The following is a 72,089-nucleotide window of genomic DNA, read 5'->3' on the forward strand; positions in this document are numbered from 1 at the left end:
AGTGACATGCAACTTTACGTGAGGATTTTCGGATATTTCAGTATAAGAATCTGTATTAAATGTAAAATTAGGTGTGAATGACATTATTAACGATGACATTTTGTATGAGAAATATCTTCCTGTGACAAAGGTAAATTGCTTTACAGTGATATGTACTCTTTCCACAGTAGAATGACTCTTAAGTAGACATAGCAGTGTAGTTGTTGAAGAAAAGCTCTTTCTCTTTAGTGACTTACAAAAGCCATTCCTATTTACAGCAATCATTGAATTGGAGCCACTTTGGGAAGAATTCACTAAGATTGCTAGATTTAGCTGATCTTCTAACTTTTGAATAATTCTACCATAATCTAATGGAGAAGAGAAAATGTATATCTGACAGTTTAAATGTTCTTGGTTTTGTTATGTGTGTCTGATAAATATATAAGTTCCCGATAGTAGAGGACTACTGACTTTATTCCTAAAGTCATCCTCAATGCTAAGCCAAGTCTACCTCCTCAGCCATCTTCCCCATCACTTTCTGTGTTCTGGAAGAATGGGACCTTCGTCTTGGTGAATGGAAAAGTCATGGACAGGATTGTGTTCTCTGAGGATACAGTCAACAATCTCAACCCAGATGAACCCATTTTAAAATATATTAGAAAGCTACCAATGATATGCAAATCTCCAACCAGATATAGTTTCATGATGTATTTATTTAAATTTAGGTCTCATTCACTCTTTATAATATATCTCAGAACCATGGACCTCATTCCCAAGAATATGTCGGTTTCGTCATATTGGGGCAGCTCTCAGAGGTGAGTAGGTCAGAGACTGAAACGAGAAGGTTTGGCAATACTTCATCTGAGCACCTGGATCTCTGTCTCCAGGCCAATGTGCTGGGGTTGGACCAATGTATAAAGTGTATACATTTTGTCTCACTATTCTGTCTCCTGATTCTCTTACATCAGCTACGAGTCAGCGTATTATGGAGTGGTGTGTGCAGACTATACTCCTCCTCCCATATATCAAGTACACATCCCCAGTGACCCTGTTCATAGTCACATTCATTGAACACTGAGCTCCATTGCTGCGCAGGCCATTGCCGTGCATCCCTGTGAAAGGAGGTGGGGGAGAAGGCAATGTGACTCCTGAAGTCCAGGAGAAGAAAGGCGTATGAGCTGCATAATGCTACATGATCTCCGTTTCTGTGTATTCTTGTTTTTTCTTACACGTAATGTACATTATTGGATAGAATGTTCTTTATTTTCTATAGTAATAGTCTCCAAAAATAAATACCCACTTTATGTTTTTCTTTGTATCAGGTCATTTTTGTGACCTTGTTAACGATAATATTTATACCACATTTATTGACATTTTCCTGTAGATTTTTTATCATAATTTTAGAGTTTCATATTTAATTTTATAATACCCATCTCTGTGTCAATCATGTATCCCAAATTGATGTGTATCACTTACAACCGTTTCTTACTATTTTGTATTACCCATAATATTTGTGGATAGATGGGCATGTTCAATATGTCCATATATATCAGCATATAATGTTCTGTATGATGTTTTCTATTGAGGACTGATTATGACCAAAGTTCTGCTAGGCTTTAGTTGTCAGAGTTTGTTAAAATATAGTCATGGATCCATTTGTAGTTAACTACAAACAATGTACATCACTGCTAACCTTGGTTTTTATTTAAAATATTAAAGGACTCAAATTCCTCTATAAAACTCTTTTTAAAATGTGTTTGCTTTGTGTTCACTTGCTCTATCACTAGAGAGAATCTCGATATTAACTTCCCTGATGCACCCTGCTGTTATTTTTACTGAGTGCGGGTCACTGTTGTGGCAGGGTGTGGGCCATGAGCATTTCTCTGGTCTTTTGACTGAGCCTCATTCCAAGGGGGTCCTCCTGGACCGGGCTCTGAGATGTGGTTTCTACCTGTTCCTTTTAGTCTGCGAAGGTTCTACGGATCTGCACATTCTGCCTACCCTTTCCCATTGGGCAGAGAACTTTTCTTCCAAGTTGTTCATTCCGTTGGTGCAAAGGTTTTCCCCAGTGCCTTCAGCTACTAATCATTAAGCTCTTCCTCTTCAGATGGAAGACTTCATGCCTAAATAGAGAGGTGGTCTGGGGCATGACTTTAGACTTGCCCTTTTAAAGATAGATTATTTTTTTTGTCTTACGGTGGCTTTTATTATTATTTTTTTGACACTGTTTTTTAATTTTAACAATTTATTAGGGGCTCATACAACACTTATCACAATCCATACATAAACATACATCAATTGTATAAAGCACATCTGTACATTCTTTGCCCTAATCATTTCCTTTTTTTTTTTCCTTTTCTTTTTTTACATTTTATTCGGGGCTCATACAACTCTTATCACAATACATACATATAAAAACATCAATTGTATAAAGCACATCGCACATTCCCTGCCCCAATCATTCTCAAAGCATTTGCTCTCCACTTAAGCCCTTTGCATCAGGTCCTCTTTTTTTTCCCTCCCTCCCCGCTCCCCCCTCCCTCATGTGTCCTTGGTAATATATACATTGTTATTTTGTCATATCTTGCCCTATCTGGAGTCTCCCTTCCCCCCCTTCTCTGCCGTCCATCTCCCAGGGAGGAGGTCACTTGTGGATCCTTGTAATCAGTTCCCCATTTCCAACCCACTCACCCTACACTCTCCCAGCATCGCCCCTCACACCCTTGGTCCTGAAGGTATCATCCACCCTGGATTCCCTGTGCCTCCAGCCCCCATATGCGCCAGTGTACAACCTCTGCCCTATCCAGGCCTGCAAGGTAGAATTCGGATCATGGTAGTTGGGGGAGGAAGCATCCAGGATCTGGGGGAAAGCTGTGTTCTTCATCGGTACTACCTCAAACCCTGACTGACCCATCTCCTCTCCTAAACCCCTCTATGAGGGGATCTCCAGTGGCCGACACTTGAGCCTTGGGTCTCCATTCTGCTCATCCCCCTTCATTCAATATGGTGTGTATATATATATATATATATATATATATATATATATATATATATATATATATATATACATACATACACACATACATATACATACACACACATATATATACATATACATATATATCTTTTTTTTTCATGATGCCTTATACCTGGTCCCTTTGGCACCTCATGATCGCACTGGCTCGTGTGCTTCTTCCATGTGGGCTTTTTTGCTTCTGAGCTAGATGGCCGCTTGTTCATCTTCAAGCCTTTAAGACCCCAGACACTATCTCTTTTGATAGCCGGGCACCATCAGCTTTCTTCGCCACATTTGCTTATGCACCCATTTGTCTTCAGCGATCCTATCATGGAGGTGTTCAGCCAATGATATGATTTTTTTGTTCTTTGATGCCTGATAACTGATCCTTTCGGGACCACTCAATCACACAGGCTGGTATGTTCTTCCAGGTGGGCTTTGTTTCTTCTGAGCTAGATGGCCGCTTGTTTAAAAGATAGATTTTTACCAATTGGTATTGAGCCTTAAAGTCATTTTGTTCTTCGCAGAGTCAGGAGTGGTGGATCTGGTGCATGGGGCAGTGACTCTTCATCTGTTACTGTAGCCATGATCAAGAGATATAAGGAAATAAGGTTTTGTTTATTATCTGCAGCGTAAGGGATTTTTCTGCAAGAAAACAGTATTTTTTTAAGTCTGTGTTCCAGGGAGATGCTATTTACTTTAACCCAAGGAACATTTAACTGTTTCTTAAATGTTTCAGCCTAATCTTATTGAGTTTAAATATCATCCAAGACATCTTCTCCAGAGAAGGTAAGAACTTGCTCCTTTTCCTTCCTGATAGCAGCTCTCTCTCTCAAAATACGATCGATGTTTGTTGTTTTAAGTGTAATGATCAAGGACCTAATATGAATCCCAGCGCTATGAAGACCATTTATAAGGAAGCAGGGACACATGTTAGTGCCCCATTTCAGGGCGTTCATACGCTGTCAAACACAGCAAAGGAAGTACACACAAAGAAGGCAACATAGATGAGAGTGATCTAAAAATCAGACATTTATGTGCATCAAAAGAGTTAAAAGGGAAATCAAGCAACAAATAAAAAGCTCTTTCAATTTTAAGCTGCAATGTATATCTATTCCTTGTACAACAATAGACAACTGGAGCAAATATTATTGCATTTTCCTTAAGCCATATTTTCTATTATTTCCATCTTTCAGAATTTTGAGAGATGCAGTGCACCTTGATTAAGTGACTGACCAAGCCCAACCTCATGAGATAGGGGACTGCAAAAGAAACCCAGACATCTGAGTCTAGAAGAGTTCGATGTGTTGCTCCTTCAGAGTACAGGGAGATAGGAGATCATTGAGAACATGTGTACCAAACCTGTTAGGATAGTGATGTGTACATGAATAATGTCATGTGGTTGACACTTAAGAAGACCCCTACTAATCACTGCTATGAAATTATGATATGATCATGGCAGTGACCTGAACTAGTGTGCAGCTATGTGGTAGTCACCTAATCTGGTGTCAATTTAAGGACTGAGAGTGTAAGTGTGGAGTCTAGGTTGTCAATCTGAAGATAGCCAAAGGGACCTCTGTTGGCATGACCTTCTGAGAATTCCGATACTTCCTCTTTGGAGGAAGAAGACACCTCTCTCTCTCTGCTACTCCCTGGGAGACATTCCAGAAGACAAGCCACATGGACAGAACCAGACCACAGAAGCCAGAGAAGCCACAGAGACTTCTGCCAGGGCTAAGATATTCCTAATGATACTGGATCCAAAGACTTCCTACCCACTGGCCTGTGATCTTCTGCATTTGGCATCATTGCATGTGTTGTGTGAATCTCAAGAGGACTTTGCAGATTGATATCAGAAATATGGGCTAATATCGGATGTATGGACTTGATCTGGACTTTGCTGAGATGTTTTTCAATGTTCAATTGCTCTTGTATATAAATATGTTTTTTATACACATATGTGTGTCCATGGATTTCTTTCTCTAGTCTACCCAGATTAACACAAGCTACATCACGGTCTCAAGCTTGAATCGGTTAGACAAGCACCAAGAGCAAAGAGTGAGATGGGGGTTTGATGAAATGAACAGGATCAAGTGATGCTCTGCCAGTGTGCATATGAAAAGTGAACCAACTCAATGATCTCCAAATGAAAAATGCTAGAGTGTCCTGTGCTTTCACCCCTGGATTGTAGTGAGTACAATGTGTCTTCACTTTAAAGTAATTGATTATGCCCTTCAGCAAATTCTGGCACAAAGAAGTCCAGGTGACCAACACGTAGTGCTTGGATTTCCCCACCGTAAAAAGAAACATTAATTTGGAGGTGTACAGATTCTAATTAATCAGCAAATGAGTGTTGTCAACCCTCAGTCTGAGGAAAATATTTAAACTTTATGAGGAAAGAATCTATAAACTACATGTTTATAGATGTCACAGCTTCTATAGCCAATAATATGTACCATTTTCCAAAATTAGACAATCTTTGAGTTTAGGGAATAAATGTCAGTTGAGACCCATGAGCAGTTGTGATGTGGCTGTGCCCAGAGCACAAATGGAGAGGCTGTCTGTGGTTGGAGATGCTCACATTTCAATGGAACCAGAGTCCCAGGGCAAGGGACATTTACAAGAGTGTCTGTTTAATCTCTAAATGTCGAGGATCAGTTGGATGGATAGACCTAATTATAATGACGAGTGCCTCGTGGGTTTCAGGAAAAGGTCTTTGGTTTCAAAGTCGACAATATTGTACTTGACTCTTACTCTGAGCCTTTTCTTAAATGATTAGTTTTCATTTACTGGTTTTCTCCATCTTTGTACTTGAAATCATGACTCGACTGATTTTTCACTATTCCGGATATTCTAGCAAACAAGGGAGTGGTTTTCTATTCAGAATCTTGCATTTCTTAGAGGCTACTGAATTAAAATATTGTCTTGCCTGGGGCCCAACTTTTCCAGGTGTCACGTTCTTCCCTGAGACCCAGTAACACTTGAATCACTTTACTTACACTGAGGTTGACCTCGATCATTGGGCTCTGGGATGTAGTGTGGGTATTACAGGTAAGAGTAGTGGGGTTGGTGATGACCATGGCTCAAGTTTGGGAAATCCTGGCTGCAACAGATTAGCAGAGGGACAATGTTGACTGGAAACATTCTGCCTGAGGCTTCAGGTCAGATGTGTGCAAATAAACTGCAAAGCTGGGAGTGGAGCTTGTCCTTTGGGCACAGCATCTGGTTTACCCTTTCCTGAGTGTCAGAATTTGGACTGAACAGAACCCACCGTCACGTGATTCCTTTCCTCAAAATTTCATTAATTTCTTTTGGATTTTTCATTGATTCACAGAATCCAGAAACATAAGGGAATCTCCTCAAGAGTGGAGTAGGTGGAAATTGGAACTGAATGGCTTCATAGAAGAGTTGGACCTTTGGGATCTTATCAACCACAACTCCTTGGGACTAACCTGATATTCATGCTTCTCAAAGATGTCACTCCCACACAAGGAAAACTATTAAGGCTCTGAGGAGGTTAATTAAGAAGTTTCAGGGTATACAGGAAAAAAAGGACCTTGGAAATTGTGAGGTCTGAAGATGACTTGGGGTCCAATTGATGGTTTTAACAAACTATATTCTGCCCACTCTCTGGAGCACGGGATATACAGGAGCCCAAGGCAGGGCAGGAGCAATGAGGACTGGGAAGGAAAGAACACTGGGCTCAGAAATTCTGGGCACTCTTTGACCTCTCCCACACACCTCTTGGTAAAAACTTCTTCTGTTATAGACTAATATGCATATGAGTTCAAACATTTACCCTACCATGAGCTCAGAAGATAGAGGGGGTCTGGTCTCTATCACTTTCTGTTTATAAGGACAGGACATCCTCATATGCAAATTATATTTCAGGCACTAGGGTACAATTTCACCCTTGGGGTGGGAAAGCTATCAGTTCTCTTCAGACGGGGCTGTAGGTCTCTTGGGAAAGCAGAGGTGTGGTGTTAAGATGCTATTGTTATGTGTTCTCCTATGCTTGGTGACAGTTCCCCAAGGTGAGAGATACAGATATCTGACCTGGGTCTATGGGGATAGTTATGACTTCAAGTGACTGACATGGAACATTTGTTTTTGTTTTCAGGGGTCCTGTCCCAGGTGCAGCTTCAGGAGTCAGGTCCAGGACTGGTGAAGCCGTCCCAGAAGCTGTCCCTCACCTGCATTGTCTCTGGTTTCTCCATCACAAGCAGTGGTTACTGCTGGCATTGGATTTGCCAGACTTCTGGAAAGGGGCTGCAGTGGATGGGAGAGCTATGCTCTATTGGTAATACATATTATAACCCGTCTTTTCAAAGCCGACTCTCCATCACCAGAAACACATCGAAGAATCAGTTCTCCCTGCAGCTGAACCCCGTGACTGCTGAGGACACGGCCATGTATTACTGTGCAAGGGAAACACACAGTGAGGGGAAGTCAGTGTGAACCCAGACACAAATCTCCCCTGCAGGGGAGACACTGGGCAGCAGGGGGCACGCAGGATTCATGAGCACAGACACCCAGTCCTAGACAGGCACAGATAGATGACAGGGAGGATTTCCTGTTGGAATTAGGGCTTTCTCACTTAACTCTTAGCCTCCCCTGGGACAGCTTTTTTTTTTTTAATTTTGCCATCTTTTTTGTTTATTTTATATTGGGATGCAAAGTGCAAGGTCAGTAGTTTGAAACCACCAGTTCCTCCAAGGGAGAAAGATGAGGCTGTTTGCTCCTCCAAAAGATTAACAGTGTCTGAAACCCTACGGAGCAGTTCTACTCTGTCCGAGAGTCACTGTGATTTGGGATTCACTTGGTGCCAATGTCTTACAGTTATCAAATTTCTGAATTTGTATCTTGTTTTGTTTGTTTATGTCCATTAATTGCTTTCTGTGTATTCTGTATTTTGTTTAATCGTATTTGATATTATCAGGAATTGTTCTATTTTTTCCATCATCCTGGTCTCCATAGAACTTCATACATCGTGTTTTCATTTTAATTATATCATCCTTTTCTGTGACACCTTTTATGATATTATTTATAAAATTATTATTAACATGTTAATGGTTCCCTTTTACATATATTTTGCTGGTTGTGCTTCAATTTACAAGGTACTTTTATAAAAATAACCTTAGTCTCCCTTCAAGTTGAATTACTCCCCTTCTTGTGTACTGCACAAAATATAACTGTTGATTTCGGTAAAACCAGTGTGTGAGGTCACTGACAAAAGCTCAGCTCACACACAGGCTCTGTGTGCAACAGTAGTTTGCTCGCACAGAGAAGAGACAGGGCCGGCTCATCATCAAAGTAGGCAGCAGTCCTCACAGCCAGTGGCTTCACCTGTGGCAAGTGCAGGAATGGAGGTTTGCAAGCATGTCTTGTTTGTGCTGCAGTTGTAGAATAGTGTTCCTTCCTCAACAGCAAACATAGAGAAATAGGGTTGTGCTGTGAGCTGAAACCTCCTGGAAGGCAGGGAGTTGGTTGTGTTGTTTTTGTTGTTGTTGCTTGGTGTATTTAATGTCATGTGAAGGACAAGCCGTTTGCTTGTTCAGCATGAGCCACAGGGTGTGTTGCAGGATACCAGCTACTAAAGAGTGCTTTTGGTTCCAGAAAATCCTGAGAAAGGCGGTCAACTGGCAAGATCCTCACATTCCAGTAGCCAGACTGACACATCTGAAACACACCTAGGTCTGTTATGGATTCCGGGCAAGGGCCGCAGACTATACTTGGACTGCCTACTTCCTCAATTTTAAATTCCTATTAGAGTTTATCTCATGTGTTTTGTCATTGGGGGATAGCATTATTGAATTTCTGTGATATGTTTTTCTGTTTGACTGTAGATGAAAGCCAGAATTGATGTACATAAAGAGACAGCAAGTAGAATAAGGGCTTCTGGGGCTACAGTGGGGGGTAGGGGAGTGGAATAAAGGAAGATGATGCCATTAGTTGAAGAAGGAAGATGATGTTTTGAAGCTAATTGTGCTAGCAGTCATACAATACTGCTTGATGCACTTGAACTACTGATGAACATGACACCTGTATTTGCTCCCCAAAAAATGGTTTTGGAGGGGGAAAAAAGTGAGAAAATAATTAAAATATTAAATAAAGACTATTCCATTGCTAACAATTTTTACAAATTCAAATTTTGGGCTTATATCATAATCTCTTTTCGGGTTCAATGTTTTAGCTGGCTTTTTGAAGTGTTGCTGTACCAGCAATACTTTCCGTCAGTTTCTGATTGTGGTTGAAAAACTATGTCATATTTTAAAAGTTATTTTTCTCATACACGTGCAACAAACTAATATTTTCATCACTCTTCTCATGCATAATTCAATGGAGAGGGAGGTGGTTTATTGTACCAACCTGGTAGATAAACACATGTGGGGTCAATTGAGGGGCGGAGGGATAAATGACTCGGTGAGCCTTGCCTTTCTAGTTTTGGGGTCTCTTGCTTTCTGATGGTTGGAGCAGATTGCAGATCCCTTACCCAGTGCCATGCTTGATCTGGCAAGGCTCACTTCCTGCAAGAACATCCCCAAGGACACACCGCATGTACCTACCCCAATGCAGCCCTGGGTGCTGGAATAGCTCTGTGGATACCCCTGCCAGCGCTGAGATGCATACACTGCTCACTGATCCAGTTTTCCTCCTGCAATCGGTCTCATTGCATGTGTTTTGTGACATGGAGGAGGACTTTGTGCATTAGTGTCAGACATATGGGCTAATGTTGGACTTGTGGACTTGGGTAGTACTTGGTTGTGATATTTTCCTGATGTAAACTTACCATTTATATAAAACTTTCTCTTATTCAAATGAGTTTCTGTGGACTCGTTTCTCTAATATACCCACACTAACACAAATGGAATTAGATTATCACTGTGTTCAACAATTATCAACAGCTGAAAATTTTCCTATCACACGTCACTGAAACCCATAAAAAAGAATTCTGACTTGTCAATTTCCTCCTTAACGTGGAATAAATAACTCTATAACTCTCTTGCTTTAATTAATTTGAATAGAAATCTTCTTTAAGTACGTTTCCTCTTCCTGTGGAAAGAATGAAGCCTAACCGGTGTTCAATATTTGATTGTTTTTCAGGCAAATTTCTTTCTTGATCAGTATTTTATTGTGGTATATATCTCAATCTCAAAATCTAGATAAATATCTACATGTATATATCATACTTCCTTTCACTGCAACCAATTCAGAGTGTTTGCAACTTGTATCACACTCTATGTCCAAAGTATTTTATAGTGAGGGAGAGTCAGTGGGAGTCCAGACATAAAACTAACCTCAGGGGGTGGGCTGACTTGCAAGGATGCTAAGAACCCACCCACTCTGGACCAAGTGAAGAAAGAGGTGAGCACGGGAGCCTGGATAAGGACTGCAGTGCCCGGTCAGCTAGAACTGCTGTGCTGACCACTATGGTAGCTCTATGTGGACTCATCGTTGCAGCCTTTGTGACAATCCATCTCTTTGAGAGTCTCTCCCATTTTAATTGACATTCTACTTTACCAAGCACAAGACCATTCTCTGGGTTCTTGTTCCTACTAATGTAATGCCCAAATAAGTGAGATAAAATCTTACTTGAAAACTTACAAGAATTAAACAAGATGTGCTTACTCTAAGACAGAACTTCAGGCAGCCCATGACAAATTTAACATTATTCTCTAACACCATGTGTTAGTCCAGGCAGACTAGAGAAGCAAATCCAGGGAGACACTCACATGTGTATAGGAAAGAGCTTTATATCAAAGAGTAACTGTATATTAAGAAAACATCCCAGCTCTGATCACATCTATAAGTCCAATATTAGCCCATATGTCTGACACCAATCTATAAATTCTTCTTCAGACTCACACAACACATGTAGTGACAAAGATCACAGGCTAGTGGGTGGAAAGTCTTGTGGATCTGGTGGTGCTGGAAGCATCTCAGCACTGGCATGGGTCTTCACATTGCCAGGGCTCCAGTGCCAGGGCTCTGGCTATTATCAGTGGAGCACCATGTTGCTTTGTAAACAGGAATATTTCAACAGGTAGAGATTCTATCTGGGTCTGGCTTCCAGTGAGCTATTTATCTCCTTTGCACCTCCAAATGAATTCATCAAGCTGTGACCTCATTGATAGGCTAGACTCCATCCCTTCCCAAGTTGTCAAGAGATTATGAAACTGCCACACCATATCCCAAATGCGCCAATTCCTTGATATGTTTTATGGGGTATTTGGCTATTATAGTAGTCACTCTTAGTTTGCACAACTCTGGGAGGTGTTTCTGGCACTGAAGATGGTGCCCAGGGTTACTATTAAAATCACACAATGCCTAGGACAGAATCCCATAGTAAATACTCAAGGAACACATAATAGTAACAGTACTTGCATTGAAGAACTCTACATAATGTCTTAAGACCAGCCATCATGCACAGAAATGTTCACCTGTAGAAAGTAAAAATAGATGCATATGAATTGTACATAGGTGAACCTGAAACACAGAACTATGTGAGCATAATTAAATGCTCAACTTCTAGCCAAAAGGTAGACAGTTCAAAACCTTGGCAATTCAGTTGGTTAAAGACCTGATATGGTTATCCAATTATTATTACAGAAAAGAAAATCCTTTCAGACAGTTCTCTTTCATGTAGGGTCAATACGAGTCTTTAACTGTTTTTGCACCCAAACAACCTTGGATGCTTAATGTTCTATAAATATGTAGACAAGACTTTTGCAACCAATAACTAACGAAGGCACGGGGAACTTCAACATAAAAACAGTTATAAAGAGTGTATTCTGTTACATATTTCCTTTTCTAAGGAAAAGAAAACATATACCCATTCCCCCAGCACTGTCATTCAATCTGGGAAGAACATTGTGTCTTTTCATTTGTTTTGATGATGTTACGTGCCACAGAGACAATTGCAACGCTAAGTGATTCAATGTAAAACTGAACTAAATCATGCCTAGTTCAGTACCATAACCATAACGAATATTTTTAAGCTTATTGTTAGAGTCACTGTGTCAATCCATCACCTCCTCCTTCACTGATCCCATGCTTTATCGTGGATGATGTCTTTCTCAACAGACTGGTGTCATGATAGCCTGTCCAAATTACATGAAACAAAGTCTCATCATCCTTCCTTCTAAGGTATTCCTTGGCTGTATTTCCCTCAAAACAGATGTTTGTTATATTGATAGCCCAGTTTGTGGTGCTTTCAACATTCTTTTCCAAAAGGTAAGTGAATGGCCATAATTTTGGATATGCCCCCCCTTATTCATAGCCCAGAGCTCATAGTCACATAATAGTATTTAAAAATCACCACTTGGCTTCTCAATGTGACATTTATACAGCCCTTTATACGGGCTTCTTGGTGTAGAGATATATGAAGATATGGTGACACAGTGGGATAAGTATTGGATTGCTCACTGCAAACCAGCCCACTGTGCCTCCCGAGTAAGATGAGGTTGTCTTTTCCTGTAAGTATTTATGGTCAAAGAAGTTCTCAGGAACATTTATAATCAGTCTTATAAGGTTCCCATGAGACAGGATAGGTGCACTTGCAGTGGGCTTAGTTTGAGGACGAAATCATTCGTTTCTTAGCTCATTCGTTTCTTGCTTGGTTTACTGATTTTCCCTCCGTGCAGAAGACTGTCTGGTGTCTTCATAGCTCTCAGAACTCACAATGAATACAGTAATGCATACATTAGTGGATGCATGTGTTCAAATCAAACAATTCATATACAATGGAACCCTGATAATTTTGTGATTGCAAATATTGGGAACTGGGCAGGGTAAAAATTCAGTGTATGCCTGTGGGCCACCTCACTCACATTTCTGACATATTTTTGCCATCCAACTTGCTTCAAGGCCCAGCTCTGGAGAAGCTTCCTTGTGGAGCTGTGACCCCTGTCCATTAGCACAAGCAGAAGACTGGTGTGGTTTATTTTCTCAAATGATATGAACACCCACCTTCACTCCCCTCAAGATTCTCCTCTGGAACCAGAATTCCAGAGCCTGCTGAGCCAGGGAGACTTTGATACAGAAATGTCTGTCTCCATCCGCTTCCTCGTTTTGATGGTCCTAGGTCTCCCATCGGGTCAATGGCAGGGAGATGCACTAGGTCACAGCAGATTTAAGGACAGATGGGATATTCAAAGCTTGTTTCCTAAGACTCCTGGTGTCCTGTCCCAGGTGCAGCTTTAGTAGTCATGCCCTGAGGTGGTGAGACCATCACAGTACCTCACTCTCATCTGCACCATTACTGGGGACTCAGTCTCCAGCACCAGTGCCACATGGGAGCAGATCAGGCAGCCCTGAGAGAGGCTGTGAGTGGATGGGAAGGAGCTTCTACAGGTCAGAGTGGTTTAGCGAATACACACCAAATCTCAGAGATCTAGTCAGCAACCCAGACACATCCAAGAACCAGTTCTCCCTGCACCTGAGTTCTGTGACCACTGAGGATCCAGCTGTGTATGGCTGTGCAAGAAGACACAGAGAGAGAAGTCAATGTGAATTCCCACACAAACCACTCTGCAGCACAGGGGTGGGGTTGGACTGAAGGGAATTTGGGGCAATGGGTGTGCTCAGGCCCAAATAGCACAGGCCCAGGTTCCAGGAGCAGGTACAAGTGAGAGCACAAATAGGATGGTCTGCTGTGTTCTTTAGTTTATTTTGTTAAAACAAAATTTGGATTTTAGCAACAGATTTAGCAGGAATTTCAGTAGGAATCATTCTATTTTCTCTTAATTTAAAAAAAAAAGATGACGCAGCAGCAGTAGTAGTAGTGTAGTAGTAGTAGTAGTAGTAGTAGTAGTAGTAGTAGTAGTAGTAGTAGTAGTAGTAGTCGTAGTCGTAGTAGTAGTAGTAGAACAACAACAAGAAGAAGAAGAAGAAGAAGAAGAAGAAGAAGAAGAAGAAGAAGAAGAAGAAGAAGAAGAAGAAGAAGAAAAAGAAGAGGATTGCTGTAAAGCTTTAGAAAGGAAATAGTAGAGTAAGGTAAAAAGTTGTGAAAAGAGGAAAACAATTATATTCCATGAAATAAGTGCTAAAAAGTGGTGAGGTGGAAAACTGGAAAGACCAGGGGTAGAGTGTAGGGATGGCCTCATTGGAATGGACAATGATTTCTCTTCACTACAGTTTGCTGGGTCATTCATGTCTGTGCCCTCAGGTTTCAATCCATTAATTTCAAAGGGAAACTGTTTTCAAATCTCTCTTGAGTGGTTCACCTGCCTTTGCTTTATGAAGCATTTTATGTTGTGTGACCATTGGCTTATATAGAAATACATCCTTTCCAGCCTCTTCCCTAATATCTGGTTGATTTACATTTAGAAAAATCAAAACACAGTGAGTCTATTCTGAGACGTTTCCAGAGGAGAGCGCCTGAGTGATTCAGACATGATAGTGTGTAGATGCTTCTCTTGATCACATGGCTCATTGTGATTGTCCTTGTTTCCTTGGGTCTATCTCAGTTGCAGGTATAGAGGCTGGACCCCAAACACCCAACTCACTGCTGTCCAGTCACATAAGAATATTAGAAACCCTATAAGGCTCTGGTTCTCAACCTATGGTTCGAGACCACTTGCTGGGGGGGGGGGGCAGGGGGATGAGCAAACGACATTTGAGGTATTTACTCGTGCCAACATGGCTGGTAAACACATGTGGGGTTAAATGAGGGCCTGAAGGATAAATGGCTCGATGATCCTCACCTTTCTAGTTCTTGGGTCTCTTGCTTTGCGATAGTCGGACTAGGGTGCAGCTGCCTTGGCCAGTTCCCTGTTTCAGCTGTCAAGGCTCACTTCCTGCAAGACATCCCCAAGGAGAAGCCACATAGACCTACTGCAGTGCAGCCCTGGGTGCTGGAGCAGCCGTGTGGAGACCCCCGCCAGCTCTGAGATGCTTACAGGTTCACTGATTTGGCTTTCCTCCTTCAGTCAGTGTTATTGCCTGTCTTTTGTGAGATATAGGAGGACTTTATGGATTGGTGTCAGACATATGGGTTAATCTTGGACTTGTGAGCTTGGGTAGCACTGGATTGGGATGTTTTCTTGCTGTGCACTTAACCTTTATATAAAACTCTCTCTTATACATGAATTTCTGTAGATTTGTTTCTCTAAAGTGCCCAGACTAGCACAACCCTTTCACAGTGATCACCTAAGATCATCAGTAAACACATTTTCCAATGGTCTTAGAAATCAAGACACCACTCCTCCATCCATCTCCAGGTGGGTATGCACTCGTGCAGATACACCCACATATGGGTAACTGGTGTGATGACATCATCGCGCCTACCCCATACAAATACAAGTGTATGTGAAAGGGTTGGCACCATAATGTGCTTAAGCGGACAAGTAACACATGTGCAGAGAGCAGCTACTCTGTAGAAATCAGTTGCTTTGTTGAAAGCAGTTAGCTACTCTGCTAAAAGCAGCTACTGTGTTGAAAGCAGTAGTATTGGAGGTAAAACGACACTTCATGAATTATAATTATTGGGTAAATGTAAAATCCTGTACCGTGAAATCATCAACTACTGCAAAAATATGGGATATCTGTACCATGGCAACTTAATCCTGATGCTGATTGGTCTTGTTAAATTCAGCTATGGTTGATATGAATACTACTCCCTTGTGAGAGTAACAGGTATGTAAAAAAACACAAACAAACCAAAACCACAGAATGGTAAATCACAGGAAACTTTAACGAACTCTATTGACTGAACTGTGCCATGTATCACCTTTTGTATTATTAAAGCGATTGTTTTATATTATTTTCATTAGAAAACCATGCCATGACAATGAATCATGTAGAGAAGAATGTTAACAAAATAAAATATAGCGAGGATTTTTTACAGTATGTATTTATCTCAATATTTACAGCAGGAATTGAGGAATCACAATGTGTTATTTGTTGTGAAGTTCTATCAGCTGAATATATGAAGCCAAAGAAACTATAACGCCATTTTGTTAGGTTTGCCAACAATTATACCAACTATTTTAGAAGCAAAGCTCATGGACTCAAGAAAGCCAGACTTGACACTGGTGGCAAAACCACAAACCAAACGTTAACAGCCAATGAAGCTTCATACTTGGTGGCACTCAGAGTTGCCAGAGCTATGAAACCTCACACCATTGCTGAGGATTTATTGTTGCAAGTGACCAAAGTCATTGTTTGAGTTATGATTGGACACAAACTTGTTATGAAATTGAGTCAATTTCCTTATCTAATGATACTGTCCGCAGAAGAATAGGTGACAAGTTTGCTGATATCCTTTATCAGGTCATCCCGGAAATTAAATCTGCTCCACTTCCAATATTTAGCATCCAGTCACTTCCAATATTTAGCATCCAGTTTGATGAATCTACAGACATTGCAACCTGGTCCCAGTTACTGGTTTACCTGAGGTATATTAATGATGGCAACTTTAAAGAAGAGTTTCTTTTTTGCAAACCTCTTGAAACAACAACTACTGCAGATGATGTATTTGACACAGTAGGTTCATTTCTGAAAGAGCATAAGATCTCTTGGGAAAAGTTTATGGAGTTTACTCAGATGGTGCTCCAGCTATGCTAGGATGCCTACCTGCATTTCAACGTTTGGTACTGAATGAGTCACTAAAAGTCAACGGACTTCACTGTATGATTCATCGGCAAATATTAGCAATGAGATGCTTCCACAAGAGTTACAAGAAATAATGAATAGTGTCATAAGTTCTGTCAATTTTGTAAAGGCGAGCACTTTAAACAGTTGACTGCAACTGCAGAACGAGATGGATGAGCACAATAATGCTCTGCTATTTAACACGGAAGTAAGATGGTTGTTAAGAGTAAACGTTTTAAAACGTGTTTTTGAGCTTTGTGATGAACTCAAAGCATTTTAAAATCAGAAGGCAACAACGCAGTTCAAAGCACTTTTCAGCGATCAAAGTAAACTACAGAAAATAGCTTACTTGGTTGACACATTTTCCATCTTGAATGAGTTAAATTGATCACTGTGAGGAACAAATGCAACATGACTTGATTTTCTGAAAAGATCTGATCATTCCAAATGAAACTTTAGCTTTGGCACAAAAAAAAGGATGAAAATAAAATTTATATGTTGTATCTGCTTTTTTTGAGGAACATGACATTGAACCATACAAAAGAATGACGATGGTCATTCCTATGAAAGAACACTTGCACATGCTTGCAGATAAAATTTCATTGTACTTTCCAAATCTACCTGACATTCCATTTGCACTTGCTAGACACCCATTCACAGTCAAAGATGAAGATGCTCCGGAGACAGTTCAAGAAGTGTTCATTGAACTCATTAACAGTGAGTCAGCACAAACTGATTTCGCTACAATGCCAGTTACAAAATTCTGGATCAAGTGTTGGCAGTCATATACCTATCTGAGACCATCTTCTTCCATTTCCAACAACATATCTGTGAAACAGGGCTTTCCAGCTTTTTGGTTATCAAGTCTAAATACCAAAGTAGACTTCGTTGTGCTCTTGCAAAGACTGAGAACTTCTGATCTGGTGAGAAGGAAGGTTTCTCAGCATTTGCACGCACGCTGGCTTTTTATGCATACAGTCGCAAAATGTAGCAATGCAGTTTATTATCATTATATTAAAGACTGTTAACCATGCTACACCATGCTTCAAGACAAAATTTCATTTATTTGTAATCAAAAATAAATATTTCACAATACATAATTACATATTGTTTTTGTGATTAATCACCATGCTTTCATTATGTTCAATTTGTAACAAAGAAAATGCATCCTGCATATCAGATATTTATATTACAATTCTTAACAGTAGCAAAATTACATTCATGAAGTAGCAAAGAAAATAATTTTATGGTGTGGGTTCTCCACAACATAACATGAGGAACTGTATGAAAGGGTCATGGCATTTGAAAGGCTGAGAACCACTACTATTGGACAAGGGCTAACTGGCCGTTTTGGATTTCTGAGATCATAAAACTTTTCAGGATCATCTTACTCCGAAAGAGTAGCTGGCAGTTTTTAACTGAGGACCATGCAGCTAGTAGCCCATTGTATAATCCACTACACCATCAGAGCTTCTAGGTATAGAATCTCTTCCCTTTCTTTTTCAACTTTTCAGAAAGATGCTGGGATCTGAATCAGAATTGCATTATAATTATAGATCACTTGTGGTGTGTTTGATATTTTCACAAAGTAAAATTCCCTATTAAAGAGTATGGCTAATTTTTCACTTTATGTCTTATGGTATCCTGTAGTACTGTTTTTAAGGTTTTCTTTGTACAGATGTTTGTTTTTCTGCCCAGGTTTTTTCCATTTTATCTTATAGGTGGCTCTTGTAAATGGTATTATTTTCTTGAATTCCTTTCCAGAGCGTTCTCTGTTGGTACACGGAATCCAAATGGACTTTTCTATATTGACCTATGGCCTGTGAAATTGCTGAACATTTCATTTGGATGCAATGATTTTCTTGTAGGGCCTTGGATTGTCCATGTTTAGAGTGATACCATCTCCAATTACAGTTTTACATCTTTGCTACCATTGTCAGCTTTTATTAGACACTTGTTGATCAATAACTGCCATAAAGACTTGCAGCATATTATTAAATAAAAGTGGTATTAAATGGTATCCTTATCAGGTGCCAATATGTAAAGGGAAAAATTTAATTAACTATGCATCAAGCAAAATGTTTGTCATTGGCATTGCATTTTGCTGTTTAAGTCAAATTAAATCATGTCACTCTCATAGAAATGTTAGAGAAAAAAAAGAATGAAACACATATGGGTCCTGCTTCCTTCTCACAGTTGTCAAGTTTGAGCTTAGTTGCAGTTACTGTGATGTTCTATGTTGTTGAAGTTCATCCTTTTTTCAATGATATTTTGCTTTATCAAGCATGATGTCCTTTAATGGACAGATCTCTCAACAAATTTCTAATATACTTAAAATGAAATTTTCATAGTATCCATTTATGACAAGCATTATAATTGTACAACTTCTAAGCTACAATTGACAGTGCATCAAACTATCAAGTTCTTCACTAGCACTATAATTAAAATGCATCATTTTACTTTTAAACAGCCTCATTCATTTTTCAACTTTCAGTGGCATATGAGACAATTAAAAATAAAATAGCTTGGATCTGGTAAATATTAGTTCTCAAATAGACACTGCTTTTTAAATGTTTAAAGAGGTCCTGGGAAACAAATATGCCCAGGGAAACACATCACTTGTCTATGGCTTCTGTGTATATTGATTGAGGTCCAAGTGAAATGAAATCCTTGACAACTTCAATGATATCTCCATTTTTCATGGTAATTTGTATTGGTCCTATAGTGAGGATTTTGGTTTTCTTTCATCGAGCTGTATTCTGTAGTTAAGGCACCAGTCTCTGATCTTCATCAGTACGTTTTTCAAGTCAGACTACCTTATGGCATGCAGTATTAAGGCATCTTCACACTACAGGGAATTAATAAGGCTTTCACAAATATTATTTCCGTGCTCTTCTATATTTAGGACAACTTCTTAGATTACTTTCTTTTTTTAACATTTTATTACTCATACAACTCTTATCACAATTCATACGTATACATACATCAATTGTATAAAGCACATCTGTACATTCTTTGTCCTCATCATTTTCAAAGCATTTGCTCTCCATTTAAGCCCTTTGCATCAGATCCTCTTTTTTCCCCTCCCTCCCTGCTACCCCTACCTCATGAGCCCTTAATAATTTTTAAATTATTATTTTGTCATATCTTGCCCTATCCAGCGTCTCCCTTCACCCCTTTTCTGTTGTCCCTCAGGGAGGAGGTCACATGTAGATCCTTGTAATCGGTTTCCCCTTTCCAGCCCACTCACCCTCTACCCTCCCAGTATCGCACCTCACACTCCTGGTCCTGAAGGTATCATCCACCCTGGATTCCCTGTGCCTCCAGCTCCTATATGCACCAGTGTACAACCTCTGCTCTATCAAGGTAGATTTCAGATCATGATAGTTGGGGGGTGGGGTGGAGGAAGCATTTAGGAACTGGAGGAAAGTTGTATACTTCATTGGTGCTACATCGCACCCTGACTGACTCATCTCCTCCCCTAGACTCCTCTGTGAGGGGATCTCCAGTGGCCGACAAATGGGCTTTGGGTCTCCACTCTACACTTCCTCCTTCATTCACGATGTTAAGTTTTTGGGTTTTTTTTATGATGATGCCTTATTCCTGATACCTTTGGCACCTCGTGATCACACAAGCTGGTGTGCTTCTTCCGTGTGGGCTTTATTGCTTCTGAGCTAGATGGCCGCTTGCTCACCTTCAAGGCTTTAAGACCCCAGACACTATCTCTTTTGATAGCCGGGCATCATCAGATTCCTTCGCCACGTTTGCTTATGCACCCGTTTGTCCTCGACAATCGTATCATGGAGCTGTGCAGCCAATGATATGATTTTTTGCTCTTTGATACCTGAAAACTGATCCCTTCGGGACCACGTGATCACACAAGCTGATGTGCTCTTCCATGTGGGCTTTGTTGCTTCTGAGCTAGATGGCCACTTGTGCACTTTCAAGGCTTTAAGACCCCAGACGCTATCTCTTTTGATAGCCGGGCACCATCAACTTTCTTCATATTTACTTGTTCAAATGCTTTGGCTTCAGCAATTGTGTCGGGAGGGTGAGGATCATAGAATGACAATTTAATAGAAGAAACTATTCATGTATTGAGGGAGTGCTTCAGTAGAGGCCCAAGGTCCTTCTGCCACCTTAATACTAAACCTATAAATATAGACACATAGATCTATTTCCCCATCCTCATATATATATTTGCATGTACATGTCTTTGTCTAGACCTCTACAAATGCACTTTGCCTCCTAGTTCTTTCCTCTATTTCCCTTGACTTTCCTCCTGCCCCACTATCATGCTCCATCCCCACCTGGCTTACAGCTATACCTCTTCTTTAAGTAACCTTGCCCTTATCATTCCCTACCAGGCCAGCCACTCCCCACCTCGCCACCAATTTGAATCCCATGTTGCTCCCTTGTCCCTGGGTTTGTTAACACCACTTCTTTACGGCCAATCTCCCCCTATCCCAGGTACCCCCAGAACTGTCGGTCCCTTTGTTTTTCCTCCAGATAGTTCATCCAGCCTGTCTCATGTAGACAAACCTGTGGAGATAATAACATGCACAAAAATAAGACAGAGGAAAACAAAGCAACAGTATACAGCCAGACAACAAAACAACAAAAAAACCACTGACAAAGAACAAAACAAAACACATCAAGATAGAAAAGCTTGTAGTTAGTTCAAGGTTCGTTTGTTGGCCTTTAGGAGTGTTTTCCAGTCCAGTCTATATGGGCACCACGCCCTGGCCCCAAATCCACTTTCAGCATTCCCTGGGGACCTTGCCACTCCATTCCCTTGCTGTTCCGCTGAACTCTCCCAGTGATTTGCCTCAGTGTGGTCGGATCAGGTCAGGTGCAATCCGCACACTGTGTCTCTGATGCTTTCTCCGGTAGCGCCATTGGTCACTGAGGGGTATCATGTCTTATAGTGGGGGCCATGTTGTCCTCTCTGTGGACTGGCTGCTCTAATCAGGAACATCATCCTCACGGCCTGGTGGGCAAGTCTGTGCTCCACTCTCTCCTCCTCCCCTTCATCTGCGCCCGTGTGCTCTGATCCGATATATCCTTCTGCCCGAGCTGTAGAATCAATGTCGTCCTTTGAAACAAATTCTTCTTGGGGGAGGGGCAGGAATCCACTTAATTTTTGGTGTTGGGGCCAGCCTCCCAGACCTCTTCACTGGTTCCCTACTCCACTCCGGAATGCTGCATTCACACCTCGCGGCACTGGGTGGAAGTCTGGTCCCACTTTCCCTGTGGAGATATAAACAATACCCTCCCCTTGGGTGGGTTAGTGCCCCATGCCCCAGCTCACCTTTTCTTCCTTATATTCATCCTTTTATTTTTCTTTCCCCACCTCCTCCCCAGTTGTCTACTATGTGCATCCCTGGTTTTGATCTGGTCTCTGCCATACTACACAGTCTTCAACCCAAAAATGTTAGTATATAGTAACTTTTTCCCCTATGCCACATTAGCATTTTTTTTAATATTTGCCTCAGCAGGATCATGTTTTACTTTTCCTTTTGTACCTGACTTACTTCACTTAGCATGATTTCCTCCAGTTCCTCCCAAGCCGGTATGTGCATCATAGTTGAGTTTCTTTCCCTGTGATCTATCTTTCTCAGAGTGGTGTGTTGAAGTCACCTACTATAATTGTCGGGTCTGTGATTTTTTCTTAATCTTTTGGAGTGTTTGGTTGACATATTCAGCTGGTCTCTCATTCAGGGAATATATGTTTACAATGCTTAGTGGTTCATTGTCTATGATTCCCTTGAGCATTAGATAGTATCCTTCCTTATCTCTTTTTATGGTTTGTACTTTGAGGTCAATTTATTCCGAGATTAGGATTGCAACCCCTGCTTTTTTTGTATTGCTGTGTACTTGGTAGGTCCTTCTCCAGCCTTTGATTCTCAGCCTATTTTTGTCTGTAGCCTTGAGATGTGTCTCCTGTAGGCAGCAAATGGATGGGTTGTGTTTTCTAAGCCATTCTGCTAGTCTCAGTCTTTTAATGCCTGAGTTCAGGCCACTGATTTCAGGGTTATTATCTCCATCTGTGGACTCTGTGATGCCATTTTATACCTTTTGTGTTGGGAGTTTTCCTACTTTCCTTTCTCATTAGTGTGTGTTTTTTGTGTGTATCATTCTTGACTTCTTTCCATCCTTAAACCAATGCTATCTTGGGGTCTCTTTTCTCCTTGTTGTGCTCTGGGTGAAGTTGTTCTATGTATTGGTCTCTTATTTGTGCTTGGTGAGTGTTGTTCATCTGCCCATACTGAGTCGGCGAGGATCTTTTGTAAGGCTGGGTTTGTTGTAATGTAATTTTTGAGTTTTTCCTTGTCTGGGAAGACTTTTACTTCTCCATCGATCTTGATCGATAATTTGGCTGGGTAGATATTCTTGGATTTGCGTTGTTTTCCTTCAATTTTTGGAGTAATGTTACTCCACTCTCTCCTTTTTTTCATAGTTTCTGCTGATAGGTCTGAGCATATCCTTATGTGGGAACCTTTATATGTGACTGCTTGTTTTTCCCTGGCTGCTGTCATGATTTTCTCCTTTTCCTCAAAGTTGGATAGTTTAACTATTATGTGCCTTGGTGATTTCATCTTGGGGTCCTGTCATGCTGGTGTTCTTTCAGCCTCCTGGATGGTTGCCTGGTTTTCATTCATTAGGCTGGGCAAGTTTTCCTCCAAGAATTCTCTCGCTATTGTAGCAGATGATTCTTTGTTGTGTCTTCCTCCGGTAGGCCAATAATTCTAATGTTCTGCTTCATAGCATCAGACATAGCTCTTAGGTTTTCTTCAGCTTCTCTGATGCTCTTGTTAGATTTTTGTTCACGTTTATTAAAGTCTGCTTGGCTGTCCTCCAAGACATGATAGGGTTCTCTGATTCCTCCAATCAATTTTCAAGGAACATGATTGTGCTATTGTTTTTCATTATCTCCTCGCTAAGCTCCTGTATCGTTTCATCCTTTTTCTGTATTGTTTCCCTCATATCCTGCATGGCTCCAAGCAGCATTCTGAGTTTCTTTGAGTGGCATCTCAATGTCTGCTTCTTCTATGTATGTTGTTATGTTCAGGTCATCTTCTGCCTTTGTCTTTTTTTCTCCTGTTTTTTTCGTTGAAGTCGTTAGGGGTGATGGCTTTTTGCGTTGAGTTATTTTAGAGGGACCAGGTGCCATTTTCTAGTCTCTCTCTGGAAGACTTACAGGAATGCTTCTTCGAACTGCCTACAGCTGATTTTGCTATGGTATTAACCTACCACTTTATCTTCCTGTGGCTTCCCTATCAGGGGAGTACCCCAGATGGCAGGTCGGCTGCCTGCCCCAGTGTTGCACAGGCTGGGCTGATGTTCCTGTTATTGGTTTGAATGTTGAAAAGTGTTGGCTGAGCTGCCTTATGTCCCCAGGTACTCAGGCAGGAACTCCCTGGTGAGAAGTCTGAGGAGTATCCCCTAGAGAGCAAGCAGGCCTTTCCCTAGCCTTTGGCTATCTAAGCAGGGTGGAGCTCACCTAGCTGGGTGTGGCCAAGGCGCAAATGCCCTAGGGCAATGGGAGTGCCCCATATGTCTGCAATGGAGCATGAGAGAGCAGGGTAGGAATAAAGAGCAGGGGGAGAAAAATTAAAATGTTAGACTAGACTCTGCAGGGGTATAGGGAAGTGAGGGAAGCAAAAGCAACTATGTAGCTGAGTCCCACTCCCTGCCTGTGGAGCTACAAGGGCTTACTCCCTGCCCCAAGCCCCAGCTGCTATCCACAGCTGAGCCCCAAGAGTCACAAGAAAGCTGCTGAGCAGCCCCCAAAGAAGTGGGGGGACACAGAGCAGAGATGTTAACAGATGCAGCAGTGTAGCTGAACCCTGATCCCTGCCTGTTGGGCTGTGGGGTGTTGGGTTTAGTCCCTGCTCAGACCACAAGCTGTGGCCATGACATGAAAAAGCTCCTGTGCAGCCCTCCACGGCTGTGTTGGAATAGAGAGCAGAGATATAAACAGAAGCAACAATGTAGCTGAACCCTGATCCCTGCTGGTGGAGCTGCCAGGGTCCTGTCCCTGCCCTGAGGCAGGCAGGGGAAAACTGTGGCTGTGTTTAGACCAAGCCCTGCTACAGGCTCCAAATGGCCCCGGCTCCCGCAGATACATTGGCTGGGCTCCAAATGGTCCGGGCTCCAGCAGTTACAGTGGCTGGGCTAAGGTCAAGCCCCCGGCGGCTTCCAGTGATGTAAGCCAAAACCCACAGCCCTTCAAAACCCAGTGGATATGCGCCTACTTATCTTTATGATGCACCTCCTGAGATCCAGCAGCGTTGAATTTCCCTCTAAGCAACTCTCCTGGGCTGGATTCTGCAGAGTCCCCCTGGCATGTGTCACTACGTTGCCATCGTCCTGTGGGCTCGAACTGATAGTCCTTAAATTGGGGATAGGATTTAGTGCAAGCCCCAAACCCATTCCTTGATCTATTACTTTATTACCTTTTATTTGATAAAATTAAAATTATTTAACTTGGCAACCACTGTATAGGTCATATTGTTCCATAGTTCAATTCTGTCCAAACGAATTGTGCAATTTCTTGCATACTCATACATGTTTTCCAAATGATAGGGTTCCTTCCTAGACTTCTTGAAATCATCTCCCTTTTTTCTCCTCCACCCTACAAGCACCCTAAAACCTTGTTATGCTTTCTTTCCCTGTGGGCACAACATCCCTAGGTTTCATTTTCTGAAAAATAACCAAACAAATAACACTGCTTCAAGATGGTGAGCTCCAATGGCGGCACACCTGTGAGAAACAGCCTAATGTAGATGAGTATAAGCAGACTGCAACAGAACAGCCACACAGTTGCCAGGATAATACGTCTTAACACAGCACACTTGCTGTACCAAGACTTGTTTGTTAGACAACCAATAGTAGACAGCTCTTGGTACAGCTATTTTCTTCAACCCCAGACACCATGTGTTTTCCAGCTTAATTCCTCAGGTTACAGTGAGTCTGGGGTAGAATCCAGTTCCCCCAGTGGAGTTCCCATTTGGGGATCCCACAGAAGCAGCTCTGCAGCATGACTTGTACTCTGAGAGTCAGGATTCAGTTTCCCACTGTTCTGTGACATCTGACCTGGCTTCGCAGGTAACCCCAGAGTCCTAAGTCAGCTCTGCTCTCCGAGTGCAAGTCATGAAATACCCTCCCTACCTGTTGATCCGAAGAGCACCTGCAGTCTCTCCTTACTCCACTTGGCTGTCAGCTCTCCTTTCCCACACCCGAGCAGACACGCACTTACGTTCACCCAAAATTGACTGTTCCATCTCCCCTCTTCAGTCCTGCCCACGCCCTACCATCACTAAGCCTCACCCCTTTGAGAGGGCCACCACCCTCTCCAGGGGACCTCACCCCAGATCCATATTGCTACTACTCAGCATCCTGCCCCCTTTCCCCCACCAATGGATCCCAGCTATCAGGAGATCAGGAAGTGTCCTCTGGCCAAATGACCTCCACTATACTTACCTTGACCAGAGGATTTGTGGTTCATGGCACTGGTCCAGCTCTTTCCCAGGCGATCTAGCTCCTAGCCAGAGGGCCTGATGACGTGCAAACTTGAGCTTGTGCCCTTTCTGCGACTTTTTCCAAGTGGAGTGAACTTAAATAGCATTTGTCCTTTTGTGCTTGACTAACTTCACTAAGCATGTCTTCCAGATCCTTCCACGACTTGAAGTGTTTCAATGCTGCTTTTTAGGGATTCATATTATTTGTGTGTTTACATCAGTTGTTTTTTTTGTTTTTTTAATGTATCCACTTTTCTCTTGATGGGAATTTAGGCTGTTTCCAGCTTCGTGCTATTGTGAACTGTGCTGCAATGATCATGGGGGAACACATGTCTGTTCGTCATCTCTTTCTTATTTCTTTGGGGTATATGCCCAGTAATGGTATTGGTGAGTCAGATGGTAGTTCAATTTCCATATGTTTTAGGTATCGCCATATCTCCTTCTATAGTGGCTGTACATATTTACATGACTACTAGCAGTTGTACAAAAGTCCTTATCCCACCAGACCCTGTCCACCCTTTATTGTTCTGTTATGTTTTGTTTTTAAATTGGGATACATTACTGGGCTTTAGTTGGTATCACATTGTTGTTTTGATTTCCAATTCCTGAATGACTACAGACCTAGAACATTTCCACATGTGTTTATTAGCCATTTATCTATCATCTTGTATGAATTGTTTGTTCAGGTCTTTAGCCCATCTTATCAAAAGTTTTTTTCTTGCTATAACCTTGTAAAATTCTGTGGATCTTAATCATTAGTCTTTTATATGATGTGTCATTACTAAATATCCTTTTACAGTCTGTGGGCTCTCTTTTTACTCTTTTATTAAATAAACTCTATTGATTTACACAAGTGTTTTCTTTTTCATAGGTCCCATTCATCTATGTTACCTTCTATGGAGTATGTTTCTTTTGTTAATTCTGCCAACCCATGTATTCCCTGGACTAATGATCCTGCTAGCTCTGGATTTTACATGTAGGTGTTTAATCCACCTGGAGTTATTTTAGTACATAGAATGAGATATTTCATTTCATTCTTCTGCAGGTGGTTATCCAGATTTTCCAGCACCATTTATTGAGGAGGGCACCTGCTTCCCATTTAATGTCTTTTGGGCCAATGTAAAAATCAATTGTATGTGGATGTTTTTATTGTTGGGTTTTCTGTCCTGATTCATTGACCTGAGAATATTGGTCTTTTAAAATAAATTTATATGCTGTTGGATTCTATTGACCAGGGCTTTGTTGAGGATTTGGGCATCTATATTCATGAGAGATACCAGTCTGTATTTCCAGAGGTTATTGTGGTTTGGGGCAAGGGAGGAGTATAACCAATCCACTACAGTCCCTTATGTACCCTGTGAATTATTTTTAGAAGAGTGCACTTTTATTGTGCTTATAACAGTGGTTTCCTAAACAGCTCAGAATTATCTGCTGTTTATGCGTGGTCCTGGGGTGTCAATTTTCTATTACAATGAATGGCCCAGGGAGGAGTGTACATTCAGAAGTGGATCAGGCTACAGTCTGGGCACCAGTTCTGAAAGGTACCTGGCCTGTGCAGGACAAGTGCCGGAAAGCTGGAAATACCAGGTCCTATTTCTACTAGCACGGTGAGGCATTTTGTGATTCCTTTCTCAAAGCAATATAGAAACACCTCCACCGACACCTAGCCCTGCACCTGGCAGATTCCAAGCACTCCTGTTTCCCCAGTGCTGAGACTCTCTCCACGTGGCCTGATCTAATCATCTGCAGGAAGGAGCTGGGCATAGCTAGGGATTATCACCAGTGGGAGCTCTCCTCCCTCTGCAGACCTTGTGGTTCACCATCAAGCCTCCAGTTGTCTCTGCAGGCTTCTGTGGGATGATCCTGAAGTACCAACAGTTCGGCCGGGAGTTGCCACAGCACCTGCAAGGGAAGCAAAGCACAGGAAGGTGCTGTGAACTCCGACGGCATGATTGAGAGCACAGCTGTGCTCTCTGTGGATAAACCAATTTAAAGGACACCTGGTATTATATCCCAGGCCCCAACCCAGCTACCTACCTGCAAATTTGGCAATCCCACAGCAGTGAGCTGTTCACAGGGCCGATCCAACACTTAGCTTTCCTTTTAAATATATTTTTTCACTTGCTTTGCTTCAATTTAAAGGTAGATGTACAAAAATAGCCTTATTCTTCCTTCCAATAGTATCCCCCTCTATTGTAATGTAAGGTCAACTTAACAGCATGAATCTGTTAAACCATTGTCTGCGGTCCCCAGCAAAAGCACAGTTTACCAACAAATACTGCATGCAACAGTACTTTGCACACACAGAGAAGAGATGGAGCTGGCTCATCAGTAACGGGTCTCACTACCCCCAGCCAGCAGTCTCACTTTGCGGCCAGTGCAGGGATGTTGTTTTGTAAGCATCCTTCGTTTGAGCTGCTAAAAGAACAGTGTTCCCTCCTCACCAGCAAAGATGACAAAATAGGGCTGTGCTATGAGGGAGAATCTACTGGAAGGCAGGGAGTTAGTTTTGTCGTCGTCGTTTGTATTCCTTGTAATATATTTAACAATCAGTTTGGGGAATGTTAGCATGTGTTCAACCAAAGGTAGAAGGGGCAGGCTGTAGGACACCAGACCTAAAGAGTATGTTTGAACACAGAAGCCCCTGGAAAGGCAGTGATCCAGCAAGGTCACCACATCCCAGGAGCCAGACTGACATAATTGATCCTAAACACAACTGGTTCAGTCCTGGACTCCAGGGAAGGACAGAAGAGTACACTTGGACTGCCTTCTTCCTCAACTTGCAATTCCTTTTGGGTTCACCTCAGATGTATTTTGCAATTGGGGGTAATTCTCTTGAGTTTTGTTATGTGTCTTTCTGTTTAACAGTATACGAACCCAGAATTGATAAATGTATAGAGGCAGCAAGACAAACAAGGATTTCTTGGAGATACAGTGGGGCAATGGGTGGGGTAAAAGGGAGCCGATATTAAAAAGTTCAAGAAAGATGTTTTCCTCCTGCTTGATGTGATGGAACAGTGGGATGATATGATATCTATGTTACTATGGGTAGACTAGAGAAACAAATTCATAGACACTCACGTCCTTGAGAAATAGCTTTATGTACAAGAGAACTCAAATATCAAGAAAACATCCCAGCCCAGTCCAGATCAATTCCTTAAGTCCAATCTTAGACCATATGTCCGATACGTATTTTTAAAGTCTTCTTCAGACTCACAAAACACATGCAATGATGCCAAATGCAGCAAGAGCACAGGCCAGTGGGTGGGAAGTCTTCTGGATCTGGTGGCATTGTAAGCATCTCAGCGCTCGCATGGGTCCACGTGATTTCTCCAGCTGAGAGCACTCACATAGTTCCACATGTCTTGTCAGCTGCAATGTCTCCCAGGAAGTCAACAGAAAGAGACAGAGAGAGACAGACTCCTACATTCAAGGAGGAATGAAGGAGTTCCCAGAATCCTCAGGAGGCCACTCCAACACAGAGGCCACATTGGCTATGATCTGATTAACTGGCTAGACTCCACCCCTTCACTCTTAATCCTGTGAAATTGACAAATGATTATATGACGACCACAGCTAACTATAAGATGGTTTGGGCAAAAAACAAATAATCAAATAAAATAATAAACATAGACTATTTCATTATGAAATTTTTTATTGTAAATTCAGTTATTGGTTTATATCACAATCCCTTTCCTGTTCAATATTTTAAAGTTTTTGAAATATTGTACTGGCAAGAATTTCTGTCCGTTTGCAGCTATGTGTGCAAAACTTTCTGTCATGTATTGGAACATATTTTTCTCATGAAACATGCAACAAAATACTATTTGCAACATTCTTCTCAGGTGTAGTTCAGTGGCATTAGAGTATTGTTTTCAACAATTAAAAACATCTGCAAAATTTCCCATCAAACATAACAGAAAACCACCCCCAAAATAATTCTGACTAGAAACTTTCCCCTTAACATCAAATAATTAACTAAAACGTTCCAGTTTCAATTATTTTGAATAGAAGCCTGATTTAAATACTTCCCCGTTCCTCTGTAAAGAAGGCAGCCTAAATCCTGTAGAATATCTTTGTCTTTGAGCCAGATTTTCTTTACCAGTATTTTTTGTGGCGTACATCTCAATATCAAAATCTGTATAAAGAGCTATGTCTGTAGATCATACTTCCTTTCACTGTATCCAGCTCACAGTGTTTGCAACTTGTAGCACTCTCTACCTCTAAAGCTTTTCCCACTGAGGGACCAGAGGTAAAAATAACCTCAGGGAGAAAGTTGACTTGCAGGGGTGCTTAGGCCCCACAGGAGCCTGGATACAGACTGCAGTTAGAGCTGCTGTGCTGACCACTATGGTAGCTCCAGTGCCCGTGTTTGGAAATCTGCAGAGACAACTCCAGGTAACACTCCTGACCAACAATCTGAATGCTTATGACCAGAGAAAATGTTACTGTGTGCCCCACAGAAGTTGGAAGACTGTGTAAGCCCAGGAAACACCTCTCCTGTATGTGATGGGTTGCTGTCAGCAGGGGGCTCAGAATACCCATCACCCACAGAGGGTACTAATCCATGGGAAGAAATATGACCTTCTTAAGACTTCTGTGGGTTCCTGTTTCCCCACAAATAACCTTGTTGGTAGGAAACACTTTTTTTCCAATATTAAACATGGACTATAACGCAGTATATTTTATCCTTTCCCAAATATTCTGAAATGTTATAGGGGAAAGGAGTTTTAGGGAGACATATACTTGTTTCCCTACGTGGTCAAAGGAATGAAAAGATTCAGGTAGGCCTAGTCTTGATTCCATTGCATGGTAAGCATAGAGATTGTCTTTAATTTCACCAGATCATCTGTGTACTTCTGATGGTAATAGATGTAAAGCTACATTAAACTTAAAATCTGCACAGATGTCCGCATGATTGGTAGAGTGAAGACCTCAAAGAGAGGGCTGTGTTCTCTCAAGGACTCCACCAGCATCACTTTTCTAGTGTGAGTCCCAGAGGCAGGGGCCCCATTCAGCCCTTTCCACCTTTACATACCATGCACCTCCCACACGCAAATGCCTGACAAGAACCCAAATAAAACCACAACATGCAAGGACTTAAATTCATAATCCTTCTCACCTGGAGAGCATTTTCTGGGTGTCACGAATCTTATCCACATGAACATGAAGCATGTGTGGGTTTTCTTCTTTCTGGCAACTCAGGGTGGTGAGTGGTTCAGGGAGTCAGACATGAAGTCTGGGAGTGAAGAATCGGGGCACATGACTCACTGGGTTTCTCTCTATCCCCAGCTGTATAGGCCCAGGTGCAGGTACAAGAGTCAGGCCCTGGACTAGTGAGGCCCTCACAGACCCTATCTCTCACTTGTGCGGTCTCTAGATTGTCTTTAACCAGCTATCATGTGACCTGGGTCCACCGGGCTCCAGGAAAGGATCTGGAGTGGATTGGGATAATATGGGAGAATGGGGGGCACAAACTATAATCTAGCTCTCCAGTACTGAGTCAGCATCACCAGGGATACATCCCAGAACCAGGTTAATTTAAAACTGAGCTCTGTGAATCCTGACGTCACGGCCATGTATTACTGTGCAAGTTACACAGTGATGGGAACTCAGTGTGAGCCCAGACACAAACTCAGTTTCAGCAGAGACAAGGGAATGAAGGCAGTGAGGCTTTCCTCTCAGAAGCTGTGGTTTCCCCACCTTGTCAGCACTTCTCCAGGGACTACCGTGTATAGTCTAGGGAACCTTCATGCATCTGAGGAAGAACATGCACTCTGTGGAAGTCTGGAAGGTCATCTGTCGCCAAGATGGTGGGCCATGTCAGTAGAGGGACAGCAACACAGAACACGGGTACCCATATGGTAAGTCACAACTGTCCGTTCACACACTTGGCCCAGGCCAAACTCCAGCACCTCTTCCTTTGTTTTGAAAGCTTTGTTACACTAACTCCAATGAAAGTTTTTCTTGTTGAAAATTTCTCATGATTAACGAGATCTGATGTCCACATATAAGATGTTCCACATTTAATTCATGCAAAGGGCTTTTTTCCTTTTGTCAAATCTCTGATGTGCTGTAAGGCATTGTGTCTGGCTGAAAGCTTTTCCACATTCATCACATATATGGGGTTTCTCTCCAGTATGAGTTCACTGATGAACAGTAAGAGAAGCCATCCAGATAAAGGCTTTTCCACATTCATGACATACATGGGGTTTCTCCCGAGTGTGAATTAGCTGATGAACAGTGAGAGAAATCTTCTGGATAAAGCCTTTGCCACATATATAGGGTTTTACTCCTGTGAATTTTTATATGAGTTTTGAGATTTCCTTTACGAATGAAGCTTTTGCCACATTCACTACATTTATGTGGTTTCTCTCCACTATGAGTTTGCTGATTAATAGTGAGAGCAGTCTTCTGGATAAAGCCTTTTCCACATTCACCACATACATGGGGGTTTTCTCCAGTATGAGTTCGCTGATGAACAGTAACTTTACTCTTTCTGATAAAAGCTTTTCCACATTGACTACACACATGGGGTTTCTCTCCAGTATGAGTTCGCTGATGAACAGTGAGAGCATGCTTCCGAATAAAGGCTTTTCCACATTCACCACATACATGGGGTTTCTCTCCAGTATGGGTTCACTGATGAACGGTGAGAACATTCTTCGTGAGAAAGGTTTTTCCACATTGACCACATACATAGGATTTCTCACCAGTATGAGTTCGCTGATAAACAGTAAATTTACTCTTCTGGCTAAAGCCTTTGCCATATTCACCACATACATGGGGTTTCTCTCCAGTATGAGTTCGCTGATGAACAGTGAGAAGAGTCTTCCTGATAAAGGCTTTTCCATATTCACCACATATGTGGGGTTTCTCTCCAGTATGAGTTTGCTGATGAGCAGTGAGATCACTCTTCCTAGTGAAGCCTTTCCCACATTCACTGCATACATAGGACATTCCTGCCACATGAGGTTCCTGATGTCCCTTGAGGTATGATACACTGTGAAAATTTTTCCCACATTGCAAGCATTTTCCTAGCTTTTGTCCTTCATGACTTTTTTGATAATGTTCATTGAGTTTGAACATTTTCTTGAATATTTGCCCACACTGACTGCATTCGTAGGTCTTATCTAGTATACCAATAATCTGGTGTTCATAGAACACAGAGTCTTCAATGAAGGTTGTTCCACATTTATCGCCTGTGTGTAGTTTCTCAATTTCATCAGACTCCTGATGCTGAATGCACTGTGACTTCATGAACCTGGGTGGTTCACACTCAGGGAATTTCATTTCAGTATTAAATTGCTCTTGTTCACTGTGGAGAAAAGTTTTCTCATCTTCTGTATTTTGTTGCTTCTGTTCTGATTTAATTCCAGAATGATTAAATCTGATTTTACATTTTTTTCATGTAATCCAAACATCTCATAAGTTTCCTTTGGAGGAAAATTATTTTTATGCTGAGAATATGTATTACATTTGTAGCACCATTCCATTCTGTCAATGCATCTTTCACATTGCAAGTGCTCAAGCAAATGATCATCATCTTTCTGGATTTCTATAAAAGAACACAACATTGACTCTTTTAAATATCTTGGTTTTCAATGGACCCCATAAAATACACATTGATATAAAGTAGATCTTTAGTGACAACCCTCTTTTATGACTATAAATAAAACACTATGCTTAATGTTTATTGCCCATTGGACGAAATACAATCATGTAAACAATTCAAATGGTAAAAATAGTTACTATAGAAATCAGGTTGGATATGAAAGTGATAAATGGACACAGGTTTGATATTTGCTTAAAGAGGTACATGAATACATACAACAAACATAACAGAAGGAAGACATGAGACCAATAGACCACAGGAGTGATATGACTTGCTAATTCCATTTGGTAGAGGTTAAATGTATTCATTTAATCAATCTTTACTGAAAGACAACTAAGTGCTAGATAAAGTTGGGAATGCGAAACATGGCGAATATTCTACTTGGGAGAAAACCATTTTTACAGGTATATATGAAAGGGATTATGGTACAGAAACACATTCCTTATGTTTGTGGAGCCTGTATTTTAGCTCACAGCACTCCTCTTACAGTGCTGTCCTGTGGTGGCGTGCAGGTTGCTGTGATGCCAGAAGCACTGCCACCCAGTGTTTCAAATACAAGCAGGACCACCCATGGTGCACAGGTCTTAGTGGATTCTCCAGAAATAGGGACTGGGAGGAAGATCTGGTGATCGACTTCTGGAACATGAACCCCTCAGGTTTAATGGCAATGAAATAACACTGAACAAGTACTAAATCCTCAAAGTACAGTCAACCATAATGATGTAGATGGAGGAAAAGCTTTGGGGACCTTCAGTGCTTGACATGGCATGACTGAAAATGAGAAAAAATAGCTGCTAATATCCTCTAGTAAATGGAAAATGGCATACATGCAATATTGTCATGAAAAATTGCAAGTTGTCAAAACAAAATGGAATGGTAAAAATTGATAGTGTATGCATTATTCAACTTTAATAGACTGGTACTGGCTATTTTTAATTAGATAATCAAGTGGTTTATAAGGCTGAGATCGACAAATTCAAGAAGACTGGCATCATATTCATTATCCAAAAGCACACTGCAATATCTTCCCTGATGTATAATTTTGTCAGTGGTAGGCTAATATTCATATGCCTGCAAGCAAGACCAGTTAGTACAAGTGTTATTCAGTTTTGTGCACCAATTAAAGCAAACATAGAAGCATTCACAAAGTTGGAGAAGAGTCCCAGTCACATACTCTTAGTTAAATATCATCGCCACACTATCCTTTCATTGTAGTGCCACCTTAATGATACCTCATACAAGCGCATGGCTAATTACTATCTGCCAGCTGCTTTAACGACAAGAGCAGACATGTTGTTGTTATTGTTCTCCCCGCTCAGGAGACAATTACTCCACTCCACCTACCCTCAGCACTGGTCTTAAGTTGCTCATCCAATTATTTCAGGGATCCCGAGGCTAAAGATCCTGCCTACCTTGTTAGGTAGCTAGGTGTCTGCCTGTGTTTGTGTGGGAGGCGGGGGAGCTGCATGCCCTGAGATTATATAAATTGGTGAAAGAATGCAAAGCCTTTTTATTTCTGCCCTTCAATTACACACCAGTCCTTTAGGACCCATCCAGTGGGCATTTAAGAGAAAGAGATAATTGATTCCTTAAGTGACAGCAACAAAGGGAACCTGATTGCTTTCAAAGCTAGGCATCTTTCAGCTGAGAAGCAAGAAGTCAGGCACCTGTAGCAGCTGTATACTAACATCTTCCTGGAGGGCAGTTGGGGGGAAATCTCTGTCTGGAGATTGCTCATTAGCAGTTCTAGCTTTGGGACTTGTGGGGGTTTTCTTCCAACACTAGAACTGGTCTTCCAAGCCCTGTGGTCAGGAGTACAGATATAAGGCTGCTGCTCACACTTTCATCCAGGTTCTGTTTACCACCACAATAATGAAATTGAGGGGAGAAGGGATAAAGGAGAGCTGATATCAAGGAATTAAAGAAGAAAAAGTTTTCAAACTGTGGTAGCTATTGTACAGGACTGCTCCATGTAATTGAACTATGGGAAGTTATGATATCTATAAGAGCTCCCAATAAAATATTTAAAAATATATATTGAAATTTTCACATGAATTTTTCAGCCTGACATTGATCAACCAAACAATCATACACACTGATAAGTGTAAAATTTGGGGAAAGTAGCAGTAGTTGGAAAATGTGACCTTAGTAACAGAAATGACACACAGGTTCACTGATAACATTTTGAGACTAATGATGAATTCATAGCAAATTCCTTATTAAACACCAGAAATGGAAACTACACATATGGATTTTCCGGAATGGAACAAATGAAAATCAAATCAACCACATCTACAGAAAGAAATGGTGGAGAAGCTTATAAGTCAAAACACGCCCAGGGGTTAACTGTGGAACAGATCATAAATTGCTCAAATCCAAGTAGAAGCTAGCCAAAGTAGCTAGAGCACAGCTTAGAGACTATGTAAAGAATAAACATGAGGAATAAAAGTCTGACTGAAGACTAATGACAGAGACCAGATGAGATGTGGGATGACATGAAAGGCAACTTACACATGGAAACCAAAAGGCTACTCAAGAGACAGAAAAGAAAAGAGAGCAATATTGAATGTACTATGCATTGTTTGAATAACAGCAATAAAACCTATTGGAATATACTGCAAAAATGTTCTTTAGAAGCAGCAACAGTCATCTTTCGTGTATTGGACCTGTTAAGAAGGGGTGGGCCTAAGGAAGGGACACTACATAGTAAGAAATATATAGCAGACATTGCTTAATTAAAAAAAAAACATGCCCTTTCCACTTACAAAAATTATTGGAGGAACAGACAACTTAAAAAAATCTTACAGGTAGAAAAAAATGTAAGGTACAGTGCTAAAGTATACTTTAAGCTGATAATTTTCTTGCTAGGAAGATGATTTTAGATACCTGGAAACAACAGAAGTCATAAATATATTTCACCAAAAGGAGTAAAATATGGGGAAATATGTCTGTTAAAGAATTCCAACAGAGAAGGCAAATTGACCATCTCTCTAAGAAAACAGAAAGAACTGACATCACCTGCATGAAGAAAACTTTAAAGGAACAGGACACCAAATGAGAATATGGACACCAAATCTTTAGAGAAACTCCAAGGGGGGAAGCTAAGGAAGCACAAAGGAGACCCGTTTATGGTGGGAGCTCAAGATGCAAGATGGTGCTGCATACTGCAAATGGATATCCATTCTTACTCAGTAGGGGAGGAATGTGCTGTATTCAGAGGACAGTTACTAATTCAGAGTTCTCTGTTTGGAGAGAAGCGTGCAAGACAGATTTTCATAGTAAAGTGGAAACATAAAAGAAGGGAAAATTTCAGAATGTTAAAGAAAATTATGGAAGCAAACACACTTAGTGTAAAACAAGAAAATGGAAATCTAATCTCATAAGAGCTACAGGTGTACTTCCCTCAACATCTTGGACAAGTGAACTCTCACATACAAAGTAGCACACACTTTTATGCATTTTCTGACACCTTTCATAGATATGAGGCCTTCTCCCTGTTCAATCAACTACCCCAGCCAATTCCCCTTAAGGTGTTTTGACCATGCATCTGAGAAAATTCCACTATAGCTTGCTTCTAATACCAAACACAGTTCTCTTGTTCCAATTGAGAGAAAGCTTCTGGGGTGACAATTAGATAACCTGTTTAAGGGAAATTACAGAATCTTGGACACACCAAAATTAACGTAAAGTTTGTAAAGACTGCAGTTTTGTATTTCTAGAAAAATAATGTTCAAAGGAACAAAGTAAATAGCATTCTTTCAAGGGTAGAAGACCTAACCCACTAACCTAGGATGAGAAAATGCAATGAGAATCTACCTCTTTGAGAATACCACAAACACCGCAAAGTTTTTAACATATAAGACAGGAAAAGCCAGTGACGAGGTCAATGACTTGAGAATTCTCCTCACCAATGGAAACCAGGTTGTGATAGTTCTCCAACATCACATCCTGATATAGGGTTTTCTGAGCAGAGTTCAGGAGCTACAATTCCTTCCGGGTGAACTTTACAGCCACATCGTTGAATGTCAGTGGTTCCTGTAGTAAGAGGGGTCTACTTAATGAAGTATTTTCCATTTGAAGATTTAAAAAAAATATATCTTACAGTAAAAAAAGGAAAACAATAATAAAAACTATTGTGGTAGTTCATTCCATAATGCGTCATTAACTGAGGACTTGGTACAAAATATTTTACCTTATTTCTACATTCACGACCATCAGCCGAGAAAACTAGCCCTAATTTTAGAAAGATCTCCAGTGTTCTGAGAAATAAATGTTTTCAAATACATTCTCCAGGTCAAATACTGTGCCCCCACAATAGCTAGCTCCACATTAAGGAGCAGGCTTAAAGGAGCTCCCATAGTAGAGGAATCATTTCTGTACCTGGCTACTTCACTATGCCTGAAGGTTATCTGTATATCTGAGCAATCAGGTTCTAGAGCCAGCCCAACATAAATGTAGCAAACACCTGGGGAGGGCACAGGGCCGGTTTGAAGTCAACTAACACTAGGTCAAGATGGTAACTCAGCATCTTGCTTGTTTAGAATTTTACCCGCTTATGATATGACCCATTAACTATGTACATGCTAACTGCATGACACGAACGCCTTATGGAAAGACCTGTAAGCTCCATTATATATACCCACTGGAAAATATATTCACTCTCTCAGGCCTGACATGGGAAGAGAGCCCCTGTGTCCAGCTGTCTGCTCTCTGTCTTTTAATATTTTCACAATTGCAATGTCACTCCTGAGGATCACTTTTGGAGTGTTGGGGACCCCAGTGCCTGAAAATAATGCACCCACTCTTAACATTAGAATTTTGAGTTCCAGTGACATTATCTGAATGTTCTAGAAATAGCTCAGCTTTATAATCACACAAGGTAGATAAAGACCTATTTGTTATTAAATGGCATTAGGGTTTCTACCAGCATCACCATTATTAGAGGCTCGGTACCTTCAGTGGCAATAAGTACTGGGAACAGTGCAGATGGGGGAGGTCAAACATACCTCAACTCTCCAACACTTTTTGTCAACTCTAAAACAAGTCAATCCTTCCACACCACTCTGTCTCACTTCTGGGTTTGATAATCTGTTGCTGTGGTCACACAACACTCAATAGATCAAAGTGGTCTATTAATGAACAAGGTACAACTCGGGATCAGGAACAAGAAGCTATAAGTCAGAACCAAGATCAGAATGTTCATAGACATTATCTCCCTTACTGAGTGCAGAACAACTTTCTAAGCTCTTAAAGGCCACCTTAGGACAAGCTCCTCTTGACAACCTTAGGACAAATTCTCCTCAGCCACCTTTGGAGTGAATTATCTTAACTTTAATTGCAAGGTCCTCTTGAACTTGCCATCTTTCACCACATGCTCTCCAAGGCGCCCCCAGCCTAATTCTGCTGGGTGGATCTCTGGAGCCTTCCTAATCTTGCCTAGGCAGGGAAGATGCTGGGTTGGCCCAAGAAGCCAACATATTAAGAGGGAGAGAGAGAACTGCCTGCAGGCATGGTTTGAGAGGAGACAGTGAGGCATTATCCTGTCATCTGAGCTGTTGATTTGGGTTTATTAGCCCCTGCAGCCACACAGTTCAGAATGAACCCATGGATTAGGGATTTGCAGCTTCCAAAAAATTAATGTGGCATTTCCTTGAATGGCAACTATGAGCTGCCTGTGTGACCTGACTTGAGAGCTTCCTCCACTCTATGAGCCATTAGCTTGCTGTCTGACCTTCCAATTTGGGTTCCTCAGCCCCTGCAACCTATTAGCTGACGAGATTCAACAACTTCTCTTTGTGAGGCAGTGGACTGTGGTCTGACCTGATGATCTGGTTCATCAGCGTTTATAAACAAATCAATGAGGAAAAACCTACAGACTGATTCCTGACCTTTATATAGATCTGGAACTCACCAGCTTCCACATCTTGAAGAGCGATTTATTTACTTGATGACTTTTGAGTTTTGTGAGATGTTGCTGAGCAAATCATGGACCATCTTGAACCTCTACCACATAGGGATGGGTCTACTGCTGCTCCTGCAAAATGAACTGTACTATTCATGGGTCAAGAGCTGCACCAATGGAGACAATGACCAGGGCAGAAGGGACAGAGTGACAGAGCCAATGGTGTCAGGTCCAGAAAGGGCTTTTCAGCCAAGAAAGTGGGACAGGCAGGCAAGATCAAGAAGAGGATATCCAAAAGTAGTTGAGAGGACCATATAAAGATGGAACTAAGAAATGAGCCTATCTTTAGAAGGAAAAATGTCTGATAGGGGACAGGGAAAACAGGCCTTCCCTGAAGAAGAGCAAATGTGCCTACATGGTTCTTTAATATGAAAGTCAATGTGTAGCCTACTAATTCTGATACCAAATTATACTCTGTTACTGAGTAAAACTTGTACCTGTGACTCTGGACTGTAATTAGTCCATGGCCACTGCAAAAAAAAAAAAAAAAAAAAGAATAAGCTGAGTAGGAGAGGAGTGTGGCAAAGATACTGGTGTCAGACTGGAAAACCATTGGAGGGTACAGGTCTGTCTAAGCTCTGCCTCATATGAATCAGAGCTGATGTTGACAGTTAATTCTCTCTCCTGCATCTCTAGTTAGAGGAGGTGAGATGCTGTCTCATTTTTAAACCACTAATGCAACAAGACCCATTTTAGATGCATTGATGAGAATGCTGCTGTGTGGGAGAGTATTTAACATATCACCTTCAGAAATAAGCATTAAAGAAAGTTACTCAAACAAAAATCCCATGGACTACTGAACTCTCCTAAAGAAGTGATTTTATTTCTCCTTAAAAACCATGTATAGCATATAATTTGAAAGATATGCTGGCCATAGAATAATAAATTATGAGCTGGAAGATAATGTTATCCAAAGAATCCTCAGTGCTATATTATGTTCAATGTCAATAGTTTATTGTTAATCCTATGATCAATATATTCCTAATCTTCTCCAGCCAAATGTTGAAATCAGAGTAAAAGTTTAGCTCTAAGTTCTACTATTTCAAATTTCTGCTTTTCCAATGAACTGAATCAGTATTATACAGGCTCCTACAATTCCAGTAGAAAATACAGAAAAGGATAAAACACATCAGAAGCACCTGAGCCTTGGCCATTTTCTTTAGTCCTTAGGACACTACAGGCAACTGGGATGCTCTGTCTTATCTGGATCAGCTCTAATGATGCTCACAAATTTCAATCTCTCGTGAGGAAATCCCAAAAGTAATAATACAAGGCACTCTTCCTCCTTCCTCTAAGCTGCTGGTGATGCACCATCGGCAGGCTGATGGGAGAATACAGTGTAACACATAACCAATAGGTCCAGGTGCTGTTACTGTTCTTTCCTTCTTCTAAACACCCAAAGTCCCCAATACTGTTAACGGTGCCCTTATTGAGTAATGGGAAACATGCTTATACCATGAGCAATAAAATCTAAAACTCATAATGTTCACACATGTGAATAAAAGATTATTTTATAACAAATAGAGATTGGGCAATCAAATATAAATATAAAAAAATAAACAAAGAGTTGGATCCCTACCCCACAGCATACAAACTACCAATTCCTTACTGTGTGACTCTCAAAGAGAATGACAAATCAATGAACCTTTAAGATGATTATGTTAATTAAAGCATCTGGAAACATTTTACATGGGATATATAAAGAGCTATTATAAACTAAAGATTATTTTATAGGAGAACTATAAATTGTAAAATAACTTTAGAAACACTTTTAAACTCACCATCAAGTAGAGTTAGACATATAAGCTGCAGATAGGACACAGGAGAACTGCTGTACAGAGCTTCCAAGATTCTAAAGCCATGACAGGATGCTAATGGGTGTGTACCTCTGACCTTGAGGATAGAAGTCCAACACTTAACACATGTCAAAAACAAGGCTCCATAATAAACATTTATTAGATTGAAATTTATATCTATACATATATAAATTACATATAAATGTAAATGAAGAAGTATATATCCCCCAATAATGAGTGCACTTTTGAATCCCAATATAGATAATGTTTTTAATATACCATTATTTGTAGTACCTAATGCAGTTAGATCAGTGGTTCTCCACCTATGGGTTGAGACCCTTTTGGGGGTTGAAGGACCCTTTCACAGGGGTTGCCTGATTCATAACAGTAGTAAACTTACTGTCATGAAGTAGCAACAAAAGTAGTTTTATGGTTGGAGCTTCACCACAACATGAGGAACTGCATTAAAGGGTCGCAGCATTAGGAAGGTTGAGAATCACTGAGTCAGACAGGTGGTCTATACAAGTACACAGTCTAGCTATGCCCCCTTAACTTTCTCCAAATTATTTACCTGGGTTTGTCGCCTGCCAATGTGAACGAGGAAAAGTTGTCCCTCATAGTGGTTACTGTCAGGCTGCTAATTGCAAGGTCAGCAATTGGAAACCACCAATTTCTCCTCGAAAGCATGAGTGACATGGCTTTTTACTCCGTTATAAAGTTACAGTCTTGGAAACCCACTGGGGCTGTCATATAAGACAATCGGGCAGCTTGGCCAACAATACATTGGTACCGTTGTGCCTTGTGGTTATGTAAATAAACTGTCTGAAACCTAACCTACAGATTAGTTACTTTGGAATTCATGTTACAACTAATTGAGTTATTTCAGAGACAGAAATTGGGATCTCACTACCAACAAAAAAGAAGAACCAGGGGGACTTGCGGCAAGATGGCGAAGGAGTAACAAACACCAGAGGAACTCCACAGAATTCAAGCTAGGAGAGTTACTTAGAGATAACTGAACACTGCTGGAATGCAGGAGGAGCATCATAAAGACAAGTAGGCACAGACCCATGGGGTTTTGAGGGGCTGGGGGCTTTTGGTTTACTTCAGTGGAGGCCGGCTGGGGCTTGACCTTTGCCCCGCCACTGTCTCTGCCAGAGCCAGGACCATTTGGAGCCTGTAGGGCTGCTTGGTCTCAACACAGCCACAGTTTGCCACCACCTGCCTTGGGGCAGGCACTAGACCTTTGCATCTCCTCTCTGTCACCCTATCAGTCTTGGAGGGCTGTGCAGCAGCCTTTTCTCAACACAGCCACAGCTTGCTGCTACCACCTCCGAACAAGGATTAAACCCTTGCAGCTCCTCTGGCCTGGATAAGGGCTCAGCTACATTGTTGCTTTCTATCCATCTCTTCACTATATTCCCCCTCCCCCGCCCCTCATGGGCACATTTGGCTTGCTTTTTAACTTTTTTTTCTCCTCTTTTCCTCTTTCTTGGTCTCTCACACTCTACTGCTAACCTCCAGACCACTCCCTTAGCTTAGGGCATTTACACCTGAGCCACACGCAGCTAGGTGAGCTCCACCCTGTGTAGTTAGCAGGCTGGAAAAATCCCTGCTGGCCCCCAACAGGGGATACTCTGCTCAACTTCTGACTGGGGAACTCCTTCCAGCCTTTGTGCCTGTGGGGCATAAGGCAGCTCGGCCAACACTCCTCAACAAAAGTTACTGCAGGAGCCTCTGCCCAACCTCTGCAACACCAAAGCAGGCAACCCTTCTGGGTCACTCCCCCGAGAGGGAAGCCACAGGAGGACAAAGTGGTAGGTTAATTCCATAGTGAAATAAGCTATAGGCAGTTCAAAGTCTCCCAGAGAGAGCCAGTGCTCTTCGACTCCCTGGAAAATGGCACCTGGCTCATCTAAAACAACGCAACACAAGCAGCCATCAGCCCCAAAAACCTCAACAAAAAAAGGAGAGGAACAAAAGGCAAAGCCAGAAGATGTCCTGAACATAATGCATGCATAGAGGAAGCAGACATTGAGCTGCCACAGAAAGAAATTTTCAGAATGTTACTTGGAGTCAGGGGATATGAGGGAAACAATACAGAAAAATGATGAAATGATAGAAAAGGTAAAAACCATAAATCAAAGAGAAATACAGGAGCTTAGGGAGGAGATAACAAAAACCAGTAGCACACTCATGGACCTCGACAAGCAACTGGAAGAATCAGAGGCCCGCATCAGTGACTTGGAGGACAGCCAAGCAGACTTCAACAAACGAGAACAAAAATCTAATAAGATCATCAGAGAAGCTGAAGAAAACTTAAGAACTAAGTCTGATGCTATGAAGCGGTACATCATTAGAATTATTGGCTTACTGGAGGAAGACAAAACAAAGAAGTCATCTGCAACAGTAGTGAGAGAATTCTTGGAGGAAAGCTTCCCCAGCTTAGTGAATTAAAACAAGGCAACCATTCAGGAAGCTGAAAGAATCCCAGCAAGACTGGATCCCAAGAAGAAGTCATCAAGGCACATAATAGTTAAATTATCCAACTTTGAGGAAAAGGAGAAAATCATGAGAGCAGCTAGGGGAAAACAAGCAATCATATATAAAGGTTCCCAAATAAGAATATGATCAGACCTATCAGCAGAAACTATGAAGAAGAGAGAGTGGAGTAACATTTTCAAAAAATTGAAGGAAAACAATGCAAACCCAAGAATACGCTACCAAGCCAAATTATCAATCAAGATAGATGGAGAAGAGTCATTACATTGCACGCTCATCTCGATAATATGATCACTGAAGACAGATTTGTGCATAAGCAAATGTGGTGAAGAAAGTTGATGGTGCTCAGCTATCAAAAGATATAGCATCTGGGATCTTAATGGCTTGAAGGTAAAAAAGCGGCCATCTAGCTCAGAAGCAACAAAGCCCACATGGAAGAAGCATACCAGCCTGTGCAATCACAAGGTATCAAGGGATCAGGTATCAGGCATCATCAGAACAAAAAATCTTACCATAGTGAATCAGCGGGGGAGTGTGGAGTGGAGACCCAAAGCCCATTTGTAGGCCACTGGACATTCCCTTACAGAAGGGTCTTGGGGAGGCGATGAAACAGTCAGGGTGTGATGTAGCAACGATGAAAATTACAACTTTGATCAAGTTTCTGGGTGCTTCCTCCCCCCCTCCAACTGTCATGGTCTGAATCCTGACTTGCAGGTCTGACTAGACCAGGGGATGTACACTGGTGCAGATGGGAACTGAAAATGCAGGGAAGCCATGGCAGATAATCCCCTCAGGACTGGTGGTGTGAGTGGTGATATTTGAAGGGCACAGTGAGGTTGGGTTGGAAAAGTGGAACCTATTTCAAGAATCTACATGTGACCTCCTCCCTGGGGGACATACAACAGAAAAATGGGACACAGAAATATATGACAAAATAACAATTTATAAATTATCAAGGGTTCATGAGGGAGGAGGGAGTGAGGAGGGAGAAGAAAAATTGAGGACCTGAAGCCAGGGGCTTGGGTGGAGAGCAAATGTTTTGAGAATGATGAGGGCAACAAATGTAAAAATGTGCTTTACACAATTGATATATGTATGGATTGTATTAGGAGTTGTATGAGTCCCTAATAAAATGACTTTAAAAAAAAAAAAGAACCAGGAGTAGGGGCCTTTAGATCCCAGATTCTTTCACAGAAATTCTTCAATCCAGCAGACAGGCAGCTGTGACACAAGAGTGGACATGAAGGGAAGAAGCAGCAACAGAGACATGGTGGCAGCAGAACCAAGAGCCTGAGACAGAGCAGTGGCATTCCCAGACCACAGAACAAGAGAGCTAAGTGCCTTTGGGCAGGAGGTTAGAGGTGAAATAGGGGTACATTTGAGTTCTTATCTGGGGAACTAGATTTGCCAACCCACATAGAGCTAAGTGTGTCTGGTATAAGGCTAAGGTGCAGAGAGAGAATTTATCCGCAGAACTAAGAGAACTTTGTAATTTTTGTACATTTAGGACAGAAGCCAGGGGGTTGCAGGGCCTGACCTCACCTGCAGGTACGGCTGTCAAGATGCTGTCCCAGAGAACTGTACCTTGAGGCACTGATGATGCTAAATTGTGTGTTAGGGTGGAAAAGTGACTTCTTTGTCAAACATAATTTGAGGAGAGCATTTATTGAACTTTAAGAGACAACAAAAGATACGCACACACATCATATGGATAAGGGAGGCCATTAGCAGTTCAAATGCAACTGAGGATTCAGAGTCGAGACCCTAGATAAATAGGACACAGAACAAAAGGCCATGTCACAGATCATGATTGGTGGCAAAGCAATACATCAGATACAGGTGGGACTGCAGCAGCAGGAATGGGACCATAATTGGGACATGCACATTATTAGATAGAAAGACTTAAAAGATTGGTCCAGGGCCTTCAAACTGAGGCAATCAAGGCCAGACTCATAACAATGGCCCCTGTGCTGTCCTCGCTTAGGTGAGCTCCATCAAGGATACATCTAGGCAGGCCCTTGGAGGGGGATGGATGGAGAGGAGTGCAGGCAATCTATTTTGTAAGGCATTTTCCGCAAGGGTAAGATGATCTACATTCTTGGCTAATTATCAAAAGGAATTCAATGGAGGCTTAATCAAACTGGGGAGGCAGCAAATGGACAGAGTTGTCACTGTCATCAGCAATGCAAACCTTAAACCCAACTCAGTGCCACAGAGTGGATTCTGGTTACAGTGACCCTTTAAAGGGAGGTGGAATGGCCCCTTGTGGATTTCGGAGACTATAACTCTTACCAAGATTGGAAACCTTGTTTTTCTCCTCAGGGGTGACTTGTAATTCTGAACTGCTGACCTTGCAGTTAGCAGTCCAATCTGTAACCACTATGCCACCCGCCTTTTGCAAATTGGAGTGCTCACAATTTAAGTTCTAATACAATTATACATGGTTACATTATCAGCAAATTCTATCATTCCGGGAGATGCGCAAATTGCTCGGACCCCGACCAATGGGGCAGCCTGGGTTCTTGTACACTGGTGTTTCCTGGGTTCAGACCCCAGAAAGCTCAGATCCCTCCTGCTTCCCCTCAAACTCCTCTGCCCAGTGCTGACCCCAGGAACCCCAGGGATGCTCACCCTGCTTGGAGTCAGGTGAATGGATTTGGTTCACGACCCAGTCAGAAGTTGAAGTCCTTCCTTGTCATGCTTCAATGTGCAAGACACTAGTACCAGATTTCTAGCTCCCTAGACTGGACTGTATTTCTCTGTGGCAAATCTTTGTTCTGAAACAGAAGAGGAGGCAATGTTGAAAAAGGCATATCACTTTCTTGGCCTGTACTTCTTGCGCTAAATAGTGACCACCCCCACCACCTGGGATCAAAATCCTGCTCAAAGCTGAGGGTTTGCATTAAACAAGGGTCCACTCTATCTTTGCAGAGCAATTTTACTAATTTCCCAAATATCATGATCAACTTTGGATCCACAAAGTGGAAGTACTTAAGGCCTCAAATTTCTCAAGCTCCATTGAAGGTAAATATCTTCTTTTCACCAGCAATCTAACTGAAGAACGGAATATTTTATGAAGAATGTTCTTTAAAAGCCCATAACGGAACCTCAGACCAAAACCCTTGACATATCTGGTGAAAGTGATCAAGCTGAATCACGCTCATATCTGCCACTCCAACTCAGGCTGAGCTTCTCATTAAGTAAAACCTACTCCAATCCCCTTGCATCCTGGGTATTCTTTACAATATCTATTGTGTGAAGAAATCCCTATGGTTGGGTAGCCCATTTATGCACAATAGTGTAGTAACTAGAGAAAGTTTTTGTACAGGTGGACAACAAGAGACAGAGCGACACCAATAGCACATCCTAGAGGTACCTTGGCCAAGATAGAGATATTCTAAACAAGAAAACAAGCCAGGGGAATCCTTATTTGCTACTCTCTTAAGCTCTTGTGTTTACAGATGTCCGATTTTAAAGCCTTTGGGAAAGACTGCAGCTTACAGTCATGGAATGGCAAGGGGTCATGGTAAGAGCCAAGGTGAGGGAAGATGCTTAAAAATGCAAGATGTATCCAGAAAAGAGATGACTGATCAAACCATTTTGTCATCTTGACCTAAATTCTGGATTCCAAGCTTTCTAGGTAATGCTGACTGATGGCAAACAACACACACTGTAGTAGTGGGCTTATTGGCTTGGGTTCAAGGATGTCCCATCCATAGTCTCAGGTGTGAGTGACGATTTGTCCCGTCAAGAGGGGTGTAAATCATTTATCACTCTAGAGGATCCAGCCAGAGCAAGTGATCTATGAGAGTCGAGTGGGTTTCAGGATGTTCAGAAAGTTTACAATCAACTGAATCACAATTCAATTCCATGAGAAACTTCAAGGCTAACTGTAAGACAGATTAAAGTTGAAGATTCTGGCAGCTAGACAGGAGAGTATTCACGCAATATGAATAGACGCTTTATTCTTTTTGTCTAAGTTCACGTTATTGGGTGAAACATAACAATAATTGTCAGAGTAACCTTATTAATATTTTCTATGAGACCAGTAATAACCTGTAAACAAGGTCAGATAATGATACTTCAAGAAAACTGTAGAGCAATATTGATAATGGATCTACATGAAAAAGTTCTTGAAAACATTGGGAATAGAGTCAGAAAACACATGAAAATAATTACACATGATAATTAAGTAGAATCTATCCTAGAGTTGATTTAATATAAGAAAATGAGCACTGTAATATATACCAATTAATGTAAAAAAGAATTAATAATCTAAATAGACACAAAACTTACTAAACAAAGTCAAAGACTTTTCATGCTAAGGAAAAATAACTCTACAAATCTAACATAAAACAAATATAGTTCAAAATGTTAATATGCTAATATACATTCCTAAAAAGAAAAAGTCATACTTGAAAAAACATCACCCCACGTCAGAAAAAGGACAACCATAAATGTCCACTTTTACCAGTGATATTAAAAATTGACTGTATGTTCTAACTAGAGCTACCAGGTTCACTTTTTTTTAAGGAAGAGGCTTCCAAAAAGACATAAAAATTCCTTTAATCATAATTTAATTATCACATCCATAAAATATTCACGATATGCCATGAATAGCTAATAAATGCTAAAACATTGTAGGCTACATTTAAACACGCTGAAATAACTCTTGGTACTTAACTCCCTAACTATTAATTGTTAATCAGAAGTGGAAGGGGAAGGTGGGGGGAGAAAGAGGGAACCTATCACAATGATCTACGTATAACTCCCTCCCCAGGGGGATAGACAACAGAAAAGTGGGTGAAGGAAGACATAGGGCAGTGTAAGAGATGAACAAATAATACTTTACAAATTATCAAGGGTTCATGAGGAGGGGGGAATAAAAATGAGAAGCTGACAGCAAGGGCTCAAGTAGAAAGAAAATGCTTTGAGAATGAGTATGCCAACAAATGTACTAATGTGCTTGACACAATGGATGGAGGTGTGGATTATGATAAGAGTTCTACAAGACCCAATAAAGTGATTTAATAAAAAAAGAAATACAGCATGATCAAAATTATAGCATTTATCTTACAGAAAAGGAAGTACAAATGTATTCAGATTAAAACCCTGAAACAGGGAATTTGTTTCCACCCATTCTGTGATGAAAGCATGAATTTAGAGTCCTGTAGTTTTCTGTAGTGTTGAAGGTCCTCATATACTGATGAATTAATAAACTAAACCAAGGCATTCGTGTGCACATATAATATTAGAGTGACTATATAGACACACATATATGTATGTGATACACACACATATATGTATGTGATACACACACATATATCAAGCTGGACAACAGATAGGATTGATGCTCACCCAAAAACTGAAGTTTGGGGACTTGAACACACTGAGCCATGGATGCTCTAGGTAGCATTGGACCCATGGGCTTCAGTTGGACTGGGCTGGGATGTTCTCTTGATGAAAAGCTCTCTCTTATGCATATGTCAGTGTCTATAGTTTTATTTTTCTAGAGAACCCAGCCTAAGGCAGATCCCCATCACATTAGTGTCATATGAGGGCGAAAAGGTGTACCTGACATGCTGCTCTTGGAGAAAAACACATCACAAGGAAAGTGTGAAAAGATAATCAACAATTCCCTGACACTGAGCCAGTCCTATGCTCCTCTAGGTCTGTGGAATTTTGGTGGAAGAAAATCTATTTATAACAAAAATATCAGAGGGGCCAGCCCCAATCCCAACTAAGAGGACAGCTGCCCCTTCCCCCAGAAGAATTTACTTCAGAGGACAACACTGAAGCTACAGCTCAGGGAAAGGGACATGTCTGATCAGAGCACACGGGAGAAAATGAAGGGGGAGGAAGAGAGAGTGGAGCACACATCCTGGCCCACCAAGCTTTGAGGACAATATGCCTGCTCTGAGCAGCCCATGCAAAAAGAAGCACTATGGCTGCCCCGACTATGAGTCATGACATCCCTCACTGACCTATAGCCCTATAGGGGACAACACTGGAGACAGTTTGGGAATTGCATCCGATCTGACCCCACCACACCCAGGCAAAACACTAAGGGTGTTGTGCAACAGAACAGCAAGGGAAGTAGAGCAAGGAAGTCCCAAGAGTACCAAAATTAGACTCGGGGGCCAAAGCGTGGCACCCCATCAGACTCCACAGAAAAGCACTCCTAAAGGTCAACATAGAGACCTCTAACTTTTTACAGGCTTTTCTCTTTTTTCCCTTTTTTTCTTGTTGCTGTTGTTTTGTTTTCTTTTGTCATTTTGTTTTGCTCTTTTGTGTGTATGTGTGCTTGTGTGTGTGTATGTGTGTGTGTGTGTGTGTGTGTGTGCATATTATATCTGCACTTCTAACTAGATAATATAGGCCAGATAAACAATCTGGAGGAGAAAGCAACAGGACCCATGGTTGGGGCGGGGAGCATGACATGGGAGAAGGGGAGGTGGGGGAAAGAAAGTGGTGTTAACCAACCCAGGGAAAAGGGAACAATCAATAAGTGATCCAAAATAGTGGGAAACAGAAAGATTTCTCCAAGTCATCTCCCCCAAATATATGTTAGACTTAGGACACTGCTCACAATTAATGGTAAATAATTGTCAAGTTACCTCCCTGAAGGCAATCAGCTGTCAGAGGACTGTCTAGTCCCACCACATATAGGGCCCATCCCTGCTGTTAAGGACAATGGGATACTTCCCCCTAAAGGCTTCAATTTAGACCCTGCAAGGTGGGTTTACAGTACACCTTACTGATAATGATTTCTACAGTGAACCAGAGAACAGGTCAAACCTGCTCAGTGACATCCAAAGTTAGGCTGCCATGCTGAATCTCGGGTCCGCCCATCTTGTCACATGCACACCCTTACTCCCTCCTCTTCCAACAGCATATGAACCCCTACAGCATCCCACTCCCATTACTATATTACCTATAGCACAACACTTTCCTGTGATGGATTTCTTCACCTGTAATTAGGGGGCCTGCACATCCCCAGATGATATAAAAGCCTTGGTTAGCAATAAATATTTCTCTCCCCATGTGGACCACCAAGTGAGGCTGAGGTGAACATGCAACTATGAAATGTGTCTGACTCCATTATTTCAATCCCTCTTCTATCTCTCATGCTCCCTATGACTTTACTATAATCTTTATTTATTATCACTGTACAATTGCACCAACCGACCCGCTGTGATGTGTTAGGGTCTGGCCTTTCCCCTGACACAAAATAAGTGGCAAGGAGGGTGTAAGATGCCTGGTAGGGATTGATCAAGGCAATGTAACTGAGAAGAATTACTGAAACCCTGAAATTACTGAACTACAGACAGAGCATGATAGTGGGACAAGAGGAAAGTAAAAGGAAATAGAGGAAAGAACTAGGAGACAAAGAGCATTTACAGAAGTCTAAATACAAGCATGTGCATATGTAAATATATTTATATTAGGGTGGGGAAATAGATCTAGGTGCATATATTAATAGGTTTAGTATTACGGTATCAGATGGACATTGGGCCTCCATGCAAGTGCTCCCTCAATGCAAGAACACTTTGTTCTATTACCTGGCATTCCACGATGCTCACCTTCCTAAGATGATAGCTGAAGACAACTGTGTGCAAAGAAAATGTGAAGAAAACTGATGGAGCCCAGCTACCAAAAGATATAGCATATGGGATCTTAAAGGGTTGAAGGTAAACAAGTGGCCATCTAGCTTAGAAGCAAGAAAGCCCACATGGAAAAAGCACACAACCTATGGATTGATTACAAGGTGTCGATGGGATCAGTATCGGGCATATTGTGAATGAAGGGGAGTGAAGATTGGGGATCCAAAGCCCGTCTGTCAGCAACTGGACAGCCCCTTACAGAAGGATCATAGGGAAGAGACGAGCCAGTCAGGGTACAGTGTAGAAACAATGAAAATACAACTTTCCTCTACTTCCTAAATGCTCCTCCTCCCCTCCACTATCATGAACCTAATTCTCTTACAAATCCAGCTAGACCAGAGGATGCACACTGGTACAGATAGGAACCTGAAACATAGGGAATCTGGGACAGAAGATGCCTTCAGGACCAGTGGTGAGAGTGGTGCTATCATGAGGGTGAAAGGAAGGTGGGGCAGAAAGGGGGGACCCATTACAAGGATCTACATAAAACCCCCTCCCTGGGGGATGGACAACAGAAAAGTGGGTGAAGGGAGACATCGGACAGTGTAAGGATGAAAAAATAATAATTTATAAATTATCAAGGGTTCATGATGGAGAGGCAGTGAGCAGGGAGGGGGGAAATTGAGGAGCTGATACCAAGGGCTCAAGTAGAAAGCAAATGTTTTGAGGATGATAAGGTAACACATGTACAACTGTGCTTGACACACAATGGATAAATAGATAATAAATAGATAAAGCTATCATGTTAACCTTGAAAAAACACAGAGCTCTTACAAGGCACAATGCACACATAGCCTCTCTGCACCAAAGGTCAACACTCACATTTATAACACGTAAGGAAACTTAGTAGACTCATAGTCACACTTGATATAAGAAATCAGTATAACACTAAGAGCCTTATATTCATGGGGAAACATGACATCATGCTCCTGAGAGGAAAGTACTACACTTGTTTATATAACAAAGTATTCCCATTACTCAGCTCACATACTGCAATAGCATCACTGAGTATGAAACATACACAAATATACATATACACACGCACGCACACATCTTTCCGTTTTTAATGAAAATATTCATACCTACTGAGGCCAGGTTTCTAAAAGTTTCCATCATCCCGTGTCTCTATAGTTTCCTCTCAGAAAGGTCCAGCAATGCCCATTCTTCCTCGGAGAAATTCAGAGCCACCTCCTCAACAGCCACAGTGTCCTAAAACATCCCGTATATTCTGGCTTGGCAAGGTACCATGCATTCCACTATGTGAAAGGATGAAGAAGACAGTCCTGGGGAAACAGAGACTTCACATGGGCATTAGACACAGGGGTCTTGCTCTAAGGATTTCCATCAGGGTTTAGCTAACCCACTTCACCCACTAGATCAGCTGTTCTGAACCTGTGGGTTGCAACTCCTTTGGGGGTTGAACAACCCTCTCAAAGGGTTCTCCCGTTCATAACAGTAGCAAAATTACAGTAATGAAAATAATTTTTTGGTTGGGGGGTGAGCACACATGAGGAACTGTATTAAAGGGTTACAGCATTAGGAAGGTTGAGAACCACTGCACTAGACACACTCCCTCACTAATTACATGTTATCCCAAGGACTGCATGCTTCTAGCATAATGAGTTTATCTCTGTACAGTTTGTCTGTGACCAACTGCAGCCTTATTTCTATCTAGCTGTTTCAGAATAGAGAACAGTCAGAACACATAAATCAGATGAATGATCAAAAATAAAAGCCTCGATTCCAAATTCATATCCTCTCTTCCATTGGAGGGAGGATTGAAATTAGAATATTTATCAGAACAGGAAGCACAGGGTGAAAGGAAGATGACAACTAGGAAACACTGCAGAATTTGTGCTTCTCCCTGTCGCCCCTCCTTAGCCATTGGAGAGCTGCTGGTATGAACTAACAAAGTAGGGACCCAAAGCCCTGGAGTCATGGTATCCTCTTGGAGAATTCTACGTGATCAAGAGCTGACGTGTTACCTGGTGATAGAGATGATTATTTGGGGAATTATGAAATTTTCTATAGAGTGTCTATGTTACTCGCCTACTTTCCAGTCACTCTGCAGTTGCACGCTTGTGTATTTTGTATTTTCAATGAGATAGGACAAGCTATTGAAAAGGGAAACCGGGCAAGAGTGAAAGGTAACAACAGAATATAGATACCCTCTGTACACTGGTACAGATAGGAACATGGAAACAAGGAATCCAAGGTGGATGATCCATTCAGGTCCAGTGGTGAGAGTGGCGATACCAGGAGGATGGAGGGAGGGTGGGGTGGAAAGAGCGAACTGATTACAAGGATCTACATATAACCTCCTCCCTGGGGGATTGACAACAGAAAAGTGGGTGAAGGGACATTTTGGACAGTATAAGATATGACAAAATAATAATTTATAAGTTATCAAGGGTTCATAAGGGAGGGGGTAGTGGGGAGGGAGGGGCAAAAATGAGGAGCTGATGCCAGGGGCTTAGGTAAAGTGCAAATGCTTTGAGATTGATAATGGAAATGAATGTGCAAATGTGCTTTACACAATTGATGTATGGATTGTGATGAGTTGTAATATAATGATTAAAAAAAAGAATATATGCAGATATCTTGAAAATTTTCCCACTGAGACAAAGCTACTGTCATGTAATTATTATGGACTGCTCCCCTCAAAAAATACTGGATACGCACATCAATACACACTAAGCTCATAGGATATACTGACAAAAGAGCACAATATATTCAGTATCATAATAGCATGTCCTTTTTGCTGATTGGGAAAATGTACTTAGGTTCCAATTTTCTTATAAGTTGACTGAACTTCAGTGCATTTCAATGTTAAACTGTTAGGATACTAGGACTTACATACCAGGCTTTGAGATGTTTTTCACATTTTAGATTTTTAAAGATTTTTTCACATTTGCAGATCATGGAAGGACGACTAGCTGAACATGATGACCACTAGCATTCTCTCAGCTGTGGGACTGGCCTCCATGACTTGTCATACTTTTGTTCCCGCATCTTTTCAGGAGAGACCAGTCCCTGGAGAAGGACATGGTGCTTGGTGAGGGAGAGAGAGGCAAAGAAGAGAAAGGCCTTCGCCAACATGGATCGACACAGGGGCTGTCGCAATGGCTCCAACGTGGGAACATGTGAGGATGGTGCAGGACAGGGCAGTGTGTCGCGCTGTTACATAGAGGGCTTTAGGGGCTGGAATGGACACGAAGCCACCTAACAACAACATAGAAAAGGTTGCACTTTATGCTAAGATTTCACAGCATGGCCAACTAGCTATGGCATAAAGTCGCATGAGCTGTCACGGTCACTCCACAATTCTGCTACAACAGTGTAACCTAGTGTCGACCCAATAAGCCTTTCAAAATGTCATCCACAGCAGTGCATCGGGTGCCGGGTTTTAAAGCCTTCCCTTTCCTTCATGATGAACCAAAACCAAATGGACTGCGGTCAAGTACATTTTAACTCATTTTGACCATAAAACAGGGAGTGGAACTGCTCGCTAGTGTTTCCAAGTCTGTAAATCTTCACGGGCCCACGCAGCCTCCTTGGCCTCCCTTAATGGGCCTGGAATGCTGGAGCCACAAAGGGTCTGGCCAGCGGCATCGATTAAACCAGTGAACCACTAGGGCCTCTTTCACACAACATGTTCATGATAAAACACTGCATTTATTCAGCAACCACGATTCTGAGGCAATTTCCAAAAAGATTTGGCCACATTGGCTCATTTAGTCCTCTTGTCACTCACTTTTAAGCAGATGTTGCTCCCAATGGGATAGAGCTGAAGTCACCAACATTACTCACAATTTCAGTATTGCTCAAATGAAAACTTGTTGAACCAGGTCAGCATGCAGGTCCATGTGTGTACAACTAAATGCCTGGCAATTACATTTCTGTTCATATGCCCAGAGCTTTTTATTCTGTCAGTCATCAGTTACAGAGATGATCTGGATCTTCTGTGTAGTACAAAGAGGAGATGAAGAAAACAATCTATTCAATTCAGATAACTGGAACGCATTGTCCTGGAAAAGCCAGGACCCTCAGACAATACTGCTTACCTCAGGGCCGTACAACTGGCTCTTGCATATAAGAAATTATTAGATTGATTGAGCAAATAAAAAACCATTGAGCAAATCAGAACAAAACCAGACCAATGTGTTCTGAGAGGGCACACCATTCCAAAACCAACAGTTCAACCCTGGACACATGAGGTGGCTATGAGTTGAAAACACTCCACAGTAAAAAACAAGAACAAAAGCACAAGGCCAAATGATAATAACTCTTATGAGAAATGCAACAGAGGTGGAGTCTAAGCATTAACACATACATATTTACATTTCGTGAGCTAGTGTAGGGAGAAATAAAATGATCACTTTAGGAAACACTAGCCAGAGAACCCTGGCATGATAAGGAAATTCTAACAACATGGGAAGGTTCTGTGATGAATTTGCAAATGCTCAGTTCGATTTCCGTTTCTCAAACATACAGGCTAAGGAGTCAAAGAGCACCCAGGTCTTCAGGGGCCGGAGAGGGAAGCTCCATGGTCAGCCACTAAATGAAAAGCTCGTTAGCAATAAGCATTCATGGAACTTCCCACACTGGAAAATAAGTGGAGCATGAAGAAGCACCAGCAAGAAAGTAAAACAAAAGAGGCAATAGTTAAAAGAAATGCAAATGAGGACGTTCAGGTTTATGACCAATATGTGAAGAGCTCTAAGTCACCATTCCAGTCTCAGAGATAAAAGCTGACCATGTTGAAGTCAGAGTACGGAGGTCACAGGGCATGTTTTTCTTTCTGGTGTACATTTTTTTAAAAAATTACTGTCATTGAGTCAATTCTGACTCAAAGCATCCCCACAGAGCAGAGTAGAACAGGGCCTGCGCGTTTCTGAAACTGCAACTCTTTAAGGGAGTAGAAAGCCTCATCTTCTACTGTGGACCAGTGAGCGGTTTTGAATGGCTGAACATGTGGGTACCAACCCAACGCATAGCACACTACATCACCATGGGTGCACAGTGTTGTAATAAATTGGAGAAAACTAGATGGTAACTAACAACAAGAAAAGCATCCTTTTAAATGCCTCTAATTAATTACTCTAGTTAGGACCCAGAGCAAACATCTGTCCTCAATACAGAGGGGCGGTGAAAACAGGTACTCTCTCAGCTGATTTCATTGTGAAATCATTCTGTGTACCTGCCTATGGGGCCCTTTTGTTTACAAGTGGTTTTCCTTATCTGCCCTTAGTAGTCTAATCAATTGCATTCATTGAAAACAGTGATTTGAAGGATGTGATGGGATTAACTAATGGGTAGTCCAAAAGAGTTTGTTCCTAGAGGAGAAAATACCAGACCACAGGGTATTAGGAAGAAATGTACTTGCTATGTTTTAAGGATAGTCAAAGCCCAGGTTGAACAAATACATTTTTATAAGGATAAAGGAAGTCAGAAAGGTGTGTCGTTGGGATTTCAATGAAGAAATGCAAAAAGATTGAAATCAATAAAAAAGTAGCATGTTCCAAAATTTCATACCATTGTGTGCTCACTTTCCCTATAAGATCACTAAAGACAAATGGGGGATGAACAACAGAAAAGTGGGTGAAGGGAGACATCGGACACAGTGGATGGATGTATGGATAGTGATAAGAGTTGTCTGAGCCCAACGTAAATGATTAAAAAAAATAGCATGTTCCAAAAAACTCTCCTCCACTAATATATCAGTTCCCAAAACTGTCAACAAAAAATATTCTATTTTTTGCACTTCACAAGAGTCCACAAAAAATGTGAATCAAATTGCATTTAGCCTCAAATAGCTAATAAGGGGTCAAGAACAAGGGTTGGCATTGTCCGCACATAACTCCCTGCCACCACATCTGGTCCAACTCACAGCAGAGCTATCACAGAGCAGAACTCCCTGTAGGACTCCCACGCCTGCACATCTTTAGTGGAGCAGGCAGACTCATCTTCTCTGCACATTTCTGGTGAGTGTGCACAGCTGCCCTTGCAGTCAGCAGCCCAATATTTAACCCACTGGACAAAAGGACTCCTTTGTTCACGTGTCCCACATACAATAAAGTATCATTACAGGAACTCATGAAAGACCTACAGAAAAAGAAAAGCAGCTCCAGAAAGGCCCACCAATTTGTAAGGGAAGCTAATTCCTGACACATCAGGCTACACAGGGCTCTGCCTGCAAGCACTCACACTTCAAGATGCAGGTCCCTAAATGGAGTCCCTGAGTAGTGTGAGCAACAGAGTGCTCAGCTACCAAACAAATGATTAGAGACTGAAGGCAACCTTAGAAGAAATCAACAACTTCTGAAGTTAGCCAATGAAAATCTTACGGAGCATAGTTTTACTCTGAAACCACATACGGTCACCATATGGAACCCAATGGTAGGCAAAATGATTGATATTTAACAAGTATTACTTAATTGAGATACAAGGAGCTCATTGGTAGCCAATCCTTCATGCCATGAATGCACAAGGGGTTTTTGAAAAAGGCCATGGGAAAATGGAATAAAAATAATGGAATTTTTCCATTTGGAAGCTACTGCATATCTTTTCCTAATAGATTATGCTAAACAGTGCAAAATTATGCTAAATAGAATAATGTCATAAATCTTTTTAAATTCCTCAAATATTGTACATCTTTAAAGTATTTAGGATCCCTGTTCATCTTCCATGATAATTCAGAAAGAATACTAAGCTATTTACATATAGCATCTCTCTTAAAGATCTATTAAAGCTGATATTAATTTTATTCTCTATCTATGGTAAAGAGACCAGTTAGGTTACCGTATATATGTACGATACACATAAAAACTTGAGAGCTGAAAATTTACAGAATGACTTTATTTTTCTGGGTCCTGCAAATTTTACAAATTCAACTGTGTGGTTTTTCATGTTATAGTTAGAAACTCAATCTCCTTGTAGTTTTGAATTTTCCTTCTTTGATAGATTGCCAGGTTTCATAGGTTCTGGCATGTGTGTACATACACACATGTGTGTCTTGCTTAGTTTTTTATGTCCCTGAGCATGATAATGGTTACCATGGATAGGTGTTCATGGAAAGGCTGGAAGTTTGTGTCTACTCAGTCTCCAGGGAAGAAAGCCTGGGTGATGCACTTGAGAAACCAGTCACTGAAACCCCTCGGCAACATCCCTGCACTCTGACTCACATGGAGTCCCCAGGAGTTGGTGTGGGTTTGATGGCAGATGCTTGATTTGGTTCATTCCTTTGGGGGAAAAATGAATTCTGGTATCATTTGCTACTCTGCAGGCTGGCAGTTCAACCTCACCAGCACATCTGCAAAAGGAAAATGAGGCTGGTTGCTTCTGTATAGATTTTGTTATCAGATACCTATGGAGGAACACTATGAGTCAGAATTGACTGTGTGGCAGTGAGTTTGTTTTGGGGGGTGGGACAAAGTTTCTAGGTGGCACAAACAGCTTGCACTAGACTGTTCCCCTGAGGCTTGATGGGGGTAAACAGCCCGCATTACTGTGGAAGAACAGGAGATCTGCTTCCACAAACATGATGCTCCAGAAAAACTATGGAACAGTTCTGCTCTATAACACATGACATAGCCATGAGATGGAACTAACTCCATGACACCTAACCAAAGGGGAAATTGAACATGATCACATATTCTTGTCTATGTATACACATGGATATTACATTGAAATTATGACTAAATCAAAAACAAATATAATTCCCATTAAGAATCACCATGTCTGCAATGAATAACATGTCAGTGTGGCCCATCTAAATTAGTCCGTGAAGAAGCCCCACTGCTCCAGTGGTTAAAGGACTGGCAGCTCCATGAAGTGGCCATCTGGTAACGCATGATTATAGCCTAGAAACCCCAACGAGGAGTGGAAGGTGCTGTGACATCACTCACAGAATCCACTGTAGCGCAGTGGACAAAACAAGCCTCTTATCAAGAACGCGTGGATAAAAGGCTAGAACATTCAAGCATTACCATGCAGTGGGGCACAGAGAAAATAACATGCTATCTTACTATATATAACAGTTATATATCTGGAGGTTGCCTTCTATTAGAAATAATCATGACACAAATTTTAAAAGGAGGAGCTATTAGTAGGACTCTGTTCTTGAACAGCAAATGCAAACAAATTGAAGAGCTAACATATGAAAAAAAAGTAAATCAAAAGATTAATCAGGGCCACAGGGAAAAGGATCAAATGCAAAGCTTCACTGGAGCTGGCCGCCAGGAAACAGCTGGCGCTCAATCCATCGGGCCCCAAGCGCACTACTTGAACTCTGGTTTATACAGCAAGAAACCACGAACGGTCGGGAATACTTTTCTCCTCCGATCACAACTGTACACGCTGACTAAGGGGGGTGGAGCAGCTAGGGAACTTCCTGCTGATATCCAACATGGGCATGGGCAGCAGCCCACTAACATTTTGAATCTGGTGGGTCCGGGGACCAATGCAGAAATAGCAAGCTTAAGCAATGGAAATATAGAGGCGAGTGTCAGCAGGTTAGCAAATGAGACTTAGGGTCGTTCAGTCACAGTATGCAGCCATTAGGATGTGGATGTATGTCCACTATTAATGATTTCAAAATAAATCATGTGGGGAGAGGGGGTTGGGGAGGATGGGGACCAACTCAAGCATAAGCTGGAAAATATAGAAGCTAAATTCATCTGGTTAATTAATAAACATCAGGATATTTCAAACGCTTTCTGTATCCAGTAGGATAAATGATGGATTTCAATCTATGTCACTGTGAAAATAAAATAACTGAAATTACCAAAAAGTGCTGACCTTGACCACATGTGCCACTAACTTACATCAATTCTGACTCACAGTGACCCCAGAGGACAGAGTAGAACTGCCCTGTGGATTTTCAAAACTGAAACACTACAGGGGAAGACCTATTATTTCTCCACATTAATATATAAAATGACTTGAAAATAAGTAAGTAAAATAATTGCTGGGTCCTGCAATTCAAAAGGATGTAAAAGGAAACCAAAACTCCCTATTAAAAATATGAGTGGATATTAAATCTGGGCCAGCAAGCTCTAAGAGCCAAGAAGGATCATAAGAGGGTGGCGGCAGGGGGGAAAGTGGCAGTTTAAAGAGAGATGAGCCATCAATGCAACCAATCTCTGAGATGAGGCTTATAGGGGAAACATCCCCCCCTGGGGCTCTTCACACTCCAAGTGGAAAAGTCCAGCATCCGCAGACACAAATCTCAGGAGCTGTATTAGAGATTAAAGTCTTAGCACTCCAGTGAGTAAAGCGCTATAGGATAGATGGCTGTAGATTAAGCCTCCATTGAATTCTTTCTGATCATCAAGCAAGGAAATAGATTAAATTGGCCCAGGGACAGAGGAACTGGGAAGGTGAACACCATTCACTGATCTCCAGGTAATGCAGAGGGTCCTATAGTCAGGAGCCCAAAATGCCTTAGCAGTTGAGCCCTGACTGCCTGGGTCAGAAGGACTTGGAACAATCTTGTAAAATGCTCTATCTGGCAATGAAGGTGGCTCAGTTACAGTCCTGTCCCTGCTTCTGTAGTCCCATTTATAACATGCTGTACTGATGCTCCACCAATCAGAAACGTGTGACCGTTTCCTCTGTTGCAATCTTATTTCATTCGATTCCCGACTTGACTGTTTCCCTGAACTGCACTATGATCTCCATCCGGTGATGGGTCCGTGTCTTTGTATTCTCTTTGTCTCTTTTAATAATTAATAAATGTTCTCCGTAAATTATATTTGAGATTGGAGTTCCTTTTGTAGTCCAAATCAGAGCACAAGCTAGTTTTTGATGGGCAGAAATGGTTAAGAACATGCAGTAGAGTAAAAAGGAGACCGCGTTTTAAATATAGTTTAAAGAGAACATCTATTAAATCTTATGAGACAAAGACAGCACAAGGGCACAAACACATCATCTGAATGAAGGAAGCCACCAACAGGAGGTGGAAATGGCTTCCAAGGTTCACAACTGAGATGTGAGCCAAAGAGGGTGTGGGGGAGGGGCGGGGCAAAGGAAACTCACAAAAGCATGCATCTCAATGGCAGACATTCCATCCTTAGATAGCAGGCTTACAAAATGGGTCCAGGGCCTCCTGACCAATGCAGTCAGGGAAAGGCTAAAAGCAAGTGGCTCCTGACTAGGAGTCCCCTGGACTGTCTCCAGTTTGGTGACCTCCATCAAGGACACACACTCAGGCAAACCTCCAAGAGAAACTGCTTCTCCATGGGCTGCCTGCAGAGGTGAAGCAAAGCCACCCTGCAAAGCCTGAGGGCCAGATTACCTACTACCTTGGTTCCTGGGCAGAAACCACTCAATAGAGGCTCACTCCATGTGGGGCTCTGCAATCTATGCAAGGACCAGATCTGTGCGGGGATTTGGGGCTGTCACTGCTCTGGTACCCCTTTGCAAAGCAGGGTGCTGAGAAGTTAAGCTCTAATACAGACCTCGGTCATCAGTGGGGTGGCCTGATGACTGCAAGGCTGCCTCTCCTTTCAGTAAAGGCCACTCTGGGGTCCCCAAGCTCTCATGCCCGCGACCTGACACGAAGGGACAGGCCCCAGGCAACCCCCCCCCCCAAAAAAAAAACAAAAAAACCACGCAATCGCGCCTTTCTGGACGGAGGAACTCTGAGCAGAAAAAGCGGCCAGAGTATTTCCGCGCCCGAAGGCAAAGGCCTGCAACCAATTCAATAAGGATTTAACTGGAAATGTCCCAGGGGGTCGCGGCGACCTGGAACACTGTTGTATGGGGTGCGGGAAGTGTAACGTCCACGGGAACCCGGACACAGCTGGGACTCCAGGCCTGCAGGGGATTCCGCGCCAGGGATCAGCACAGAAACACAGAAACTCACCCACAGAAGCTCTTGGGCCGCACTCTTGGATCCTTCTCACTCAGAGGAAATGGGTTCAGCAGGAAACTATCACCTGGGGAGGGGGTGGGGTGGTCTCTGTGGGAAGGGGCGGGGCCTGGAGGTAATGAGGGTGTCGTGGAGGGAGGTTCCTGGAGGTGAGGCTCAGGGCCTGGCAAGGCAAAGGATTCATTCTTAGTAGTTTCTTCTTAGTCTGGAAGCCCTGCTGAAATCTGAGCACTTTGGGTGGCCCAGCTTGCATTTGAAAAGCGTTTGCATTTGAATCCCAACACCACACAAGTCCAGGCACAAAGACAAACTGAAAGAAAAGTGATGGGTGGAAGGCATGCTTCCCAAGTGGGAATTTCCCCAAGAGACACTCCAGCAGCTAGGGCCACAGAGACACACACTTGACAGCATCTGCTGCCATCTGCTCCACCTGACCACATCTCTCCTGCTTTTCACCTGGACGCCTCTAAAACTCAGACACTGATTTCAGGCTCTGCTCCCTGTGCTTCAGGCTCTGCTCCCTGTGTATGATCAGGTGAGCATCAAGATGGGGAATCCCTGAAAATGCCAGTTATCCTGTTGTCTTCTTCTCCTCCCTTGCTCTCTCTCTCTCCCAGCACTGCTTAAGATTTATTTCCCCCCAATCTGTGGGTTCTTATGTTCACATAGGTTTTTATGAAACCTTTCTATGTGAACAAGTGTCTATTTTGACCAAGTTACAGTCAACTAATTGTCCTACACAGAATGTTTCCTTTAATATATTTCATGTGTTGAGGTCTCTCCTTTCTATTTCTATGTTATTGAGGGTTTTTATCAGGAATAGGTAGTAGATATTGTCAAATGCCTTTTACGCATCTATTAATATGATATGGTTCTTATTATTTGTCCTATTTATGTGGTTGGTTACATTAATTTTTTCTAATATCGAAACATTCTTGTATCCCTGGTAATAATCCCACTTAATCAAGTTGAAATATGAACTCAAAGTCAGGGATAGGCGCTCTCTAACTCAATCCATCCCATTTCCACAAATGTAAAGATAAATTGGTCTGATGTATGATCTACTCACTCACCTAAACCAATAGTTATGTAATCATCAAATATGTTCCTTTATTGTTAAAATATTAGTATAATATATTCTGTTGTAGAGTGTATTTTATAAATAATTTTACCCCATATTCTCTGTAGTCATAAAATTTTCTTTTAAAGTTTCTCATGCATTAATAAAAAGGTTTCTTGTACAAATCTATATTTATTCAATTTTGTCCTTTACTATTGATTCATATTGCAGGTATACATATTAAAACCATGATTATATTTTTTTTCAACAAGATTCTGGAATGATTATTACTTTACTGCTTATTTTAAAAAGAAACACTCTAACATTTCAGTACTTATTGTACATACAGTCCCTGTACAAGAGAGGTTGTTAGGTGTCACTAAGTTAGTTCCAAATCATAGTGACCATATCACCACAGGGAGAAACACTGGCTTGCCCTAAACCGTCCTCATAATTGTTCTTATATTTGAGCCCATTGTCTCAGCCTCTTTCAATCTAAAAAGTTTTCCTCTTGTTTACCAAGCTCCATGGTTGAAGTGATATATCTCTTGTTTTTGCCTCCGGTTTGCAAATACACAAAACTCTAAAGGTTTTACATATATGGAATAAGAAAATACATTTAAAAGAAGAACAATAAAGTCAGAGCTGTTGTGTGAATTCTGACTCATAGAACCACAGAGAGCAGAGAAACAGCTCCTTAGGCTTTTGTGTTTTACATTTTATAGAACATGTTTCATCTTTACCACAGCAAGTAGTGTCCTTATAGACAATAGTCCAAAACTAGACAGGTGATGCAGTGGTTGATTTTCTCAGTCTCAGACATGTATAAGCACCACCTGGAAGTTAAAATGTACTCGACTATCCAAGAGCTGAAGAACATATTCAGTTTATTTTGTATACAACTGTGTCGATATGGTAGAAGTGTATTCTTAATTGTTTTATGAGGCCCTGAGCACAGCTGTGAGATTCTGGTTGTAAGAGAATGACATCCTGACCCACTATCACAGTGACTCAGGCGTCACCTTTTCCGATGTGGATACTGAATGTCACAGGTTGGTGCTTTTAGCTCAGTGCTGTATGGGATATGTGACTTTGATCATACATGTAATACTAATCTAACCGTTTTTCAGGATAAGAATCTGGTGGGGGGGGTTTTCCCCACTAAGACCTACACATTGCATTATTTCCAACTCATCTGAATTATTTCCTGTATGGTCAGTGTTATGAAGAACAAACTTTCAGATACGTTGGTGGGAATTTAAGCACCAGGAACTACTGTTTTTGATGTCTCTGCCACATCCATATTAACCTCTACCACATCCATATTTTCCTGAATATCTGTGCTTAATGAAGTCTGTCCTGACTGAATTTTCACTTATGTGTTTCCCAATCACACCCATGACTATGCTTCTCCTATTCCGGGTCACGCTGAGACAGGACAGAAGTGGCAGTGTCCTAGCCGGAAGTGAGGGTCATAGCTAGGTTCCTACTTGCTGTGCACGGTGTGGAGCCAGAGAAGTGTTGCAGCCTGAGCTCTGTGTAGTCGGCGCGCCCACGTTGGGGTCGTGTTGGTGACCAGTTGGGGTGACCTTGCCGCACACAGCAGCCTGGCTCGGGTGCAAGCACCCTTCTCCCCTCACCTCCTCTTATCCAGTACCTCTCCCCTTGTACGGTGAGATGTGGGAGGGTGTCCCAGAGACTGGTCCCATCCCCCTGTTTGGGGATTGGTTGGAATTCCTTGCGAGAAACCTGTTGGAGAAAGGGGGATCCCAGACTGGCTTTGGGCGTCTGTGTTCCCGATTAGTCGCTTTGCAGGTCTCTCCTAAGCCCCCTGCATTGTCTCCATACAGTGTGCCACCTCCCCGAGACTCCTGGAACATCTTCAGCTCAAAGATGAGCCCCGGGTCCCTTTCTTCTCTCGCTATGAAGAAGTGAACGCTATTCAGGAAGCGAGTGGTTGCAGCTGGTGCACAGAACGTTAGGGCTTCCTCCTGAGTTTGCCCAATGTTGTGACCTGTGCAGTAACTTTCCCCGGGGAGCGGGGCGGGGGGAGAACCCAGGTCTGGAAATGCCCTGGCTCCTTGCCAGCCAGTAGGGTGTCTGCGGGGAGTACACCCACCCTTGAGGTTGTTGAAGTGATATTCCAGCGCACGCACGGCGCACTGAGACATGATTGGCATTCCCAGGTAGCTGGGCTAAGTCCTTCCAGGACTGGAGGCCTCAAGCGAGGTGACCCAGGTTGGTGGCTATCAGTCAACAGTCTGGCAGGTGGCAAGTAAAAGGAGAAAGAGACAGGCCCAGCTGTACAAAGATGGGGTTCAGTGAGCAGGAACTCAGCCAAAGTGAAGGCCAGTCTTTCTTTGGGAAAGCGTATTGGTCTCGATAGAAGGGCAAGAGCCAAGTACGGAAGATCTCCCTTCCCACATACACTCTTCAAGAATTTTGCGTTGTTTCTTTAATTTTTACAAAGCCGGGGGAGTGTGGGAGCTGCTCCTGCTTATTTATTGCCCAAAGGTAAATTTCTGTTTCCTCTGAAGAAGTTTCTAGTAGCTTGTCCTATGTTTAGACTTATGCCGACTCCATTTTAACTGTGTATTCCCACCTGGAGTCATTTATCTCTATTTTAATTCCCTGAGTGTGTTGCTTTGTTTGGGGACATTTTTTTAAAATTTGTTTTTATCTTGCACACTCATACAAGGTTGTGTCCTCAATTTCAATCCATTCATTTGCATAGGGAAAGTATTTTGAAATCATTTCTTGAGGTAGTTCATCTGCCTGGATTTGTGAAACATATTCTGCTGTGTGACCCTTGGCTTTATATATGGATCAATCTGTTCTAGTATATTCTCTAGAAACTAGCTCATTCACATCCAGAATACCTGAGACACAAGTGAGTGATTTTTTTTCCAGGTGGACATTTCCAGAGAAGACTGTCTTAGGGACTCAGAGACAAGTCTAGCGATGATCCACTTAAACTGTGATTGTCCGTTTTCCCATAGGTCAATCTCAGGTGCAGTTATAGGGATTGTCCCCCCACCCCCAAACACCCAACTTAACTGCTGTTGAATCAATTAAGATTCATAGAAACTGTACAGGACAAACCATCATTGCCCCTTTGGATTTCTGAGACTGTAAAACCTTCCATGATCAGAAAGCTTTGTCTTTCTCCTGAGGATTAGATGATGGTCTTGAACTGCAGAACTTGCAAATAGTAGTCTATTTTGTAATCTACAACACCACTGGATCTCCTAGGTATGGAGTGTCTGTGTAGTTTTGGCCTTTTTATGATGGACTTGTTTCATTTTTTTAAGTTGAAGAGTAATTTTTAATAAACCATTTTATTGGGGCTCATACAACTCTTATCACAATCCATACATACATCAATTGAGTAAAGCATCCTTATACATTCATTGCCCTCATCATTCTCAAAATTCGCCTTCCACTTGGGTTCCTGGAATCATCTCATTTTCCTTTTTCCCCTACCCCTCCCTCTTTTCTCCCCCCTCCCCCATGAACCCTTAATAGTTTATAAATTATTATTTTATCTTATCTTACACTGTCCGGTCTCTCCCCTCACCTTCCTTCCCGTTTCCCATCACCCAGAGAGGAGGTTACATGTAGATCCCCTAGATCGGTTCTCCCTTTCTATACCCCCTTCCCTCCAGGTGTCGCCACTCTCACCGCTGGTCCTAAGGGGTTCATCCGTCCTAGATTCCCTGTTTCCAGATCCTTACTGCACCGCTGTGCATCCTCTGGTCTAACCAGGTCCCCAAGGCAGAATTGGGATCATGAGAATTGAGGGGAGGAAGCGTTCAAGCACTAGAGGAAGGTTTTGATTTTCATTGTTGCTACACTGAACCCTGAGTGACTCATCTCCTCCCATTTCTTTTAAAATATGGTCAGTAATTTCCATGTCCTTGAAGATAGACACTGGGATCTTGGTCAGAAGTTAATTATAATGGTAATTGCATTATAATTATAGATTGCTTAGAGTGTGTTATTTTCACAAAGCTGAGCCTTCTGCTTCATGAACATGGTCCATTAGTCTCATTATTTGCATTTCTTTTGGTAACTTGGAGTAGTGTTTTTCTTATAGACTTCTTTCTACAAGACTTTGGTTCTCTTAGGTTTATTCCATTTATTTTATCTTTTAGGTAGCTATTGTAAATGATATTATTTTCTGATTTCCTTTTCAGAGCTTTCAACAATTTTCTTCTAGGGCTTTTGGATTTTCTATGTTTAGAAAATCATCAGCAATTACAGAGAGTTGTCATCAGCAATTATAGAGAGTTTTACCTCTTTGTTGCCATTTAGGATGCATTTGGTTTTCATTTGTTGACTGATAGCTATTGTTCAAAGTTTGTGTTAGTCAGGGTGGACTAGAGAAACAAACTCATAGACACTCAAATCTGTTTAAGAAAGACCTTTACATAAAAGAGCAATTGTATATTGAGAAAACATCCTATCCAAGTCCATACGTCCTATATTAACCCATATGTCCAATACCAATCTAAAAATACCGCTTCAGACTCATGCAACACATGCAATGACCCTGGATACAGGAAGATCGCAGGCCAGTAGGTGGAAAGACTTGTGGATCCAGAGGCAATGGAAACTCTCAATGCTGGCAGGGGTCTCTACAGGATCCTCCAGCTGCAGGAATCTAGTGTAGCTCCATGTGTCTTAACAGCAGGAACGTGTCACAGGGAGTGTGAGGTAAAGGTCAGCCTCCCACAACTAATTGCAGGTTTGATAGGCACAATAGTACAGTTGAGATATATAAAGATTATAATAAAGTCCTAGAGAATACGGAGAGATTAGAAGAGAGATTGAAATAATGGAGTCAGACACATTTCCTGGTAGCATGCTCACCTCAGCCCCACTTGGTGGTCCACGTGGAGATGGGAGACAGGAGGGCAGGAGAGAGGAGGAGAGGAAGGAGGACAATGGGAAAGGGAACAGGGGAGCAAGGATGGAGGGAGATGAAGGGAGAGCTGAGAGCCAGGGAGAGTGAGGGGAGAGAGCTTTATATTGTTAACCCAGGCTTATATATCTTCTTTTGGGTGGGGCATGTAAGCCCCCGAATTACAGGTAAAGACATACATCAGAGAAAAGGGTTGTGGAATAGGTAATACAGTAGTGGTACGGGGGGGGGGGTGATATAGGGGTACATACACTATAGGAAGAGGAGGGATTAAGGGTTTACATGTGATAAGATGGGTGGATCCTAGATTCAGGATGGCAGCCTAACTTTGTATGTCACCAAGCAGGTTTGACCTGTTTCCTGGCTCTCCATGGAAACCATTAACAGTTGGGTGGGTACCCCACCTAGAGTGGAACAGATGCCTGCAGGAGGAATATGTCTAAGCATCTGACCTCCCACCATGAGCTTTCAAATAACCTCTGTTTGTCAGAAATTTGTGTGAGACAAAGCTGGGGGGCATTTTGTATCCCACAACTAGAGTGAGTGTGTATCCCTCCTCCAGCAAGCTATTTATTTCCATAGCATTACCAAATGAGGTCATCAAGCTGTGACCCGATTGACAGGCTAAATTCCACCCCTTCACTTTCAATATTCTCAAGCTGACACCAGATTATTTAACTACCACAGTTTCAGCACAATACGAATTAAGATTGGTATTTAATGATAGCCTTATCTGATTCCAATTTGAAAGGTGAATGCCTTCACTTACTCTGCATTGAGTTCAATGTTTGTCATTGACCTTGCATTTTGCTGTTTTAAGTCCTATCAAATAAATTTGGACCCACAGCAACACTAGAGAAAACAGAATGAAGCATAGGTCTTGCTTCATTCTCACAGTTGTGATGTATGAGGCCTTTTTTGCAGTTACTGTGCCAATCTAGCTTGTTAAAGGTTACCTTTTTTAATAACCTTATGTTTCATAAAGCATTAGGTCCTTATCCAAGTTCTGATTTTCCTAACAAATGTCCGAAGTACTTGAGATGAAGTAATCACCTCCTCCCTTCTTTCTATTAAGCATTGCACATCATTCAATATACAATTGTTTGTTCTTCTGGTGGTCCATCCTACCATCAAATTATTCTCCAGTACCATAATTCAGGTACATCGTTTGATCTTTCATCCTTTTCATTCATTGTCCGACTTTGACATGCACATGAGACAATTGGAAACCTCATAATTTGGGCCAGGTACATCTGAGTCTTCAAAGAGACTTCCTTGCTCTTCACCTTTGACGAGGTCTGTGCAGCAGGTTTCCTCAACTAAATGCAGCAGTTGATTGAGTCAAGCTTCCATGAATATTGATTGTAGATCCAAGAGAGATGAACTTCTTCCAAATTTCAATATTATCCCCATTTATCCTGATACTTTCCATTGGTCCCATATTAGGGAGTTTAATTTTCTTTACATTGAATTTTAATCTAAAGTGAAGGCAGTAATCCCTGCTCTTTATCAGTAAGTTATACAAGTCATATTGTCTTACAACATGTAGTTTTATGTCATTTGCATGTGCCGGATTATGAACCTGGCTTCCTTCAATCTTGATGTCATAGTTTTCAGTTAGTACAGCTTCTCAGGTTATTTCCTCAGAACAGCGTGTTGCACAGAGAAACTACTACAGCTTTCAATGATTCTGTATTACTGTGATGCACAATGAAAATTCATGGAAAAAACAAACAAACCACACTACAGGTTGTATTAAACATATATGTTTTAGAAAAAATATTCCGTGAAAGTGCTTAAAATGTTTTCCAGAAAATATGGCCAGGTATTCTGTAACCATTCCAAGAAAAGATCTCAAAAACAAAGTCAACCAAATAAACAATAACACCACCAATGAGTAAGGGGAATTAACATATTTGTATGTGTATCTTTGCAAATTGAATGTCCCCTTTAGTCAAGTATCTATTCATGTCCTTTGCCCATTTGCATCTCAAAACTCTGTACATGTCCACCATCACAACTCGTGCTAATTTACATGTTAGGCTAAAGAAAGAGGACTGAATTTTCAAGAGACTATTCAGAGAAATGAGAGAACACAGTAGAAGTAATATCCACTGTCAGCTGGGGGTTAATGAAATCAGAATTTCTTAACACTCTCTAAGCTTTCTGTGTCCAGACATTTTCTCCACTCTTTGGTGTAAGGAACTTGAGTTCTCAATAAATGGAAGCCAATTCCAGAGAAGATGAAGACATTAGACTCTCTTTTCGGTTTTTTGAGAAAAGATTGAAAGTATCTCTACTTTGTTCTCCTTGGGCTCTAACATGCAGATCACTCCTTCAATTTCCAGGTTAAAGTTCAAAACATGGTGAAAGGCACCACACTGGTCACAATTCTCCAGAAACTGTATAACTTGTCCGCAAGTTTTTATTTTCTTTCATATATTCTTTGGCCTGGAAGTTATGTCTCTGGTAATAGCAAGAGACTCCAAAAATGGGTTAACATAAAAGAGACTTACATTAGTTGTCAGCATGGATTTTTTTCCTCCCTGTCCTGGGTGCCCCGTGACAGGTACAGCATCAGGATTTGAGCCCAGGAGTGATGAATCCCTCACAAATCCTCTCCCTAAGATTTGCTGTCTCTTGTGGCTCCATATTTCTGGACCTGAATCTACCACAACCAGCAGAAAAGTTTGCAGCACTTGTTATCAATATGTTTGAGCATCAGGAAACAATTACCTGCCTTAATGCAGCTGACTCTCAAGCGCCAAAAGCATATCCACCAAGCAGTTCTCCCCGCAGCTGAGCGCAATGACCACTGAGGGCACAGCTGTCCATTACTGTGTGAGAGGAACAGTGAGAGGACTCAGTGCCATCCAGGCACAACCTTCCCTGTAATAATGACCTTAGTCTATAGGGATCACATGAGCTGCACAGAACACAGGAGCCAGACTTCTGGGCAAGGGCAATGGGGGAGGCATGGGAGCAAGGAGCTTCCTCTTAGTATCTAGGGTTTCCTTTCCCTCCAAAACATTTTCTCTGAGAATCTTGTCTTCCTAAATATTACAAAACACCACATCAATTTCAATATTCATTCATTTATATGTTGTATGCATAAACACATTTAAATATATGTATGCATAAATGAATCCTGGTGGTGTTTTGGTTACTCATTAAGCTGCAACCTGAAATTTCAGGAGTTCTTAAGTACTAGCTGTTCCACAGTAGAAAAACAGGGCTTTCTTCTCCCTAAAGAGTTACAGTTTCAGAAGTGCTCAAGGACAATACTACGCTGTCTATAGGGTCATGATGAGTCTGCACTGGCTCATGGCAGTGAGTGTGAGTGATGAATATATGGATATATACTATATTATTTGTGTCATGAACATGTGTTTAATGATTTTCACATCCTAGATGGCTGTACTGGATTAAATGAAATCACAAGACAACAAACCGTGGGGTTCATCTGAAGAGAACTTAATGAGGAATTCATAGCAACACACAGTTGTATAGTGTAGAAGTAAAACTCTGAGATTGATTACTTCAGTTTCCAACTAATGGAACTAGAAAAAGGTGAGTATGCA

General features: G+C 41.7%; 1 long non-coding RNA gene across 1 annotated transcript; it reads right to left on the reverse strand.

Moving 5' to 3' along the window:
• Positions 1 to 32,580: 32,580 nt before the first annotated feature.
• On the reverse strand, positions 32,581 to 55,017 carry LOC142436507 (uncharacterized). The gene is made up of 6 exons (XR_012781978.1): positions 54,512 to 55,017; positions 52,734 to 52,907; positions 46,619 to 46,764; positions 41,471 to 41,582; positions 37,636 to 37,762; positions 32,581 to 33,670 (listed from the first exon to the last, which is right to left on the reverse strand). It is a non-coding gene; the product is annotated as an uncharacterized LOC142436507 (long non-coding RNA).
• Positions 55,018 to 72,089: the final 17,072 nt, after the last annotated feature.

Source organism: Tenrec ecaudatus, unplaced genomic scaffold (genome assembly GCF_050624435.1).
Source record: "Tenrec ecaudatus isolate mTenEca1 unplaced genomic scaffold, mTenEca1.hap1 Scaffold_3743, whole genome shotgun sequence".
NCBI classification, from domain to species: Eukaryota; Metazoa; Chordata; class Mammalia; order Afrosoricida; family Tenrecidae; genus Tenrec; species Tenrec ecaudatus.